Genomic DNA, 57,662 nt, shown 5'->3' with positions numbered 1-57,662 from the left:
AAATTTTCAGGATGTTTAGTTTTATAATTATCTTGTACCTCCTGCAGCTGTGAAGCAGCTTGGTGTGAGGTGGATGTCAGTATCAAGTGGAGCTGCTGCGCTGGCTCCTCTCACTGGGTCCAGCTTGATTTATTAATCAAGTGCTGGAGGTTGCAGCAGATCGTCATTACTATTGTGATGAACATTGTGCTGTTACCTGTTGTTTGCAATCATCTGCCTGTAATAATCCCGTCTCTCCTCGCCTCTCCTGGTTTCCTGCTCCCAGCTGTCTTGGAAATCTTTCCTCCTTCGGAAACACACTCGGCTGCTGCCTGTGGAGCAAACTTGCCCACTTCATCACTTGTTCTCTGTAACCTGTCAAAGAAAGGAATCACCTGCTCCCCAGCCTACCCACGCTCTGCCTGTTCCCCTTACTAACTTCTGATTTGCCTCCAGCCGCCCACGGACCCCCCTCCAGTCTCCTACAACACAAATAAGACTGACACAGTTTATCACTCAGCTCTGCAAACAATATTCCTCATCTGCAGCTCCGTTAGCTCCCTGTCTCACTCGGGGAGACCTCCTGTGTTTTGACACTTATGTTGCAGAACATTGACACCTCCAGCCTGCTAGTTTTTCACTATTCATTCTTTACCAATAAATGTCTCAAACTTGCTACCTTGAAACAGCTAAATGGCAGTTTTCTTGAGAAAATGTTACTAGAATACATTCTTTTCTATCCATCCATCAATCATCTTGATGCATGCTCATCAATCATCCAGGTAAGTAGAAAAGTTGATTCTGTTCATCTGGACGTAGCGTTTTGTGGGAGAAACATTTCGTCACTCATCCAAATGACTTCTTCAGTCTCAGCTGACTGCAGGTTTCCCCAATCTTATAAACAGCACATTTGCATAATGACTGAAACCAGCCCACTGAAGGAACAATTGTGAATGGTACTCATGGCCAGTGATCAATGGTCCTTGACAGTGGGTTTTGATCAGTGGTTGTTGATCATTGGTCATGAGAATTTGCATAATTAAGATTAAGGAACTGACCACCCAGCCCATTGTTCCTTCAACATACATCAATCATCATCTTCGGGTCACGATGGCAGCAGGCTTAGCAAGGTTTCCCAGATATCCTTCTTTCCAGCAACGCTTTCCAGTTCCCCTTGAAGGATCCTGAGGCCTTCCACAGGCCATTCAACACATATCATCTCTCCTGGGTTCTCCTTCCAGTTGGTCGTGGCTGGAAAACCTCTTGGGAACATCCTCATCAAACGCCTGAGCCAATGAAGCGCGCTCCCTTTGACGGGAAGGACCAGCAACTCTTCTCTGAGCTCCCGCCAGATGTTTGACCTCCTCACCACAATCTTGTGCTTTCAGTCACTACCCAAAGCTCGTGAGCACAGGTGAGGGTTGCAACGTAGATCTAAAATTGAAAGCTTCGCCTTCCTCACGCTCCAGTTTCCCCATTCTTTTGTGAACAAAATCCAAAGAGTTTTGCACTCTCTTCCATGGTGTAACTTTTCCCTGACCTGTGTTTAATTTCTAATTGAAAAAACTGAGAAACAAGGATTTTTCATTAAACTGGAGCCAGTAAACTGTATATGTCTGGCACTTGATTTTCCCACGGTGGCCCTCAGTAAAACTGAGTCTGACACCTTTGGTTTAGAACAAAGTCGTGTGAAAGATGTTGCTGCTGCTGTAAAATTGCAAAGAAACATCAAGTCTGACAAAAATACACCTCTGCGTCAGACAGCGGCTGTCTTGTTCCTTTCCACCTAGCTAGCAAAACACCCTCTGTGTGAGGGTGTAAAAGATATTCTTTTTGGTTTACAGAAATAATTCATACATCCATCAAGATACATAATAAAATCACTTAGCACACACTGTGCTGACCATCTGTTGTCAGCGCCGCTCCAGAAATCCCGGAAGGACGACTGTGGGCAAGTTTGATATGACTCACCGCCCAGCTGCCGGGAGATAATCAACACACAAAACAAGGAAAATGGCAGAGTTCACTGTAGTGCTGTATCTGTTGTCTACACAGTGAGAATCTGTGGTTTTGTTCGAGCTCGACTACATGTCGGAGACGAGAATGCAGATGTGGAGAAAGACTTGCAGATATGCGAAGATGGCAGCATTATTCATCACCCGACTGATCCCTGAGCAGCAGGAAGGGCTGACGCTGCTGCAGGAGAATTCATTTTCTCTCTGCCAAATTGACAACAGTCGCGCACACAGACTCCTTTTTCTGTTTTAATCAGATTTCCTGACCTTTGCGCCGCATGAGTAACATCTTAATTGGATTGGGGATTCGTTTAGAAGCCCCTCTCGAGGCCTCTGAGGTGATGTGCGTCTGATTTACATTTCTAAAGCACTTTTGACAGAACGTGTATGAGATTAAGCTCTAATTACTTGCATAAAGCAGCATTAAAAAGACAAGATGAAACACGGTGGACTGACAATAAATGGAACCTGTATGAATCTTGTATCTGCTGAGAAAACAAGGAGAGAGAAAAGAAAAAGAAACCTGTTTTCCTCTAAGGTGAACTTTGCTCCAGTTGCTCCAGTTGAGTCCATACAGTCCAACACTGTGAGCTACACCCTCACAGGCCATCTCAGAAATGGCAAAAAGAAGAGAAGACAAAACACAAAAAGGAAAGAAAACAACAACTTACACGTGGCAAGGTTCAGTAACCAGCACTTTATATGGAACGCAACAGCAGGACCTTGGATGAGGGACACTTTCTGCATTTTCTAACCCAATAACATGTCCAGGTGTTACTCATACAGATTAACAAATCCTCCAGGCCAGCCTTCAACACACAACACACACACACCTCTAGTTCTCAGCTGGCAAACAGTGTTGTTTTGCTGCAGGTTCACGTGCAGCTCCCCACAAATGTGACTGCACAGCGTGGTGATGCATACAGCTCCGGAGTAATCTGTAAACATGACATATTGATCTGCAGAATGATTTTGAATCCTCTGAATGATTTTTGTAATGTGGCTGTCTCCTGTTCTGTTGCTACAAAGCTCTGACGAGCGTCTCATCTCCTTTCTGACTTTCGGGAGTTTCAGTGGTAGTAACTGTTGGCTGACGTTAATCAGCTCCAGTTGTGCTTGTTTTTAGTTGTCGCTGGTTCAGTTCCACAAAGAACTTCAACAAATAGGCTGAGAAACACCATCACTCACAGCTGCTTCCAAAGGCTCCATTTATATTCAAACACAGGAGTTTAAATCAAGCCATAAAATTTTATTTAATCTGCAAACTGTCAGATAAGTGCAGTGCAATAAATGTGCATGCAGTGAAAAATAGCATAAAATGCAAATAAAAGAACCTCAAAACTGAGTTTGTTGTCCCAGTAACCAAACGCCATGACACCCTCAGGATGGATGGATGGATGAATGGATGGGTTTACCAGGATTCTGCTACTGACTGAACAAAAATTAAGATACCAAAAAATCACCATATAAAATTGACCATATGGAAATACTTTCCTATTTTAAATGGCTTAACAAAATTAATTAAATAATACTCATTCCATGCTTTTTAGAAAGTATAGGTATTTTAGGCTGTGAATATTGGATATAATTTGTAGTTTCAAATGTATTTCTACACATCAATGTAAGAAAACATAATATTTACCCCATTTACCTTGTTTTTTGATATTTTAACAACTGTTTAAATGTTTGATTTTGGAAATTGCGCCCGGAAGTGTAAATATATATTTTGGACGTTTGTGGAGACCGTGGGTGATCACAATGTAAAGTATTCACTGCCCTCCTGTGGTCAAAGTGGGAAATTGCAGCACTTTTTGACAAGAAAAGTTTTTAAATACTTGTTAAAAGCAAAACGTCTGAGTGATTATTGTTGCAATTATTGAAAAACACCACCACTGTTGACAAACCGCAGTATTTAAGGCTTTTTTGGAAACATTTTTTGATTGTGTCGTTGATCGCTAGCAGGAACACATGTAGTTGGTACCCTCTAGCGGTGACGTCCTGAACTGCAGCACACAACAGCTGTTAAGTTAGACGTGATAGCATAGCTTTACATCCGATGCGTTCTTTCAAAATAAAAGGACACGTAACTAACGCAAAGGGATTTAAAAAATCTCTTGAAAATTAGCCAATGAAACCCAAATAAAATTGGCTAAAAATGTAGTAATATGCAAAATTATATAACATCCAAAGATCTACAGTATATATGTATGAATGATTGTTGTATTTCTCTTTAACAATATTGAAAATTAAACTTCATAAGCATAGAATTTGAGAGTAACATTTCAAAAGGCCATTCAACCATTTATTTGCTCTTTGGCCTAATTAATTATTAAAATTACATACATTAACCTGTATTTTTTTCATGTAATGTAAAAATAGCAGTTATCTTACTTTTTAGGGAACGCTCATTTCAGACGACGGTAAAAAACAAACAAACAACTGACGTACTACGTCGGCTGCTGCTGTAACACTGCAGGAAACACAGCGGTATACGGCCCTTCGCACTTCCTTTCATACCGGCGCTGTGTTGGGGCAGAGCAGCGTCAGAGAAACTGCTGGATTAAAAGACTCCATATACTGACACAGAATTCACGGTAAGAGCAGAGAAAGCACACACAGACGTGTGAAAAGCGCCTGTTTTTAGCAGCATTTTCAGTCAAACATCAGAGTTTTGTGTTTACGCGCGTGACGCGCTCCACCCGGTTAGCTTAGCATTGCTAGCATGACCACCTGGCGGTGCCTAGGGTTAGCGTTAGCCACAATGAGCTAACGGTGCAGAAAAAGCGTTTCAATGCTGCTCTATTTCTTTTAAATAATTACACTGGCTGATCTCAAGTTAGCAACTGTGCGTTTAGTCTTAGTATGTCTAGTTTTTAAGCAGCGATTATTACCAGTTGGCTACCGAAAGCCCGTAAAGAGCCCATTTATTCGTTTTTAATATCACAAATCTTAAACATCAAATCAAACGATAAAATAATGTCCTTGGACGTGCTTATGGTTGAAATCTTAGAATCGTGAATGTACCAGCAGTGAGCACCGATCATTACTTTATGTTACCAACTTTAATGCAGCATTACAGGATGATGAAATGATCCACGTCAGGTCTACTGCGCACTCAATCTGCTTTGGAGATTGTCTTGATTGGTCTTTGTTCATCGGTCTTAAAAGACACCGCGTTAGTAGGAGATGTTTTATTTTAGCCACAGAGCGGTTCTTTGTTGGTGGGAGCATGCCAGATGTTATCTTGAAGGGCTCAACACAATACCGGTTCCTTGTTTTTTTTTAACTGTACCACCTAAACCTTACAAAGAAATATTTGACGCAGCTGTGGCCTACATTTAGGCTTGACTCAGGATAAGTATGATGAATGCAACCTCAGGTCCATCTGAAATGGCCCAGATGTCCCACTTGTGGGTCAATCAACATTTAAACCATTTAAATACTGTATTTGTGGCCTGTGGTTCATGTCTGTGGGGCATGCAGCATTTGCTGTGCTGTAACTGAGCCTTGAGTGTCAAAAGTAGACCAGATTTCTACAGGTCAAACTGCCCCACACTAAAATCATTTGGGGTGCATCCACACACATTCATTTTTGTTCAAAAGCCCTTCTGTTTTGCTTTATTGTAATTAAACAGCATTGTGGTATAGAAACCCCACGGCACCCTGCTGATTTAATTATAGAGTAACAGAGACACCCTCCACCCACGCTAATAGCTCAAAAGGTGTTTGTTACATGCTTAGGCAACAGCTTGTACCATAGGATCCCAAGTGGTGTACTGCAGGATCCTATGTTGATCATACAGCTGTAATGACTGATTCACGAGCAATGTAAGTACTTTTTAGGCACTCATGTACCAGAATTCTCTTTCTGTTTTTGTCAAAGGGATCCAAAATCTCTTTGTTGATAGATGGTGGGAAATACTACAGCATGACACATTAAAAGCATTTAATGATAAAAAAACAAAAATTGAGAAGGGGCAAACCACAACTAAACATCAGTTAGATCCACCACCTAAAGAAAAGAGAAATGTGGGAAGAAACTATCCCAAAGACTTGCTTATATTGGCTAATTATGCAGGAGATAAATGAAATAAAAACTCAAACAAGGCAATTGTTGTAAAGAAAATAATTATTGCAATTCGGTTTTAACAATCAGTGGAAGCCAAAATTGTAACTAAAACGAAAATTTGTTTAACTGAAGAATCCTGTCACTGTTTTAATATGTTGTATTATAGCCATAAATCATGGAGTTGACTTTCAGGGGTCAGTGATGACTAGCCCACTGCGCAAGCTGATCAATGCCTGTTTCTTTTAGTGCATTGCTGAAGAAATCAGTGCTGCTCATTGCCTGAGACCCTGTATGTGTACCATCAGTCAGCTAGACCCAGAAGGTTTTTAATGTTTGGTCTCATAGGGTTTGTCGTCTTTTTCCGTTTCCCCTCTGTCTTCAGGCCATGGCGAAGTTCCACGCCCCTGTGATCCAGGACAACCCATCCGGCTGGGGTCCTTGTGCGGTCCCTGAGAAATTTAAAGACATGCCCTACCAGCCGTTCAGCAAAGGAGATCGTCTGGGAAAGGTTTGTTATCAGTTTTGCTCTGAAAAGAGGAAAAAGGTTTTCCAGGGTTTGTTTTTTTACTGACTTTGTGTGTTTTGTGTTTGGTAGGTTGCAGACTGGACCGGAGCTACTTACCAAGACAAGAGATACACAAGTAAGTCACAGCTGTACATAGGGCTGTGCGATATGACCAAAATCTCATATCCCGATATAAGACATTTATCGTCCTGACAACGATATGAATCACAAAAATGTAACATTTTCTGTAAATTCGATGAATCTCGGGCAGTTCGACTTGGCGTGAAGTGTTTTCAGCTGGGCGTCCTTTACCTGGAGTCGAGTGTTTTAAACGATGCATGAAACTATACATTTTTACACATAGGTTGTAACGGCCGATGTTTTCTTTGTATTTATTACACGGCGTGCTGCGGGGAAAAGCCTGTTCTAACGTTTGAGTCTAAGGTTTATTTTTTAGCACCTGGCGGCTCTTTTTGCTTCTCATCCATAAACTCTCTGCATACTATTTCACATGATTCAGTTTATTTTGAAAAGTCTCAACAGGATCTTGAGCTTTATTGTGAAAAGTTTACATGGAAAACAAACAAGCGGACAGCGGAGCCACGCAATGGTTTTACCGTTGTTGTTGCTAATGACAACTCATAAAAACAGGCGCTTGTCCGTCCGTAGTGTGGTTATATTAAATATAAGAGAAAGAGAGAACTTTAAGAAATTAATATAGCCACTACAGTGACCATCAAAACCATGAACAAATATTGCCGTAAACAGTTTATTTCACAACACCACGAAACAAACGATAGCGTGATAGGAAATGATAGACGTTTTTTTTATCATCATCCGATATATATCGCTATATCGAACAGCCCTAGCTGTACAAAATCTGCCTCTTTGGTACGTTTTATTTGGCAGATTTTCTTTGATTTTCTTATATCTAAAATAAAGTTTTTAGATGAAAATAGACTTGAATGTAGCTGGTTTTCAAGCGAATCTGTTACACCTAAATTATGTGGAAAAGATAATTTCTTGTGTTTCATTAGAATATCAGCAGGATTAGACCACGACATCTGTTTTATTTGTATGATATCACAGTTTCTTCTCTTTTATATTCTGATTTACTTTTCTGTTTGCACAAGCATTTCAAACATCATCAAAAAATCTTCAATTTATTTTGTGGTTTCTTGCTGATTTCTTAATTGTTTATGTTTATTTTGTCCTCAGATAAATATTCCTCTCAGTTTGGAGGCGGCAGTCAGTACGCCTACTTTCACGAGGAGGATGAGACGAGCTTCCAGCTGGTGGACACTGCCAAGACCCAGAAGACGGCTTACCAGAGGAACCGCATGAGGTTTGCTCAGGTACGACAGATCGTCGCAGAGTGGGTGATATTTAAATGTTTTTAATCTAACCTTTTAGGACTTTGGTAACAGTATGTTTTTGTTTTCACAGAGGAACCTGCGCAGGGACAAAGACCGCAGGAACATGACGCAGTTCAACATGCAAACGCTCCCGAAGAGTGCTAAGCAGAAAGAGAGGTGAGAGGAGAGCACATCTGAACGCTTTTGGTCACAGGCGGTGAAATCGTCACATCTTGAAGTTTGATCCCATGTTTTTGTCTTGTCAGAGAGCGAATGCGGCTGCAGAAGAAGTTCCAAAAGCAGTTTGGTGTCCGTCAGAAATGGGACCAAAAATCCCAGGTGTTTATTTACTGTTGAAATATAAATTCAATTTTTTGTGATGTAATAATGGGAAGGTTCATGTGTTTTTGCTTCAGGTTGTTTTGGATTTTTTCATTTTTATGATGTAAACAATTAATCGAGAAAATAACTGGAAGGTAAACTGATACTGGAAGTCCAGAAAGAATATTGTCCACAGCGTAAATTTGAGTTTCACACTCTGGCTGTTTCACAAATAAGCTTAAGAAGTAAATAAATCCCAGTGAGCCTGACCTCGTATCATTTAATATTGGCTAGTTTTGTAGTGCATCTCAGTCAAAGTAATGTCAGCATATGCTGCTTTAAATCTCAGCCCTTGCCAACAGTAAGAATTACATTTTTTTCTGGTATGATTGCTTTTGTGGCTCACATCATGTTTAAACCCATTTTTAAAGATAATGTGATCTCAAGGTTTTAAGACTCAAAGGTGTGTTTGTACTGTGGTGTTATTGACTTTGTTCTTGACATCCTTGTCTGTTCACGAAGGCGCAGCTGAAGCCCAGAGACTCCTCTGTGGAGGTTAGGAGTGACTGGGAGGTGAAGGAGGAGATGGACTTCCCCAGACTGATGAAGATGAGATACATGGAGGTGTCTGACCCCCTTGACATGTAGGTGAAGCTGAGCCGCTGTTTGTAATAGATTATTATAGGGGGGAAATGCAGGTGATGATGAGGTTTCACTTCTCATTTCCTGCAGTGAGTGCTGTGGTGCTTTGGAGTACTACGATAAGGCCTTTGATCGAATCACCACCCGCAACGAGAAGCAGCTGAAGAGCATCAAAAGGATCTTCCACACTGTTACTACCACCGACGACCCCGTCATCCGCAAGGTAAAAAAATATGTTGCCTGAAAATGCATTGCTGTCTGAACCCTGTGTTTGGCAGCTTTCTTACATGATTATTTATTTCTTTCCTCCCTCCAGCTGGCTAAGACTCAGGGTAACGTGTTTGCCACTGATGCCATCTTGGCCACCTTGATGTGCTGCACGCGCTCAGTCAACTCCTGGGACATCATCGTGCAGAGAGTGGGCAACAAGCTGTTCTTCGACAAGAGAGATAACTCAGACTTTGGTGAGCGACCTGTAGTCACCAGCAGCTGGTTTCACTCTGATGTTTTACACTTAGTTTGCTCGGAAAAACAAGTTTGACTGTAAATAAAGCCTGAGAGAACAGCTCATGACCCAGGTGTTTTTCTGCAGAGAAGAAAATTTGAAGGATTGCAATGAGAATTTTTAAACCACTCTTTTATTTACCCCGCATTTTGTTTACTTGAATGTAACATATATTTACAACCCTGAAAGACGTTCTCATTGTGGGGAAAAAATGCCCCAAAACATTCACCAGTGAACATGACTGAGTTCTATCAGCCATACTGACGCTCTGATCTCCAACTGTTCCCCTCAGATCTGCTAACTGTGAGTGAGACTGCCAACGAGCCTCCCCAGGATGAGGGCAACTCCTTCAACTCTCCTCGCAACCTGGCCATGGAGGCCACGTACATTAACCACAACTTCAGCCAGCAGTGTTTACGCATGGTACGAAGTCACATGACTGGAAGCCCCAACGCCTTTCTGTGCTAAGCTAAGCTAGCCTTAAACAAAATTGGCTCATGAAAGTGAGTGGTCTTTGTTTTCTTTCTTGTAGGGTGGAGACCGTTACAAGTTTCCTAACTCAAACCCATTTGTGGAGGAGGATATGGACAAGAGTGAGGTGGCATCTGTGGCTTACCGGTATGTTCAGTAGCTTCAAACCAATTTGTAATTTCTCATCTTTCCAGCAGAACAAGAGGCTGTTGTAACTGCTGTAGTAAATATTCCTGGGTTTAATTCCTGATATTTTGTATTTGTGTTAAAGGTACCGTCACTGGAAGCTCGGAGAAGACATCGATCTGATCGTCCGCTGTGAGCACGATGGCGTGATGACTGGAGCCAGTGGAGAAGTGTCCTTCATTAACGTCAAGACTCTGAATGAGTGGGACTCCAGGGTAAGACAGGAAACGGGTTTAATGAAGTAGAGCTTAGTCAGTCAGGCTCATCTGTCTGTTAGTCGAGGAAATGGCCCGAAATAATTAAAGCCCTTGCTAGGTGCAGCGTCTTCATCTGCTCAGCTTAAAATGTATTCGATATATCTCCCTGACCGTTTTTACAAAAACTTAGAAAAATAAGGAAAGAAGGTGCTCTGGAGAAAACAAATAGGCCTAAATGGCAATTCCAAAAAAACCAGAAATGTGTTTTTTCTCAGTCTTTTTCACGTGCTTCTAAAAACTGCTGCATTCTGTACTTCACATGTTTGATCACTAGATGTCAGCAAAAGGAAGTAGGACTCCTTCTGTGCTTCTGAACCTATGGTCAGCTATGTTTGTGGGTTGAGTCTATTGTTGGAGACCAAGCTCTCATACAGACATAGGTCCTTCCAGATGTTTCACCTCACACAGAACAGAGTCTATGCTGTGTTAAAGATAACCATGGTTGTACCTCTCAGCTGCATCTGTCTGATGTGAATTTTCAGTGAGTAAAAATCAGAAGTGGTGACACATCTCCAGATTCAGACTCTGTGAAATATTGCTGTAATGAAGGCAGTTTTGTTATTCCAGATGCTTTTAAGGCATCCGCTACTAGAGCCACTCCTCTGTTCACAGGCAGTTAACCTCCTCCTTCAGCTAAGTATATGCTGTTCTGTTTATAAGCTTTGGTGCGTCTGATTTGTCTTGTCCTGTAGTATTGTAATGGTGTGGACTGGCGTCAGAAGCTGGACTCTCAGAGAGGAGCCGTCTTGGCCACCGAGCTGAAGAATAACAGCTACAAACTGGCGCGCTGGACCTGCTGCGCCATGCTGGCTGGATCAGAGTACCTGAAACTGGGGTGAGGAGCGAGATTCCGATTCTGTGTGTTAAAGGAGAGGAGGCTAATTTAAATATTAAGATGCAGAAAAAGGTTTTTCACCAATCATTGATTGAGGAGCAATCCAGTTCCTTCTTGCAGTGCTCGTAGGCCAAGGCAGTAAGCTGGACTGACTGTCTCTGCATCACTCTGTGGTTTCTCCAGGTACGTTTCTCGGTACCACGTGAAAGACTCTGCTCGCCACGTCATCCTGGGCACCCAGCAGTTCAAACCCAATGAATTCGCCAGCCAGATCAACCTGAGCATGGAGAACGCCTGGGGAATCCTGCGCTGCGTCATCGACATCTGCCTCAAGCTGGACGAGGGCAAGTACCTGATCCTGAAGGACCCGAACAAGGTGAGCCGGCGCAGAGAGCAGAACTGAAAGGCAGCTGGGAGGTGTGTGAGCTCACAAGCTGATATTCTGTTTCTCATCTACAGCAAGTGATCCGTGTGTACAGCCTGCCTGATGGGACCTTCAGCTCTGATGAAGATGAGGAAGAGGAGGAGGATGAAGAAGACGAGGAGGAAGAAGGTATGGTTTAGCTCCTATTTTAAATAGAGGTTGAACTAAAGCTTGTGTGGGAAGCACAGGATGTTCCAGTTTAACATGTTGGTGCTGGTGTGAAAATGGTTTCTGTCACTGGTGTGTGTTAGCGGTGAATACAAGTGCAGGATTTCTTCAGGTACAAATGTTTCTTACACACAGGACAGCAGGGATGTGCCCGACCAGCTGACGGTGCTGCTGCCCTCATTGGTCAGGGCCACAAATGCCAGTCGATTAACTAATTCATATTTTTAAATGGATTGTAATGCATGCTACATTTGCACATTCAGTGTTTGGTGCTCAAATTTGAGTGTTTTGTCACTTTTAGCCCATTTTGGTGTAACTTTGTGGAGTAACATTATCACATCTGTACTGGACCAGACTGCATGCTTAGTTGTCAGAGAACAGATATAAACTCTGTAAAAATCCAAGAAACTGTTGGAATTTGATAAAATCACATTTTCTCTTAGTGTTTTGGTCTTTTTATAAAACTTAATTCTTAAGTCTGTTTCTGGGGTTGAGAAGGTCTTTTTCTCTCCAGTGGCTCCCTTATGCTGCATTAACAAGAAACATGGTGATTATGAAATGACCAGTGGCTATTTTTTTTGACATATTCTTTTATTTATGATTGCTGTCATTGTTTTTGAACACTTTCTTTGGAACATCCAATCACATGAACCTCTGGGGTCACAAGAAGTTACTCAGAGTTAAAAAGGAAAAAAAAGAAAAAGTAGCCTGTAACCTCAAAGAAACATTTTGGGTTTTTTTTTAACAGCTCATCTTTCAAATGCTATAAATGAAATAATTCAATTCCACGGTGAAGAAATGCATTTGTCTGCACTTTTTTTTTTAAATTATAAATTCCAAAGTTTGTGTGTCTTTGGTTTTTGAGTGTTCATTGTTCATAAATCAGATTCTTCTTGCACTTATGTTGAACCCTTTTCATTTCAGATGATGATAATTGAAGTGTGGAGTCAGCTTCAGTGACCAAAACAGCCTTGATCCTTCACTGAGAAACAAGTGAATTCCTTTTGACATTCAATAAAGGCAATAGCAGATTATACAACTACCTTTAATGTCTTGTGTTTTATTTCTTGTACTGAAGTTCAAAACATGTCATAAAGCATTTTATAGCTGAGCACAACGGACACAACACTGAGCTTGATAAACAAGGAGTGGATGTGACTGAAAACTGCTTGCTCATGGGCAGAGTAGTCAGAAGATGCTCGAATATAATCTGAAGCAAGTGACTGAACATAAACTCGGGAAATTGTTTGCAAAGGACAAGTCTGATGGTTGTTTGATTTTTTTCATAAAAGAAGAAAATGAATTTACTTAATATTTGAATAACAGTTACTATTACTTTTTTTACAACACTGATGGGATATTTTTGTCACCCTAATGAACGGACAGGTGGACACCCAAGTTTGTAAATGTGATAACTCGAGAATGAAGCCACACAGGATTTTCAAATTGATAACAGGTGTATCTACTAAAAGTGTTGGGTGAGTATAAATCTCAGTGGCCTCAGGACAGAGATGAAGTTTACTGAAAATCTTGTGAGTGTCTACTAGGAGGCCTGAGGTGTACAACATGCCACTGCCAGTATTTTTACTGGGAGACCCTGAAGAGCTGCTCTGCTTATTCCCAGATGAACTTTAAAGGCAAATCACCAAGTTTCTCCCGAAGGACTTGATCCACTCTTTCACTCTGTGCAACACTCAGTGTGTTCTTCCAGTCTCCAATCTGACCTGTAATGAAGACAAAAACACACCTGATACCCTGATATCACATTTGTCTGCACAGCAGCTGCAGGTCTGTTATGTTACCTTTACGCAGGAATTTCCCACTGAACAGCTCTGGTGGAAGGTGCTCATAGTTTGCTTTCGAGTCATTCTTCATGTTCTCAAACTTAGCTTTTTCCACAACTTGACTGATAGCAGCTTCAGTCAGGTCTTTCCCTAAGAAGTTGCAGATCTTCTTCACTGATCCTTTGAGGTCCTGAAATAAAAGCAAGAACGCAACAGAAAAAGAACCTTAAACTCTGCCAGTTTTGAGTGTTTCCTTAGGAACAACAGAAGTGTAAAGAAACATCTTACCAAAATCATTTCCTCGTAGGTCAGGAAGAGGATGTTGTACTGGTCTCTGTTTGAATACCACTCCCTGACATGGTCAAACCAGGATGATGCTAAAACTGTATAGTGGTATAATGCATCCAGTTATTTGGCATTGTCATTTTATTGAGTTCAGATACAACCCACATGTCACAGTCAGTTGTTACCTACAGCATGACTGCAGGCATGATCAATCCACCCTTTTGGTTCTGATGGACAAAACTCAATAATTTAACACTTTCTATTATTAATCATGCTAATAATGCTGTATACACTGTAAAATCTAATTAGTTCCCAGAACTCAAAAAAATTAAGGAAACTCGTTGCCTCAAAAATAATGAGTAAAGCTTAGCTAAAAATGACTAAATTAGGACAGTTCTTTAAGTTACTTGAAGACGTTTCACCTCTCATCCGAGAAGCTTCTTCATCTGATCTCAGGAATCCGCATGATAAGGTGGGGCCAGGTTTCACAATGAACTCACCCGATACTCTGGCTGATTGGGACCCACACCCAGTTTCACACCTTGGGTCAGGCGATTAGAGGATCATCAGGGGGTCCTTTTGTCCCTCTGTGGGGGGTTACTCCCACTAGGTTTATATCTGGGACTCTCCACCATTTGACCTTAGAACTGAAGAAGCTTCTCAGATGAGAGGTGAAACGTCTTCAAGTAACTTAAAGAAGTCCAGACGCTTTTCTTTGCAAGCTCCTTTGACTATAAAGCCATATTTTTTTTTTCTATATGGATGTGCTATTATCCCTTAGTCTGTGCACTTGGGTAAGTATGTCAAACAGTTCAGTTTGAAATAATCAATTTCAGTTCTTCCTGATCACATTGATATCTGTTATCATTTATCAGACCTGGACTCTTCTTGGTCATCATCATTAGGCAGATAGTGGAGATGAAGACACGTACGGTTTCCCATCAGGTACCACTCGAAAAACTGAGCAAAGCTCTGAGGGGTCTCAAGGTCTGCAAAGCTGTTGCTGAAGTGATAGTAAGACACCATGTTGTCCTTTGGATTCCTCATCAAATACACAATCTGACATAAAAACAAAACGAAAAAACAGAATCCATGCCACTTTCAAAATCACTCATTCTTTAACAATATCTTGAGTTTGAGCAGTTTAGTAATTTCTACTAGTTTTAAGAGTTGTTTTATATATAAAGTTATATATGAAGTTTTATATATACAGTTGTTTTATAAGCAAACTTGTTTTCATTGGCTGTATATCAAAGCTAGATGTTGTCACCATAAGGTGACCCATTGATATGGAAACCACATTTTGAAGCTTCATTTGAGCATTCTACTTGCTGCTATGTTTGTTTTTTCTACTCAGGAGTGTCTATGTTTCAAAAAGCTGTGTGCTATTTGTGCTATTAGTGCTATGTAACTGACTAAGAAAAAACATCTGAATTTCATATGAACAAATACTGCCTCTAATCCTTTAATGCCATTCCTTAACAGTAAAACTTCAATAAAATTTTGCTTTTCTTTAACAAATGTATCTATCATTTCATACAATTACTCATAAATACTGAGCAAATTATATTTTTAACCACTTAAAGAACTTTGTCATACTACATCTCTAAACCTGCTCTTTCTTCAGGCTGCTTGAGCGTCTATACAGCTCTGACCTTTCCCTTCTTGTCCATCAGTCCTGGAGGCATGAGAACCTGGGGGAGATGTGATGTGAAGAGCCGTGGAGAGGGGCGACGAGTGTATTCATCCCCTGTGTACTCCAGCCATGGCATCTTCTGTGAGTTGGTAAAATATTCATTCACATGCCCATCCAACTCATAGATTGAAGTGATGATCTGCTGAGCCCATATGGTGCCTTTTGAGGAAAAATGTATTGGACATCATATCTGACCAGTGGATCACTCTGGACAGAATAAAACTGCAAAATAATGGGATGCTACAGAGATTTCTCACTGACCTGATTTTGGATAAGACACGAGGAACACATCGCTGTCTCTTATTTCAAAACTGAAGAGAGTCTATGTACTCTGCAGTTGTGTAACTGGAGAGAAAGTTATAGTTCTTATACCGGCAGAGACGGTTACCGAGCTGCTCCATCTTAGTTCCGAATCACACAGGCGGATAAGGAGAGACACAGTTTATGTAGTTCTTCACCCCATGTGGCAATAGAGATCGAAAATGTGACGTCATTCAGGGGTAAAACCGCAAACAATACTAGGAACTCGTGGCAAGGGTTACTAGCGCACGCAGGCTTTCAATTGGACTCAGTTACACAGCGATAAAAATAAACACAAAAAGTGGCAAGAAGCTGTTGTATTATTAATGTGAAGATTATGAGTAAAACATATGTTATTTTATGACCATAGTCAATGTAGTTGAATTATGTTAACAGCTGTAGGACATATATTATCCTTTAGTTGAGATGGTGTGCTGTGTATGTAGTCTAGTTCTCATTATACTTTTGAGTTAACAGAACATATTTACATATTAGTTTATTAGATAAATGTGCATCACTCTGTATCCTTGATCTGCTGTGAATGTCTCACACTGTGTTCTTGACATGTTTTATTGCTGAATCATGAAGAGAAAGGAGACTCTGCGTCTAGGGCAGAAGAGATAAACCACATTCCATACCACCACCTTTGTAGGAAGACAGGGAGCCAAGGTCAGGAGCCAGTCTCGCTAAGAAGTAGAAAAACATGTGAACATGTAGCTTTTATGACTAGGTGGGGGCTGTCAGAAGCTATAAAAGTTGCCACCATTTTGAGACATGTGCCTGACCCTCTGGCAGCATCTCTCCCGTCCGGATGTTTTAATGCTCTTTGTGTTGAATTGTATGGAAATAAATGATTGTTGATTGAGCATATATACACCGAGTATTGTCCTTTCTTCAGCCCAAAGATTAAAAGAATTGGGAGATTTTCAACATTAACTGCAATAGCCGGTCGCATGACAGCCACGGGAAGCCGACGGGTAAAGAGATCAGTTGTTATCGGATTACATCATGGAAGAGAAATTGTTCGAGCCATGTTTCTGAAGTAACAAAGACACGACGGGTGGCCTGGATTGCAGCCATTCAAAGACCAAATATAACGTCCCAGAACCCTCCAGCTCACAGGTTAGTCTGCTCCAAGCATTTCCACAAAGGTCAGTGTTTTGTAGTTGTTAATACATCATTTTTCATAACATAACTGGTGTTATAGGTTACAAGCAAGTCTGACGCTGAACAGAAATTGTGGCGCTATGCTCCTTTATTTATTGTGCATAAATAGTGAATTGTCCTGACACAATATTGCGTTTCGCTTCTGTTATTATGGTACACTGACAAAAACATATACTTTTATTCACAGGATAAAACAGGTTTTTTGTATCACTAATTGCCCAGTACGATTACAGCATACAATATTGTTGTCACTGCTACATTTCTGTAATGCGAACCAGAAATTATTTCCACTACTAATTAATTACCATTGAGCTCAAAGGTCCTATTAATAAACGGTTAACGAATGTGTATTTATGACGACGATTTGTGAGACTGGTAAACTTATGATACGTACGATGGTCTTTGAATGGCTGCAATCCAGTCGCCTCTTTGTTACTTCGGAAACATGGCTCGAACAATTTCTCTTCAACGACGTAATCCGATAACAACCGATCTCTTTACCCGTCGGCTTTCCGTGGCTGTCATGCGACCGGCTATTGCAGTTAATAATACAACAGCTTCTTGCCACTTTTTGTGTTTATTTTTATCGCCGTGTAACTGAGTCCAATTGAAAGCCTGCGTGCGCTAACTCTTACCACGAGTTCCCAGTATTGTTTGCGGTTTTACCCCTGAATGACGTCACATTTTCAATCTCTATTGCCACATGGGGTGAAGAACTACATAAACTGTGTCTCTCCTTATCCGCCTGTGTGATTCGGAACTAAGATTGAGCAGCTCAGTAACCGTCTCTGCCGGTATAAGAACTATAACTTTCTCTCCAGTTACACAACTGCAGAGTACATAGACTCTCTTCAGAGTTTTGAAATAAGAGACAGCGATGTGTTCCTCGTGTCTTATCCAAAATCAGGTCAGTGAGAAATCTCTGTAGCATCCCATTATTTTGCAGTTTTATTCTGTCCAGAGTGATCCACTGGTCAGATATGATGTCCAATACATTTTTCCTCAAAAGGCACCATATGGGCTCAGCAGATCATCACTTCAATCTATGAGTTGGATGGGCATGTGAATGAATATTTTACCAACTCACAGAAGATGCCATGGCTGGAGTTCACATGGGGTGCATACACTCGTCGCCCCAAAATTATATTGATTTTGAACCATTAATAATTAAAGTTAAAGACAATGATAAGTATGAATACCAGTGTCTCAGTTATTTTGAGTACTTTCTATGAGATATATTGAGTAGATTTAAATAATGCACCCTGTGTTTCAAATACAGAATTTTTTCTTTTAAATAAACTTGAACAAAAGAGCTCAGTTCAACTCAAACTGGTGTTGAAAATTTAAGCATTCTTTTCAGTATTTTCAACTCAAGATAACACGTTTGTGATTTTCAAAGATTTAATCAAGGTCATCTAACTTAGAATTATAATGATATTTACTAAGCCCCTGAATAATTTTTTAGGGTGTATGTAAATTTCTACAGAAGACGTATTTTCATAATACTGATGGTGCAATACAATTTATGTTAAGCTGTCGTTACTTTTGTACAAGGTGAAGTGTTTGCTATGTGCCAGGGAGCTGGGATATAACAACAACACCTCATCCATGCTTAGGCACTACAGAGCTTTGCATGAGAATAAGGGGAACACCGATTGTGGAGCAAGACCAGGTGAGCCATCAAATGCCATGATAATATAGCATGCAGTAATGTTACTAAATGATATAACAATACTATACAGCTGTTATAAGTTACGTGTGTGATATTTATATTTGTGCTTTGTCTTTATTGTCTTTCCTCAGGAGAACAATCTTCAATAGATGAAGACCTGGTTAGCATGGTGATTGAGGACTCCTAGCCATTTAGCATTGTGGAGGACAAAGGATTCAAAAGATTTGTTAAATCATTAAATCCGAGCTATGTTCTCCCCACTAAAAAGGCCATAAAAGCAGTGAAAATTTAGTTTTTACTGAATAAAATATGGGCAGGACTTACGCCTCAGTGTGTAGCTGTCCATACCTCAACGTTACAAAAGCACAACCACTGTCCACACCCCAACCTCACCTCACAGTAAATGATCATTTCCATTTTAAACCTTTCCAAATAATCATTTTCCATACTGCCAGTATAAATATACACAGTATACTGCCATCACTACAATATACATGTTTTACACACTCCTTTTGTTGTTGACATTTACAGGCTGTGTGCAAAAGGCCACGCTCTTCAAATTCATGCCAATATTTTTACGTCCAGTAGATGTCCTACTAGAGCAAATGAAGCTTCAAGAAGCTTTGTGCTGGGGTGAACCAATTTGATGAAAAGCTTCAGTGCTTCATGAAGCTTCATCTGCCCATCACTAGTTAACAATATGTAAGAAGAAAGTATATTCCCCACTATTGAGATTAAGGCCACGCCATGTGTCGCAAAGTAAATAATCGCTCAAATACTGTGTAACTATATTTGTGGGATTGCCAGTTACGCTGAGTTCCAGCTGTACTGAGCCTGTCTTTCTTTATTCAGTCCAAAGTTGAGGTCTCCCCCAACAATAAGTGAGCAATCTAGGTGATCAGAGGGTGCCAAAAAAACAAAAAACAAAAAATACCAAACTACACACAGAAGAATGAGGGGTCATCAATATTTGGGCGCCACACACACACACACACACACACACACACACACACACAATAAAATGTGTTGTGTCAAGTCAAACATTAACTAAAATTCTACCCACACTCCCCCCAGTCCTGCCTACTCAGAATTTAGCCTGACCTAGCTTCTGGAGCATACCAGGCTCGAGGCCACATTAAAGGCAAATCATCAAGTGCCAAAGGCACCGAAAAGCCTACCCCCAACAGAATTCATCCCCACCCGGGTTTGCTCCAAAAATAACAAAGACAAAACAAAAAACGAGTGTCCGAAGGAAGAGCAAATGCTCAGCTAGACACTCCCCTGTGCTAGCTGGGGAGAGCAGCAGCAGCTAGTCAAACGACCCTCACACAACACACAAACACCTGTTCACACTTGTAATCAATTCAATTCCTTTCATTCATTCCAATCCCAGACGAGCCACCACTTTGTTACGTCCCCAAATAAAAGCTAGGCGATGAGGGTGGGGGACAGTAACAGTTTGATTGATTGATTGATTGATTGGTAATTTATTTCAACATGTGAACAATATACAAGTACATTTAGAAAAGAAATGAGAGAAAAAAAAATACTATACAAATTACATACAAAAAAACATTCTGATTAATTTACATGTTGAAAGGGAGTGGGAAGAAGTATACACTTATTTAATCCCACCCCTGTCCCATAAATTATCAGTGAATATTTAGTCAGCTTCCTTACTGATATAATTTGTAATAAAAATAGTGAACAGATTTCTGATATACTATATACTATAATATCACATCATGAATTTTTTGTTTGTTTGTTTTTAAATAGAGACATTCACTTAATTTAAATATTTTCCTTTTCTTTATAGATCGAGAAGATCATATTTTTATAACTCTTTTTGAACAGTTTTATGTTTGGACATTGCTTTAATTCCATATTCAGTTTGTTCCATAGTTTCACTCCTTGAACAGAAACACAAAAGCCTTTTCTTGTAGTACGTACCTTCATTGTTTTGAAGTTACAAAAACCCCTTAAATTATAACTTCCTTCTTTCAAAAAAAACATACTCTGAATATTACCTGGCAGTTCTTTATTTTTTGCTTTGAATAGAATTTGTGCTGTTTGGAATTTCACTATATCGTCAATTTTCAATATTTCAGACTGCAAAAATAGTGAGTTTGTATGTTCCCTATAACCTGCATTGTGGATGATTCGAATTGCTTTCTTTTGAAGAGTAAAAAGTGAATGTAATGTGGTTTTATAGTTATTGCCCCAGACCTCTGCACAATAGCTTAAGTATGGTGAAACCAGTGAACAGTAGAGAATATGAAGTGATGTTCTGTCGAATACCTGTTTTGCCTTGTTTAGTACTGCAATGCTTCGTGATACTTTGGAATGAATATATCTTACATGAGCTCTCCAGTTAAGTCTATTATTACCCCCAGAAATTTATTTTCACTGACTCTTTCAATATCAACACCATTTATTTGAATCTTTGCATTAGTATTTAAACTACTATTTCCAAATAACATAAGTTTAGATTTATTCAAATTTAATGATAATTTGTTTTTATCAAGCCAGAACTTCACTTTACTTATTTCATTAGTCATATCCTCCAATAAATTCTGCAGATCATCACCAGAGCAAAAAATGTTTGTATCGTCAGCAAAGAGAACCATTTTTAATACTTTGGACACTTTACAGATGTCGTTAATGTACAAGTTGAAGAATTTTGGACCCAAAACTGACCCTTGGGGTACACCACAAGCAATGTCCATACATAAGGAGCAACCACCATTTATTTTCACAAACTGCTTTCTGTCACTTAAATAACTCCGGACCCAATCTAAAACTACCCCTCTGACACCATAACGTTCCAGTTTTCTTATTAATATATCATGATCTATAGTGTCAAATGCCTTTGTCAAGTCTATGAATAACCCAGCCACATATTGCTTTTTGTCTATGGAATTTGTGATGTATTCTATTGAATCTAATAGTGCCGATGATGTTGATCTGCTTGATCTGAATCCGTACTGACTCTCAGTGAGTAGTTTATGTTTATCTATAAATTTTTCCAGTCTGTTTTTAAACAGTTTTTCAAGAACTTTTGAGAATTGAGGTAGTAAAGAGACAGGCCTGTAGTTTGTGAAATGGTGTTTGTTTCCAGATTTGTATAGAGGTATAACTTTTGCTATTTTCATTCTGTCTGGAAATCGACCAGTTTGAAATGATAAATTACAGATGTATGTAAATGGTTTTATAATAGCCTCAATGACTCTTTTAACCACTATCATATCAATATCATTACAATCCAAAGATTTGTGATTTTTACATTTTTTGACAATTTCAAGAACTTCATTTTCATCAACGGCTGTGAGAAACATAGAATATGGATTTCTGTCAATCAGTGTATCGGGTTTTTCCTGTGCTTTCCCAGGATGAGTGATTGTTCTTGCTAAATTTGGTCCAGCAGTTACAAAGAATTCATTGAGACTATTTGCCACAACATCCATATTGTATTCTTCATGGTCATTACAAATGAAATACTTGGGATAGTTCTTTTGTCCAGTCCCACATTTTATAACACTGTTCAGGATTTCCCATAATCTTTTATTATTATTTCTATTTATATCTAATTGCTTCTTATAGTATTCCTTTTTACTAAATCTAAGTATATTAGTTAACCTATTTTTATATCTTTTGTATCTGATTTCAGCATCTTTAGTTCTCGTTCTTAAGAACTCTCTGTATAGAGCATTTTTCTTTATACATGCATTTTGCAGACCTTTTGTTATCCATGGACAGTCCATATATTTCTGTTTCCTACTATATTGCTTTATTGGACAGTTGGTATTGTACAGTAATGTAAATATTCTAAGGAATTTATTATAAGCACTATTAACGTCCTGTTCCTGATATACTTCACCCCAGTTTTCCTTCAATAAATCTTTTTTAAATGCATTCATTCTTTCTTCTGTTCTTACTCGTCTGTACTCTTTTTTACTGTCCATTTTATTGATCTTGTAATTCCTATCATAGATTGCAAAAATCAGTTTGATCCGGGTGAAATGAAAAGAACGCCAGGCAGAGGTATGTCACACAAAACAAATCTTTATTATAATCAAATACCTCAATCACATAAATGGTAACAACAAAAAGAGACAGCACCGCTGCTTTAATGATAAATCAGACAGGTCAACCCAAAGAGATAGTGACCACTTCAACAAAGGAAAACAACAAGGCTTCAACAGAAAAAGACAGCAACGCTGCTATTAACAATAACCAGGCAGGCTAAACAAAATAATGGAGGCCGCCATTACTTAAGGGAAACCACCGCTCGGTTAAAAACTACTCACAAAGAGCCACGCACGGTGGGGCTGATCACACGCAGCAGGCCGTTTCCATACCTAAACCAGTATCACACACTGACCAGCACAGAGGAAATCCACCGGCAGCCTCTCCCACTCCCACTGCTCTTCTCCAGCTTATCACCTCTGAGGGTAATTGGTGGTAACGAGGGCAGATGAGCAGTAGGTGTGTCCTAAAGGAGAAGGCAGGGGCAGAGAGAGACAAGGGGAGGGGCAAGAAAGAAGGAGGAGAGGGAAAAGACAACACCACGCCCACACACTCCCACAGCCTCACAGGATGTAACAATAACTTTTTGTTAAGTATAGATAATTTGAGGATTAGAAATCTACCCTCTGTATCTATAAGTGTTTTAATTACTGTGAAATTAACAGTTTTATGTATTAAAATTGTGAATCCCCTTTGCCTAGAGTTATAGTGGGATGGGGACAGAATGAGAGGTCAAGCTGTAAAATTTCAAGCCAAAGGCTGGCCTGTTCCGCGTCCCAATTCTGTTAATCTATCCTTTTGCCGCTGTACTCATGTTTTTAGGTTGAAAAGAGTCCACCTGTATTGACACACTAAATATGTAATTAATATCATTTTATTACTTTTTTAAGACATTCAGTCTCTAATTTCTCTGCTTTCATGTTGCAACGTCACAAGCTCACAGTTTCCTGCTTCTTCCTTGCTGAAACACACACACAGCCACACACACTCACACTTTCAGCCTTTAAATCACTGTTAAATTGCAAAGTTCTTTTAAATACCTAAAATACTTATTTTATATTACAAATATATTATTATAATATTATATATATTATATTAGTCATTACAACAAACACAGGGATCCTTGACATACTCAACACAAAATCCTACACAATTTTGACAAATTTAACAAGCGTCCAATGCTAAGGTCCAACCTTTTTGTGATCAATTAACCAGTATCAGTTACAAACTGTGCCTGGCCCAATTTCTAAACACCCTATTTTAATTTTAAAAGCATCCAACGCCAGAGATCCAACCTTTGCTGCCCAAAAAAGTGCAGATACCGTTCCAAACGTCAAAGTGATCCAATCACTGGCTATTTTAGCCCAAGGCCCCAAATCTTGGCAGGTACCACCTGGAGTAATTACCCACGCCGGAGGGTCTTTTTACACGTCTGTAAAAAGTGGGAGGTCTCCACCTCGAAGCTTATGCACTTCTTAGAAGTCAAACTTACGTCCTAGGATACTTTATAATAATTTGAAACAAAAACCAAAAGTCCACCAGAACTATTTGTCCGATGCAGGTCCAACCTTATGATCAATAGGGACTTAAACCCATAAAAATGACCAATTACCTAATATCCTAAACACACATAACTTCTTTTTCTCTTTTACCATGAAATACCATATCCCTTTTAACTCAGTACTGTCATTCTCCAAGTTTCATTATCATTGCTTCAAAGTTTTACTTTATTCTCAAGACTTTAGTTTTACCACTACTGAGTTAATTTAATAGTTAAGATCAGCAACTCAGCGAACAGATAATTTAGAATTCATCCAATATGCACAGATTTGCTTTTTCTCTGAACAGGTTTGTGCCTACCTTTTTAGACCGGTCTTCTGTTTGCCTCATATCAGATCCAACTTTCGGCCACATTTGTTCTCTCTGTTGCAAGGAGAACCGGGCGGAAACACCAAATATTAACCCCGATTCTTTTGTCGCCGTGATAGAACAGAAAAAAAAGACACATAGTGTGTTAAAACATTTATATTTCTTTTTATTCAATCATCTTCTGGAAGAGAGAGACCCCTGCACAGCCCAAAACGCCAGTTGCAGGATCTCTAATATTTGAAGCTCAACGTGTCTTATATGGTGTTATTTCGGTACTTTGCATGTCACAGTTTCAATACAAAAATTCCTTATATGGTACAAGTTCCTCTTTTCTGTCTGATTTATTAATATGCCTGTGCACTAAAACGTCCTGTGCAGCTTGCAATACTTTCCCCTTTCTGAGGTCTGTTGCCAGGGCAACCTGTCTAAACTTAGTCTCACTCTGTCTGTTCCCCATATTCTGCAAAAACATGCAGTTTCTGGTCGGCCTGTGACCTAGTCAAGTCTGGGCCTCTCATAAAACAATCTAACGAGCAGATACGCATTAAAAAATATCTCTCTATTTCTTAACACACTCCCATTACCATGGCAACCATCTCTTGCCCTCCGGTCAGTCCTGTATGAACAGTGTGCAGTAAAGGATAAAACAAATGTGTGATGGTAATTATGAAGTACAGTGGTCCTTCGCTATAATGTGGTTCACCTTTCGTGGCCTCGCTGTTTCGCAGATTTTTTTTTGTGTGCAATTTTGCATGCTTTTTTTTTTTACAGCGCATTTTTACAGCGCATTGTCAATCAATCTCGTGCTGTGTCTCCTGTACAGTACAGAATGCGTTCAGCTTGTCAAATTGACATTAACATAAAAATCCCATCCTTTACAGAGGTGGGAACATCGGGTTCTCAACCAATAAACTTGTGCAAATCCACAAAAAGCAGCAAACATCAAAGCAGCAGCAGCACAGGTCAGCTGATCACAGCCTGTACACAAAGAAAATCTACCAGAGCTCACAACAGAAATTATGGCGAGTTGTGATTCTTTTTCACTGAGCCATCGATCTTATAGTTCCCCCATGAGCTAAAATCTCATTTGGCATTTTCAATTAAAATCAAGTGTCTGTTGATTATATTTACCCCACTATCACTCAAGTACAAACAGCACGATAACAGGTGGAGGAAGAAAAAAGTTTATGCTAGACAAACAAATAACTTTTTGCAGTTTTTATTATAGCAATAGATGTGGAACTACACTGTCCTCTTTGCAAGTGGTCCACTTAGCATGTTAGAAGCTAATTTGAAGCAAGTCATTTAAATCTTATCAAAAGTAAAGAAAGAAAAAAAAGGGGGAAAAAACAGAACAAAGTCAGTTCTTCAGGAAATCTTTCACTTTAATTTTCTTTGGATTAAATTGTGTTTGAGTTTTTAAAATTAAGATGTATTTAAACCTGAGATGGTACAAGAATAGCAGTGATTTAAAGGTTGAAAAGGAGAATGATTTCAAAAGATTACAAGCTGTTTTTGAGCGTTGGCTTTGTTTGCTTTGGAACGGTGCAGGTACACTGCGTAAGTGGGTAGAACATCCTTTGACATTTTTATGACAGGTTATTATGACATTTTCATTGTCATAATAACCTGTCAATGATTACTATCTCTTCAACCCACAGACTTATCTTCTAATAGCTCAATTTGGAGCAAAGGTTTTACGTTTTACGTAATGTAAGGAGTCAAATAACTGAGGTACCACTGTTTTAATTTATAAAGTAACAAACAAATATGCAGTATGTGAGATACTAAAAATATTTTACTGAAACAGAATGTGGGAAAAGTATAAAGCAACTTGAATTCTTTCATATGGATGTGCTATTATCCACTGGATAATAACTGGGTAAGTATGTCAAACACAGTTCAGTTTGAAATAATCAATTTAAGTTCTTCGGCCTTTGATATGGTAGACCATAACATTTTATTACTAAGACTTGAGCACACTGTGGGTATTAGAGGCACTGCCCTCGACTGGTTCAAATCATACCTCGCTGATAGATCCTTATCAGTTCACTTAGGCACCTTCTCCTCTTCCTCCGCTCCGGTCTGTTGTGGTGTGCCTCAAGGATCAGTTTTAGGCCCTATTCTCTTCTCATTGTATTTGCTCCCTCTAGGCACAATCTTTGAAAAATACAATATCGCCTTCCACTGTTATGCCGATGACATACAGATCTATTTTGAACTTACTGACGACCTTGCTGTGTCCCTGCACTACTTTCAAGAATGCATGCGGGAGGTCAAAGAATGGTTCCTGAGTAATTCCCTCGTTTTAAATGATAAGAAGACTGAGATTGTGGTGTTCAACAGTAAAATCCCTCGTGCCCAACTCTGTGCTGCCCTGGGTTCCTTTGCTAGTTTTTCTTGTGACTATGTCAGTAACTTGGGTGTACTGCTGGATAGCTCGCTCAAACTCGATAAGCAAGTGTCTGCTGTAGTGAGATCTAGCTTCCACCAACTGCGCCTTATCTCTAAGGCTAGGCATTATATTCCGCATGAGGACCTGGAGAAGCTTATTCACGCTTTTGTGACCTCCAGGTTGGATTATTGTAACTCCTTGTACTATGGTCTTCCCTCTTCTCTTCTTCTTAAACTGCAAACAGTCCAAAATGCAGCAGCCCGCCTTTTGACTGGTACCAGGAAATTTTGCCATATTACCCCTGTCCTAGCTAGCCTGCATTGGCTGCCCATAAAGTACCGTATTCAATTTAAAATATTACTCCTTACTTTCAAAACTATTAATAAATTAGCGCCAAGTTATCTTAGTGAACTTCTCAAACCACATACTCCTGCTAGAACACTCAGATCTGCCACTCAACTACTTCTGACCCAACCCAGATCTCGACTGAAGTCCCGGGGTGACCGTGCGTTTGCTCTGGCTGCCCCGGTACTGTGGAATACCCTTCCTCTCGACCTCCGCGCATCTGACTCCATTGCACTGTTCAAATCACGATTAAAAACCCACTTATTCAATCTTGCCTTTCCCTCTAGTTAATATTTCTTTTATGATTTTATATCATGCACTTCTATGCTCATTTAAATTCTTGTTTGCTCTGTACCTGTTGCTTTCCTATGTATTAGTGACAGTTATCTGTTTGCATATTTAGTACTTGCTTTGGTCCTATTTCTATTATCCTCCTCCTATACTCTATTTTACTTGTTAAGCACCTTGGCATACCCTTGGTTTTTAAGTGTGCTTTATAAATAAAGTTTATTATTATTATTCTTACTGATCACATTGATATCTGTTATCATTTATCAGACCTGGACTCTTCTTCGTCATCATCATTAGGCAGATAGTGGAGATGAGGACACGTACTGTTTCCCGTCAGGTATCACTCAAAAAACTGATCGAAGCTCTGAGGAGTCTCAAGGTCTGCAGTGTTTTGCTGAAGTGATAGTTTTGAGAGTTGTTTTATATAAATGTATAAACAATTTGTTTTCATTGGCTGTATATAAAAGCTAGATGTTGTCACCATAAAGTGACCCATTTGAAGCTTTAAGCTGCCACTATGTGTATTGTTTGCATTCAGGAGTGTTCATGTTTCAAAAAGCTGTGTGCTAAGTTATCAACAATTTGATTGATATATGATGATAGTGCTATGTAACTGACTAAGAAGAAAATCTGAATTTTCATATGAACTTGTTACAAATACAAAGCTTCTAATCCTTGAATGCCTTTCCTTAACAATAAAACTTCAATAGAACTCTGCTTTTCGGCAACAAAGTTATCTTTTATTTCATACAATTAAACACAAAAATTATGAGCAAATAATTTTTTAACCACTTAAAGAACTTTGTCATACTATATCTCAAAACCAGCTCTTTCTTCAGGCTGGCTTGAGCGTCTATACAGCTCTGACCTTTCCCTTCTTGTCCATCAGTCCTGGAAACATTAGAGCCTGAGACAGATGTGATCTGAAGAGCTGTGGATGAGTGTATGCACCCCTGTGAACTCCAGCCATGGCATCTTCATGCGAGTTTATAGAATATTGATTCAGATGCCCGTCCAACTCATAGATAGAAGTGATGATCTGCTGAGCTCATATGGTGCCTTTTGAGGGAAGATTTTTGGGATATTATATGTAACCAGCAGATCAGTCTGGACAGAATAAAACTGCAAAATAATGGGATGCTGCAGAGATTTCTCACTGACTTGACTTTGTAAAAGATGCAAGACATTGCTGTTTCTTATTTCAAAACTCTGAAGAGAGTACTGGCCAGAAACGACGGCTATTCAGATTTAATTTAAGTCAGGTCAGATTTCTCACTGACCTGACTTTGGATAAGACACGAGGAACACATCTTTTATTTCAAAATTCTGAAAGAGTCTATGTGCTCGGGAGTTGTGTGACTGGCCAGGAAGTTGAAGTTATTATACCTGCACAGACGATCACTGATCAACTCGATCTTAGTTGTGAATCACACAAACAGATAAGGGGAAGAGACACAGTTTGTATTGTTCTTCACCCCATGTGAATGAATGAATGTGAATGTACATTCTTTTAGAGGTACTATAGTTAATGTTAAACTAAAGTGTTAAGCATTTATGTTTTACTTTTACTAGAAAATGTGTTCGTTTGACCTATGCTGTGCCCCGACTACTGCATTATAATGCTGCTGCTGGAAGATTGGCTTGACGATAGAAGGCTGTTCTCATTTAAAACCACAAATGGAGTGACATTAAAAGACTCTCAAAACCTGACATACCTGTGTTTGAAACATGAAATTTTATTCCAGACAGCTATATAAAGATGAATAATGTGGAGTTTAGTCCATCTTTGGATCAGTTTACTTGAATAAGAAGAGTTTCTCACAGATAAATCCAAATGTTACTCTTGGATCACGGATCAGAGCGTTGTTGTGTGAAAATCAAATTTACATTTTGCAGCCCTGATGTTGAGAAAATCTTCAGTAATGTTCAGAAAAAGAAGTCCCATTAAAGAAATAAGATTGTTATTTTTAATAGACTATTAGCTTACACTAACATGTGTTAACAAGCTGTATTTCACTTATTAATTAAATGATATTCAGTGGATGCCATTTACAGGTCTGAGGTTTGATTCTGTATAGGATTAAATAAAGGAAGAATGTCATGCTGAACCACACTTTAACCAAAATAACACTGCAATTGCACCATTTCTTTTTGTAATGTTTTGTTTGTTACCAAAGTAGGATCCTTTCCTTTTAATTCTTCAACACAAATGAATAAGATACTTCTGTCTTGGCTGCTGACTCATGGGAAGAGAAATCACTTGTAGGTTAAGGTCAGACTTTCTTCATGGCAAAAGTACATTTATTTCAAGAATTTTCTTCTATTTGAAGGTCAGGGCATACTGTCAAAAGTGATGTGATTAAAAAAAATCAATAGTTAATGACTATTCAGAAATTATGAGAATCCAAAGTGCCGTGTACTGGTTTCAGACATGTCAGATATGTTGACTGATTTACATTTTACTGTTGATTCCTGGAATCATGATCTACGTAACATGAATCAATCTTGGGTAAACAAACATTAATCATTTGTTGTTTTTTTGAAAATTAAAATAGCAGAAAAACACATTTTAAGGCTTTCCAATGAATGAAATCAATGCTTTTAAAACTCCTGGGAGACCCTGAAGAGCTGCTCTGCTTATTCCCAGATGAACTTTAAAGGCAAATCACCAAGTTTCTCCTGAAGGACTTGATCCACTCTTTCACTCTGTGCAACAGTCAGTGTGTTCTTCCAGTCTCCAATCTGACCTGTAATGAAGACAAAAACACAACACCTGATACACTGATATCACATTTTTCTGCACAGCAGCTGCAGGTCTGTTATGTTACCTTTGCGCAAGAATTTTCCACTGAACTGCTCTGGTGGAATGTGCTCATAGTTTGCTTTCGAGTCCTTCTTCATGTTCTCAAACTTAGCTTTTTCCACAACTTGACTGATGGTGGCTTCAGTCAAGTTTTTCCCTAAGAAGTTGCAGATCTTCTTCACTGATCCTTTCAGGTCCTGAAAGAAAAGCAGGAAGGCAAGAGAAAAAGAACCTTAAACTCAGCCAGATATTTTGTTTGAGTTTTTTAATGAACAACAAAAGTTTGAAGAAACATCTTACCAAAATCATTTCCTCATAGGTCAGGAAGAGGATGTTGTACTGGTCTCTGTTTAAATACCACTCCCTGACATGGTCAAACCAGGATGACCCATAAACTGTATATTGGCATAATGCATCCAGTTAGTTGGCGTTCTCATTTAATTGAGTTTACACACACACACACACACACGCACACACACACACAAAATGGTGCCTGTGCTAACATACTAGCACAGCACCACAAAGTCACCACTGTTGTCTCACACTGAAACCTTCAGGTCAAGTCTTTCAAACATGTAGAGCTGCGAGATGAATCACATGACAGAAAAGACAAAACATTTAGAGATATAGATTTCTTTAAACATTGATTGATCGCCGTTTTTGTCTGCGACTCTTGGTGCCATTGCGTGCCTTGGACCCGGTGGATTCCTGGTTGATTCCTGTTGTTGGGTCTTTCAAAAATGGTCCTGCAAATCTCTTTCCTCTACGACATTTACACTGGCACGGAGTTGACAAGAAAAACCTTCGACCGGTGGATCTGCTTGCTAATGCGTTGGAAGTTTTGGACCCAGTTCCTCTCAGGCTGGGTGTAATAAATACCAGGTCGGTGGCAAATAAGACCTTCATATTGAAGGATTTTTTTCTTTCTCGTGTTCTGGATTTGCTCTTCCTGACTGAAACCTGGATTTCTCCCGGTGAGTTGAGCGGTTTCATTGAACTAGTAGCTGCTGACTGTACCTTTTTTAATGTTCCGAGAGCTGCTGGCTTGCTGCTGTTTTTAAGGCTCACTTGGACTTGAAGCAGCTTTTCCCTTCGTCTCACTACACCAGTTTTGAACTCTGTTTATGTAAACTGGGCCACTCGCATTCGTTGTTATGTGCGATTGTTTATCGCCCCCCGAAATATAACAAGTTCTATATCCGAGTTCTCAGAGTTTCTTGCTGACTGTGCCTCACGGTATGACCAGATCCTCCTGCTTGGTGATTTTAACATACACTTTTGCTGTCTGGGGAAGCCTCTGGCCAAGGACTTCCTTGCCTTAGTGAACTCTTTTAATTTTGTCCCATCTGTTAGTGGTGCCACTCAAGAACGTGGTCACCAGTGTTGGTCAAGTTACTTGAAAAAAGTAATCAGTAACTAATTACTGATTACTTCCCCAAAAAGTAATCCTGTTACTTTACTGATTACTTGTTTTCAAAAGTAATTAATTACTTAGTTACTTAGTTACTTTTTAAAAAACACGATTTACAACCTGAAGAGGTGATAAAGCGATAGATCTTTCAGACCAAATTTTACTTTTTCTGCATAATCCATCATACAAAATGTAATCAATGGAAAAGTCTCTTTTTTTAAAACTTGTTTTAACAGTTTTAATCTTTTAACTTTATGCATCAAGCAGCAATTAAATTATATGCAGCATTCACTGACTGGAAGAAATTAGTTTAACATTTAAACCTATTTTCTGCACATTCCAGCACATAAAATAAAATATTTTTTGTGTTTACACTCACTCTTTCAAATAGATGCAAGTAAAACACAGCAGAAAATAAATAAAATCAAAGACTCAGCGGTCCTGTTGCTCTATTTTCACTTGTAAAGCAGGAGTGGGGTAGGCGGAGGTTTGCCCTGGTGCAGGTGTGCTGCAGCGGTCAGTGGAAGAATCCGCGAGTTTCTATGTGAATTTCCCATTACGTCGTTGCGCACTCGGTGCTTGTTTAGGGGTTTTTTTTCGCTGTAAAAAGAAGTTTTCTTCCCACGCACAATGGACGCTAATGTTTTTGTCACTTTTTATGGAAGTAGTCAGTACTTCCACGCTTTAAACGCTGCACGCTCATACTCTCTCCTGCACTCGATATATGATCCATTGTTGATCTGCATACAGCTGTTGTCACGAACGTCGCACTCGCTTGCATCATTGTCATGAGACATTCTCGCAAAAAAATCACGGTTTTAGTAACGCAGTGTTCCTACGGGAAAGTAACGGTAATCTAATTACCTTTTTTGCAATAGTAATCCCTTACTTTACTCGTTACTTGAAAAAAGTAATCAGATTACAGTAACACGTAACGCGTTACTACCCATCTCTGGTGGTCACACACTGGACTTAGTTTTATCTCATGGTTTATCTGTTTGCAATGTACGTGTTGAAGATGCAGTTTTCTCTGATCATATGCCTATCTTATTTGATATTGCTCCTGCTAATGCTTTTGCAAATCAGGCTCCATGTTATCGTGCCTTTGGCTCTGATTCTGCTGAGCGGTTTTCTATACTGTTTGAAACATTAATGTCTTATGCCCCTGACTTGCCCACTGCAGATGACCTACTTTTGTATTTTGACTTTGCTTGTAAATCTGTGCTTGATGTTGTTGCCCCTTTGAGACTAAGAAAATGTAAATCTAAGACTAGTTCATGGTTAACAGATCGTACCCGAGCTATTAGAAGACAATGTAGGAAATGTGAAAGACAGTGGAAAAAAGATAGATTGCATGTCTCCCTGGAAGCCCTAAAGATTAGTTGGAAAACTTATCAGAGGGCAGTTAAGGCCGATAAACACTCCTACTTTTCTCAACTTATTTTGGCCAACTCTCATAACCCTCGTGTTTTATACAATACTAGAAATTCTGTACTTAACTTGGAGGGTTATGACCTGTTGCCGTCCTCTGAGGCTATGTGCAATACGTTTATTACCTGTTTTGTGGACAAGATTGCTAGCCTGAGGCCTCTGATCCCACCTATTGTTGATCCGGCCATGCATGCTCCTTGCTCAAGCCTATTCTCTGCTTTTGCACCGATTTCTCTGCGTGATTTAGAGGAGTTGGTGCTACATGCTAAGCCTTGTGGCTCCCCGAACAATGTTGTTACTCCCTGCTTTCTCCAAAAAGTATTTCCCATCATTGGACCTTATATCCTGAAAATTATCAATACTAGTCTGTTAACCGGTCAAGTTCCTAGTGGGTTTAAACATGCAGTCATACACCCGTTACTTAAGAAACCTGGCCTTGATAGTTCTATTATGTCAAATTTTAGACCTATCTCCAAGCTTCCCTTTTTAAGCAAGATCTTGGAGAGGATTGTACATACCCAGCTGTTGGATTATTTGAATGACTCGCAACTGTCTTCCAATCTGGTTTTAAGCCCTTTCACAGTACGGAGACAGCTCTTGTTAAAGTTATGAATGACATTCTTGTTGCTACTGATCGTGGTAAATATGCTGTGCTTGTGTTATTGGACATGACAGCTGCATTTGACACAGTGGACCATGACCTGCTGATCTCCCGCTTACACCACTGTGTGGGAATTTCTGATTTGGCATTATCATGGATAAAATCATAGCTTTCCAAAAGGAGTTTTTGTGTCAAGCTGGGGCTGGCCACTTCCTCTGTGGCCCCTCTGCTTTTGGGTGTGCCCCAGGGATCTATCCTTGGGCCATTATTTTTCTCGCTGTATTTACTCCCCCTTGGTGCGATTTTTCGTAAACACGGAGTGTCATTTCATTTGTATGCCGATGACTGTCAGCTTTATTTACCTTTTAGTCATTTGGATATCTCCCCATGTCAATCACTGCTTGACTGTCTCAGCGATATAAAATTATGGATGGCAAATAATTTTTCGAATTTTAATGGTCGCAAAACGGAAGCAATTTTATATGGCCCACATCGCTCCAGATTCTCCAGATGTTGATTTTGGTGATTTGACCTCTCATCTGAAAAGTTCAATCACTAATCTTGGTGTTAAACTTGATTCTGTGCTTACTTTTGAAGGTCATGTAAATGGGGTGGTAAAATCAGCTTTTTATCACTTCAGATGCCTGTCGAAGGTTAAGCCTTTCCTTTCCAAACCCAATTTGGAAACTCTTATTCATGCTTTTATCACCTCATGTCTGGACTATTGTAATTCCCTTTTAATAGGGGTCAGGTCGGGCACCTTGTCACGCCTGCAGTTAGTGCAAAATGCGGCGGCACGATTTTTAACCGGTAGTAGGAAATTCGATCACATCACTCCGGTTCTCGCTTCCTTGCATTGGCTTCCCATTGAATTTAGGGTTCGTTTTAAAGTCCTTTTATTGGTTTTTAAATCTTTAAATGGTCTGGCTCCTGTCTACTTATCTGACTTGCTGAAGCCACATGTTCCTCCTCGCTCGCTCCGTTCAGCTGAGCAGCTGTTGCTGTCGGTCCCTAAGTCGCGGCTGAAATACAGAGGAGACCGAGCATTTTCAATTGCGGCTCCGATGCTCTGGAATAACCTTCCCCTCCAAATTAGATAAGCGTCATCAGGAAAGAGACATTTCATCTTTAAGTCCAGATTGAAAACCTATTTTTATTCCCTGGCTTTTAACTCTGTAGGAAACTGACACCTTCTTATTTATTTTATTGTATGTAATGATTTTATGGTATGTTTAATTTGGTAGTTGTTTTGATCTGTGTTGTTCAGCATTTTGGTCTGCCTGGTGTGTTCTTAAAGTGTTATACAAATAAACAATGATGATGATGATGATAATAAACAGTTTTATTTGTTTCTGTCTGCTGTCTATGGTGCATGGCCCATGGTCATGATAATCTATCAATAATTCTTCCTCGACGATTCTCAAATATTTATGTGAATAAAGGTATGACAGGATTAGAGGATGAGAGTGTGGGGAGTGAGTTGGAGGGTGGGGTGGGCTGCTTTTAACCATGTAAAGCACTTTGTGCTACATTTTTTTTTGTATGAAAAGTGCTTTATAAATAAAGATTGATTGATTGATTGATTGATTGATTGATTGATTGATTGATTAGCGAATCAATTCAGTTCTATTTGTATAGTCACCTAAAGGCAAATGTTATTGCCATTTGAATGAAAAATAACCTTAGAGATCAAATGTGTCTACAAACAACTGAAAATGCAGTTAAGCCAAACAAGCCAAATAATTAGAATTTTTAACGCAAAATCTGTTACTAAAAGTAACTAATGAAGAAACAGTACATGTCAATTTATTAACATATGTCAACATGTTACTTCGTATATTTTTATACATACATATACACATACATGTATACGTGTAAATATATATATATATATATATATATATATATATATATATATACACAGTGGGGCAAAAAAGTATTTAGTCAGCCACCGATTGTGCAAGTTCCCCCACTTAAAATGATGACAGAGGTCAGTAATTTGCACCAGATGTACACTTCAACTGTGAGAGACAGAATGTGAAAAAAAAATCCATGAATCCACATGGTAGGATTTGTAATTTTGGGTGTTGGGTGTTGATGTCATTAGACCACACCCCTTCTCATTACAGAGATGCACATCACCTAATATGCTTAATCGGTAGTAGGCTTTCGAGCCTATACAGCTTGGAGTAAGACAACATGCATGAAGAGGATGATGTGGACAAAATACTCATTTGCCTAATAATTCTGCACTCCCTGTATATATATATATATATATATATATATATATATATATATATATATATATATATATATATATATATATATATATAACTAGTAGCTCAGTGTTCCAACATTCGAAAGAAGGGACTGCTCTCACAGCTAGAGATTGACGAGGTACAACACAAATGCTACGGCAAGGAGGAGTCAGGACGCCAGGTCAGGGGGGAGATATCATCACCCCTACCCGAGATTGGGTACATAGCCCCAAGTGTGATAGGAGAAGGATCGTTGAGTGCGAGAGGAACTGACCTGAAAAATAGGATCATGGCCAAACTTGAAACCTGGATCCTCCGTAGCCGGTTACCAAGATTACGTGAAGTACCCTCAGAAGGTCTGCTAGATGATGTTAATGCAGCACTACGGGCAATACCTACAACCACGATTACCGACACTAACAAGCTGATCTACAATACGGCAGCAGTGATCAGTGAGATGCTTGGCTACAAGTTGAACAGCCACAAGGGGCAGTACCCTCCATGGAGAAGGAGGCTAGAGGGCAAGATCAAAGTAGCACGGAGAGAGGTTAGCCAACTAACGGAGTTGCAGAAAGGTGCGACGAATAAGGTGCCTAAGAAATACAGCAAGCTGTCCATACCTGAGGCCTTGGAAACTGCCAAGCAAAGACTCACAGCCTTGGCCAGCCGCTTGAGGAGGTACACCAGAGAGATAGAAGGCAGGAGAATAAACCAGCTGTTCTCCACAGAACCAGCAAAGGTGTACTCTCAGTGGCAAGGGAACAATAAGAGAACAGCACCACCAAGGCTGGAGACGGAGCAATACTGGAAGAGCATATGGGAGAAGGATGCAACCCATAACGGCAATGCTCAGTGGCTAGAGGATCTGAGGGCAGACCACAGCGACCTCCCTGAACAGGGTCCAGTAACCATCACAGTGGCAGATATCCAAGAAAGGGTCTCCAGTATGAAGAGTTGGACAGCACCAGGGCCCGACATGGTTCATGCCTACTGGCTGAAGAAGCTAACTGCACTCCACGAGCGTCTGGCAGCACAAATGAACCAGCTGCTAGTTAACGAGAGACACCCGGAATGGCTAACTGAAGGCCGGACGGTCCTGATCCCCAAGGACCCCAAGAAGGGACCGGTCCCCTCCAACTACCGACCAATAACCTGCCTCAGTACTACATGGAAGCTCCTGTCAGGCATCATATCGGCTAAGATGAACAGGCACATGGGTCAATACATGAGCGGGACACAGAAAGGAATTGGCAAGAATACCAGAGGCGCAAAACACCAGCTACTGGTAGACAGAACAATCAGCCGAGACTGCAAGACCAGACTGACCAACCTGTGCACTGCCTGGATTGATTACAAGAAGGCCTATGACTCAATGCCCCATAGCTGGATACTGGAATGCCTAGAATTGTACAAGATCAATGGGACCCTAAGAGCCTTCATCAGGAACTCAATGGGGATGTGGCGTACAACACTAGAGGCCAACTCCAAGCCCATAGCACAAGTCACCATCAAGTGCGGGATCTACCAAGGAGATGCTCTGTCCCCACTGCTGTTCTGCATAGGCCTGAACCCCCTCAGTGAGATCATTAACAAGACTGGCTACGGATACCGACTACGGAACGGAGCAGTTGTCAGCCACCTCCTGTACATGGATGACATCAAGCTGTATGCCAAGAGTGAACGAGACATCGATTCACTGATCCACACTACCAGGCTATACAGCAATGACATTGGAATGTCGTTCGGACTGGAGAAGTGTAGTCGGATGGTAACAAAGAGAGGGAAGGTAGTCAGAACTGAGGGGATTGAACTACCAGAAGGCAACATTGCAGACATAGAGGACAGTTACAAGTACCTGGGGATCCCGCAGGTGAATGGGAACCATGAAGAGGCCGCTAGAAAAGCTGCAACCACCAAGTACCTGCAGAGGGTCAGGCAAGTCCTGAGGAGTCAGCTGAATGGTAAGAACAAGATCCGGGCCATCAACACGTACGCCCTGCCCGTGATCAGGTACCCTGCTGGGGTAATAGGCTGGCCAAAGGAGGAGATAGAAGCCACTGACATAAAGACAAGAAAGCTCCTTACCACGCATGGAGGGTTTCACCCCAAGTCCAGCACCCTGAGGCTGTAAGAAGGGGGCCGGGGACTGGTGAGTGTCAGCACCACAGTCCAGGATGAGACAACGAACATCCAAGAATACATTGGGAAGATGGCCCCAACTGACCGAGTGCTCAGTGAATACCTCAGGCAGCAGAAACCCAAGAAAGAGGAGGGAGACGAGGAACCAGCATGGAAGGACAGGCCCCTGCACGGTATGTACCACCGGCAGATAGAGGAGGTGGCTGATATCCAGAAATCCTACCAGTGGCTGGACAAAGCTGGACTGAAAGACAGCACAGAGGCACTAATCATGGCAGCACAAGAACAAGCTCTGAGCACAAGATCCATAGAGGCTGGGGTCTATCACACCAGGCAAGACCCCAGGTGCAGGCTGTGTAAAGATGCCCCAGAGACAATCCAGCACATAACAGCAGGGTGCAAGATGCTAGCAGGCAAGGCATACATGGAACGCCATAACCAAGTGGCCGGCATAGTGTACAGGAACATCTGTGCCGAGTATAACCTGGAAGTCCCGAGGTCAAAATGGGAGATGCCCCCAAGGGTGGTGGAGAATGACCGAGCTAAGATCCTGTGGGACTTCCAGATACAGACGGACAAAATGGTGGTGGCTAACCAACCGGACATAGTGGTGGTAGACAAACAGAAGAAGACGGCCGTAGTGATCGATGTAGCGGTTCCGAATGACAGCAATATCAGGAAGAAGGAACACGAGAAGCTGGAGAAATACCAAGGGCTCAGAGAAGAGCTCGAGAGGATGTGGAGGGTGAAGGTAACGGTGGTCCCCGTGGTAATCGGAGCACTAGGTGCGGTGACTCCCAAGATAGGCGAGTGGCTCCAACAGATCCCGGGAACAACATCGGAGATCTCTGTCCAGAAGAGCGCAGTCCTGGGAACAGCTAAGATACTGCGCAGGACCCTCAAGCTCCCAGGCCTCTGGTAGAGGACCCGAGCTTGAAGGATAAACCGCCTGCAGGGGCGTGCTGGGTGTTTTTTATATATATATATTTATTTATTTATTTATTAGGGATGCAACGATCCACAAAATTCATGGTTCGGTTCGATACTTTGGTGTCACGGTTCGATATTTTTTCGATACATTTTTAATTTGTCATTTATTCAAATTATAAATATATATTTTAACTGAAAAGTACAGTTTTTAAATTTAACCCTAACCCTTGTGCGTGTTTTTTATTTCGACAGCGAAAGTGCACCTGCGGACCACTTATGTGCAGCCCTGGTTATTTAGCTCGTCATATCGCAGCCACAGAAATGATTTTGATTTCCAAGCCACCCTCATAAAAGTTCTCTAGATCCACCCCTGGCCATGGGACAGTTTGACAGTATCTTTTGTGTGGTTTTAGACTTGGACAAGTTTCTAAAACACTAGATCAACAAAAACATCAGAACATACACTCTTTTGCCCATTAATCATGCCTACTTATGGGGCACCGTTTGTAAAGTGACGCATTTCGGGCAATTTGTCCAAAGTTTGTTGATTGCGTTAAAAATTTTAATTGCGTTAATCGTGATCGTTGACAGCCTTAGTTTGTTGGCGTGTTCGCCCAGGGCACCAAACAGGCTAGGACCACCCCTGCTGACATGCAACAATATTTTATTGAAATCAACAACCGGTCCTAGATATTGTACAATGTACTTTTTCCAGAATGTATATAAAAGATGCAGAAATGACTTTACATTATATGCCTGGTTAGGAATAATTAAATGGCCTATTTACTCCAACAGGTTTCTAAAGTCTGCAAGATCTGGTCACCTTGTAGTGCACAGTTAAGGAACTAAGAATGATATATATATATATATATATATATATATATATATATATATATATATATATATATATATATATATATATATATTAGGGGTGCAACGATACACAAAATTCACGGTTCGATATTTTTTCGATACAAAAAATGTTCATGCCTTTTCAATTTGTCATTTATTAAAATTATAAATATATATTTTAACTCAAAAGTACAGTTTTTAAATTTAACCCTAACCCTTGTGCATGTTTTTTATTTTGACAGCAAATGCGCACCTGCGGACCACTTATGTGCACCCCTGGTTATTTAGCTCATCATATCGCAGCCACAGAAATTATTTTGTCCATGAAACCATAAAGCTGCACTTTCTCTTTGCCTTATAGTCTGATTTGTCATAACTTCTCTGTTTTGTGGTAAGCTTTTTTTTGGCTGTCACTTCTTCACCCTGACCTGTCTTATCCTGCTGCTTTTACACACACACTCACATAAGCTCAGCGATTCTCTGCGCGATCAACCTCTCATATGTTTAAGCTGCGGGAGATTTCACTTGTCATGTTTGCATAGTAAGCTAACGATTAATAAGACGATGTCAGAGGAATTGGTGCACAAATTATCATCACTCACAGATCAGTGCTGTCGCTCTCTATACACAGTTCGCACGATTGCAAAGTGAAAGCAAAAAAACAAGCGCAAATTCAAACGCGATTTCAATATGTCACATATTGACAGTGGCTCACCGATGCCAATGACATAATTACCCAGCTACATTTCTGAAAGAATGCAAAAGCATTGACATATATTTTTCCTTCCTACAATAGCCCGACGGGCAGGGCAGAGAAAGATTTTGGTAGCCCGACTGGAAAAATCGCTAGCCCCGGGACGTCGGGCTAGCGATTTTGCAAGCCCTGTATCTGATTGAGTAATCACTCATCTTTGGAAAAGAGAGTTTATTACAGAGAAATGTCTCTTTCCAAAATAAAAGCTATACTATCCGCTTTTCAGCAGCATATTAAACACATGAGGTCCCCATAAGGAGAATCATGTGCTAACGGCTGTCTAAATGACTCGGCTAAAGTTAGTAGCATGCTTGCTTGTTTTTGTCTGCTTCCACTTGTCTTTGCACTAGGATGATGTCGGCGTAAATGTGCAGTCATATTCGTTGTGTTCCCACTAGAGCTTTCAGGTTAATCTCGTTGAAATGACCTTAACGCCACAACAAAGCAAATCTCTGTTAACGAGCTACCCCTGATAGTCCCGTGCATGGGGCTAGACGGCCAACACGTTAACGAGCTAACTGCGCTAACACACTAGTTCCCACCCATGTAGTTGAGCATTGCATGGCACATCCAACATACTGTTTTACTTTAGTCCATGACGCGCTTTCCTTCAGGGTCATACGTCACATGAAAACCAAAATAATTCCAAATGCCAGATCTGAATGAGGGTGGGGGAGGTCTATGTTGCAAGGAGAGCTTAACTTCTGTCTTGCTAGCTTGCCCTGCGCTCTTCCTTCTGACTATGCTGTCTGTGTTGAGCGCTCAGTGAATCTGCGTTCGACTACTCCGCCTAGGCTGCACTGTCGAGCGCAGATCCACTGAGCGCTCAACACAGACAGCATCGTCAGAAGGAAAGTTGATAAAATAAATTACAAATGTTGTATTGTTCGATACATATGCGTACCGAAAGCACTGTATCAAACGGTTCAATATCGATACGAATATCGTTGCACCCCTAATATATATATATATATATATATATATATATATATATATATATATAGAGTAATATTTTAATTTGTGTTTATATATATATATATATATATATATATATATATATATATATATATATATATATATATTGTACATACATACATACATACATACATACATACATACAAGTTAAAATATTACTTTATAGTAATCAGTAATTGATATACCATTATGGGGATTAAAGGTGAGGAAACTTACCGTTTCCTGTTATGTACCACTCAAAAAACTGGTCAAAACTCTCGGGAGTCTCCAGGTCTGCTAGAGCACTGCTGAAGTGATAAAAAGACACCATGTTGTCCTTTGGATTCCTCATCAAATACACGATCTGAAATATATTTTAAAAAAAATTTGAAAATTAAAAGTCTGTCACTTAAATGTAATAATTCACAAAAAAAAAACTAAATTGAAATCTTAAATCTTAATAAACATTTTTTTAAAAATGTAATAATTCACTATTTAATGTCATTAGTTTAAAAGAAAAGCAATTTAAAATTTAATGTTACAATTTGATTTCAGATAATATTTTTATAAATTCATTTTAAAGTCTGTATTTGAGCTTCCGTGAAGCCGAATGCTGACAACCTTCTAGCAGTTTTCTTGCCACCCGACATACGGTCCGCTACGTTGCTCAAGCAAGTTGGCACTTGGGATGCTAGTGTCACGGCTGGGGCAGCAGTTGTGTGGTGGAATGAATGAGGACCCAAGATGCAGATAGAAGTGGAGATGCAAGTGGAGATTTATTTACAGAGAGAAAACCAAGGTGAGGGCAGAACAGAACATAAACCTAAACTGGGAAAACTAACACAAAGGGAGGACATGAGGCGAGGGGAAGAGAGACACGGAGAAAACACCAAAAGAATGCAGAGTAACGCAGAAGCTTCACAGAGAAACACAGAGGACACGACGAGGAGCACAGGCAGACACATACTATAAATACACACACCAGGTAATCAGGAAATGGCACACAGGAGGGGACACAGCTGGAACTAATGGGCATAACGAGACACAGACGTACAAAGTAGAACAGGAAACACACAGACTGCTTTACAACACAAAACTCGGGGACCCGAGCAGAGCACAGAGGGAGACACAGGTTGGGATAATAAACATGACAACCAAACCCAAAGAACTAATACAAAATCAGAATAAACTAGAAAAAAATTATAATAATAAACTCAAAGCACTGGGTCACCGACCCAGAACCATGACAGCTAGATTCTCTTCCTCTATCTATCTCCTCTATCTGAAATCAAACAGAATCATTAAAAATAAAACAAATGCTAGTGCTAGCTTTTTGGACCTGGGACCATGTGTTTGTGTAGAAGTGTATGATTAAAAATGACCCTCATATTCCTCGATTTATGACCCCAGAGGATCATTGTTTTAATTCTTGCAGAACATAAAACAACATTTGTTTTGAAGATCAACCACTCTATTTTCATTTGCTAGGATTTCCTGGTTTCTAAAAGCTACCAGTAGTCAAAGTGCAAGCCTCAAAAACTGAACTTCAGTGACCAATAGGTAACATCACAAAAAATTAAATTAATCTTCACAAGTACAAATTTAATTTGCTTTATTTTTGCAACAATAAGTAATCAAATGCTTTTAATTTTCTCAAACTTCAAGACTGTCTCTTTCTTCAATAAGATTTCAACTTCTATAAAGTACTGACTTTTGGCTTCTTCTCCTTCACTCCTGGAGGCATGATGTGTACAGGGAGATGCGAGGCGAAGAGCCGTGGAGAGGGAAGAAGAGCGTATTCAGCTGTCTTGTACTCCAGCCACGGCATCCTCTCAATGTTGGTTGAATATTTAGTCTGATAGCTATGCATTTCGTGGATGGAAATCATGATCTGCTGAACCCATACAGTACCTGATGTGGGGAAAGACATTAGAGGTGATCAGTGGATCAGTCTGGCCAGCACAAAACAGCAAATACCAACAATGTGTGAAATTTTTCACCAACCTGACTTTGGATAAGTCACAAGGAAGACATCGCTGTCTTTTATTTCAAAGCTTTCAAGGGAGTCTAGGTACTCTGGAGTTGTAAGACTGGTCACAAAGTTGAAGTTCTTATGCCTGAACAGACGGTCACTGATCCCCTCCATACTAGTTCTAAATAAGACAGATATAAAAAAGAAATAGGGATGTAAAATCTGTGAATTGCTACCTTATCATGGTGGAGAGGTTTATGTGTCCCAGGGATCCCAGGGCCTATATTGTTGGGGGGCGTTTTGCCCCATGGTAGGGTCTCGCATGGCAAATTGATGCTGGGTGCAAGCCCAGACAAAGAGCAATTCAAAAACCTGTTTGAATGTGACTCTGAAATGAAGAAATGCAGTAAAATGTGTTACACTCAACACAAGCAGCACAGAAGAAAATGTTGATCCAATCAACAAATTTATTATTGTGAATGATGGACACTGAAAATGGTATTTGGATGGTTTTACAGTTGTTCAATATGGGAATAGTCTGGAGAAATAGAATTTCTCTCTCACACATCTCATGAAGGACTTCATGTCACCAATGAAACCAACTCTACTTGAAATAGAATATTTAGCTATGGCACAGACAAAACTCATAAGATTAAGTCAGCAAAAAGTACTATGAGGAAGAAATCATAGACCTGAAAAAAAAATGTAACTGGTAAGAAAATCATTCAACAATCCTGCCAAAGAATTCTCATATTGCTGACCTGATCTTATAGCATATTCACCAAAAAGTCTTCACACATCCTCAGCCTTCCAGGCAAGAAGATTCCCAAAAAGTTGATTCTGTTCATCTGGATGTAGCATTTTCACATTTACATAATGACTGAAGCTTCAGTCATTATGTAAATGTACTGTTTAAAATAGGGCTGCTCGATTATGGCAAAAATGATAATCACGATTATTTTCACTGAAATTGAGATCTCGATTATTTGACGATATTTATTTAACCCTTTAAGACCTACCATAGAACCAAGTCCGCCAGAGCTTATATATATATATTTTTTTACATGTTGTAGTGCCAATTGTGGGAGCATTTCAAGTTGCTATACATCAATACAACTGTTATAGCCCATATTTTAATAATCTGTATGCATTAAGTCCATAGTAATTACATTAATTGCAAAAAAGTGCAATAAACTACAAAAAAATTGAAAATAGTTTTTGTTTTTTTTTACATATATATTTCTACTTGGGGAAATTTAAGAGGCTTATCCCTCAAAACTTTAAATACAAAAAAGTTGTACAAAATAGTTTCCCACCACAGGAAATTTATTTTGAGTGTCTTCATAGTTTTATTTTGGAGATACAGCAATGATGCAAATTTGCAAAGAAAACAGCATGTGCATCAAAATAAACTATTTCCAGCAGTGCAATTCGAGTTCTAAGCATTCCAGAAACTATTCATAAAAGTATAGAGTCAAACATGACTTATAAAAACACCAGTATAGGCTTTTAAGGCCTACAAGTAAAAAACTACATTTTCCGCGAAAATGACGTCACTTCCGGTTTCGGACAGGAAATGGCGGACATGCGACAGTTCGCGTTGACGTCTTGTTCAATGTGGGAAGTGTTACGAACAGCTGATCGGATCGCCAAAGCGTGTTTCTGGAATATTATGTTTTTGTTGCTGCAAGTGCCTTTTATGCAATTTTTACAAAGCTTTATGTGGAAGGAAACTGTGACCTAGGACAAGCTGATGGCATAAGATGTAAGTTCAACTCCTCTGGTTTCATATGCAAAACAAATTATTGCGCTAGCTTACGCGGTTCTATAATAATGACTTTAAAAAATAATATAAAATAGTGTGCAAATACTGATAACAATGCAAATGTTTGCAATATAAAAAAAATAAATGAAAAATGTAAACATCTATGTTTCGTGAACTTTGCAGTGTTGCTCTGTGGTGCAGTTACGACACCGTAGCAAAGTTTACACACTATGTCTACTTGATCCACGTTTGACTCCGCGAATCCATAATGTTTCCACACCACTGAAGTTTTTTTTTACTTCTCTTTTCAACCAACGGCAGTCACTCTCCTCCAAATAACTTCTGCTTAGCTTTCCGAGCTTTCCTCGGGTCCTCTTAATTGTTGTGACACGTGTTCGAAATGCAGAGAGGTGCCTCGATTTGCCACATGGAGCAGCGCGAGAGTAAAGCACGAGGGAGGGGCTAATAATCGGCTCAGTCATTTTTAATGATCGTTGAAAGCCCAGATCGTAATCGTGATTACAATTCGATTAATTGAGCAGCCCTAGTTTAAAAGCCATTCATCCACTGAACACATCCACACTATAAATGCTAATAAATAAACACTCATAATAGCAATTATCATAGCCACATTAGGAGCAATGTTAGACTTTTACCTGTGTAATTTACATTACAAGATTACATTGCATCTTGCAACCCTTAGTAATTGTATATGTTAATATGAATTACTGAAATAATTTACTCCAAATCCTCCTTGGCCACACCTCTGTTTACCGTTAATCTGAAATAATAAATAATCACTCCCATTGTAGCTTCCCATTGTAAACAACAAAGCATAGAAACAGTCTGATAATATATGCAAATAAATTCTCAAGACAGAATACTACAAAAAGAAATTCACAAAACAGATTTTTACTGAACCTGCATTACATTTAGAACCATTTTAATAGTAGAAAGGTAAGTGTTGTATTACCTGGATGTTTGCAGCAAGACCAATAGAGTGAATGTCCCGTACACCTCTTTTTATTGACATGTGTGTGCTCCGAGCCTCCACAATCTTTCACAACATTGCCACAGCATAATTTGCTGATAAGATAACATGGAGAGTCCAGAGTGCTGATTTCTTTCTTATGTTGGCATTCATTCAGAGAGTCACAGATCTCCACCTCTGGCTCTGAAGAACTGGGAGACCTCAGACTCAGAATAGTTATACAGGCACCTCTAGATTAGTTGATTGTACTTCATTAACTTTTCAAAATTAAATATGGTACACTGATTGGAGAGGGAGTTGGCAAGTTCTTACTTAGCTCAAGAAACTGTTTCAAATCTGCTTAATTAAAAACAGAAATTTTTTAATGGAAAGACAATGCATTGACTTCTCTGCCCAGTCTGGAAGGCAGCCATGCTGACATTGAATGAATGTCACACCCTGGCTCAAGAGTTATTACAAAAAAAAGGGAGAAAGACACCAAACAAAGATTTACGAATGTTTGTTTGAGTGACACCTGACTCCTTGTCCCAACCCTGATCTTCACACCAGCTTGTCAGCAGTCACCAGCTGTTCATTTCCTGTGATTACTCAGTTGCTAATTGTACTTACCTCTGTTAGTGTGCCCCAGCTCTCTCTGTGATTTCTCTAGTCTTCCATCATGTTCGCTGGTTTTCTTCTAACAACATACACACACATATATATATATATATATGGTGGAGGGTGAAGGTAACGGTGGTCCCCGTGGTAATCGGAGCACTAGGTGCGGTGACTCCCAAGCTAGGCGAGTGGCTCCAGCAGATCCCGGGAACAACATCGGAGATCTCTGTCCAGAAGAGCGCAGTCCTGGGAACAGCTAAGATACTGCGTAGGACCCTCAAGCAGTGTTGCCAACTTAGCGACTTTGTCGCTATATTTAGCGAGCTTTCAGACCCCTTAGCTAAAAAAGACGTGAAAGCGCGTATCGCTTTTACTCTCAACAAGCAGCGGGTGCTGTAACGCAGTCAGTTCTTTTACTCTTTTACTCTTATGCTGTTTTGTGGATCACAAGGTTTAAAACTACTTATAAACACACACACAAAGTAACTCCACCAGAGTGCCTATTTCGGGTCACTTTTGCCGGTCCAAGCCCGGGTAAAGGAGCAGGGTTGGAATTGTGACATTAAAAAAACCAATAATTGCTAAAAGAAATTTAATTTGTAGTTCTAAATAAACTCTAAATGTATTTAGGACGTTTTTTACTCACTTTATGTCCCTTCCACAATGTTATTTCTCTCTCCAACAACATAAGTTACAATTAGATTAGCATGACCAATTATGCAAATTAGGCGATGACGTCATTTAGTGACTTCTAGCGACTTTTAGGACAACCAATAGTGATTTTCCTTACTGAGGAGTTGGCAACACTGCCCTCAAGCTCCCAGGCCTCTGGTAGAGGACCCGAGCTTGAAAGATAAGTGTGACAAATCCACATGTTATGTTCTTACACCCTTACAGAAACTGTGACTCCTTCACAATGTCAGGTAAATGTCAACTCATGTTGAATAATCAACCAATCAAGCCTTTTATTATCACATGCAATGTTACACGTACAACTGCAATGGAAATTTCACTCCCTTCTGACCATACATATATTGCTTAAACATCACATTGGGAAGACAGGTCGGAAACAGTTAGGAAGGTCAGAAAACAATTTAATTAATAGATGAGGGGAGAGGAGGAGAAAAAAGAACTACAACCAGACAAAGCTCCTAGAAGACTGAAATGGATGATGGTTGCAGCATGCAAAAAGAAAATGATATCTGTTGACTACAGCATATGCTTTCTCACAGATTACCTTGTGGGAGTAGCTGGAGTAGCTCTATTCTATTTCAAGTTTGAAATCCCTGTTTGACCAGACAAACATTTCAGATGAGGTACCTCTTGACATAAAAATCCTTTTATGTTGTCATAAAACTAATGTTAAATTCTGCTTTAAATACACTTTATTGTACAATTTACTTAATGAATCGTGTTCCTTAGTTCTGTTTTTATTTATATGTATTTATTTATTTGTTTTATAAGGTAATAGATGGTCTAATCTATTTGCAGTGTGAGGTATGTTGAAAAGCTGGTTTGATCATAATGACATAGCATGTTTACATTTTTTTGTAATGTATTTGAAAACATAGGTGTATTTATGTTATTTTTATAGAATTTCCCTCACATTTATCCAATACCAAGCCAAATCACTGGAAAATTTTTGGATGGGTCCACAAGAGCACAAAGTGCATACTTTTTGAAGGTATGACTTGGACTGTGGTAACTATGTTCTTATCACAAAGGGTTTATAAGTTGACACTATAAACAAACAGCATTTTCCAAAATTGAAGCCTTGTCAGAAGAACCTGAAAAATACCTTTCTGAAACCTTTTCTGTGTAAAGACTTGCTCAAAAGCAATGCACACAGATTAAAACATTTCTTTCTTGGCCAACTGATAAAGAACACCAAAAATTGAGTGGTACGTGTTGAGTCTGTGGTCTTGATTTGTTTCGTACACACTATAGAACTTAATTAATGTAAACAAAAAATGACACTTTCTATATGTTTGTGTATCTGCAGAATTAATTACAAGTCTCACCTGACAAGCTTTCGCAGTTTTGCAGTGTCATTCTTGACAGAAAAACATACTTGTCACATTCTTTTTATTTCCAGAAAAACATCTTTCAGATGTATGAGAAATTGATTGGAGCCTGTCTGGAAAACGGCAGCCACTGGACCTTGTTTGTAAGTTGCACAGATTTTGCACTCTCTCTAGTGCATGATACTTTTCAGTGTCCCTCATTAGGAAAGCTCAAGGCACAAGCCTACCATATCCATCTTTTTACAAAACAGTTTTGTGACATACCCAAGAGGACCATAGTCTATATGAATTCATTTGGAGAGTCGGAGGCCAGAAAAAGTGCGGTGTTGAAAAACTGGAGGTAATTAATTAACATATTTAACATAACATATTTAATTTAATTGAAATCATTACCGAACGTGGTTATTGATTTCTCTATATGCTTTTTATTTGTAATAACTGCGATCTCTCAGCTCATTTGCTTCAGCAAGAGGCTGCACTGGAGAGTGGACTTTGTCACATGTGAGCCACCCACATCAACAGGATGGGAACTCATGTGGAGTGCATGTCATAATGGTACTGAAAACTATAGCTTTAATCTATATAAGTAATGTTTACATTTTTGCCTATTCAGTTTTTAAAGCCTTAGAGGCAGGATGGTAAAATCTAAATTTTTTTTGTAGATTGAACCATTTCAGCAGTAATGCTGAAAAAAAAAATCATTTCTTTGTTAACCTAATTTCTTTTGTTCTTTTTTTTTCTTCTTCGTCAATTATTAGTTTGCCCAATCTCTCATTGACGGTAAAACACAAGTGGAGGAGTACAACACTGAAATCCCAAAGCTCAGGTCCTGACTTTGCCACTACTTATTTTCCTCAATAGGTAAAGATAGAATTAGCCGCCTTCTTTTTCTCTAACATTGGAAAATGCTGTCAGGAAGTGCAGTCAGTGCTGGTGTGTGATTGCAGCCAAAGACCGGGTACACTATGACATGTCCTTAGCCATATAGATTGTTTATATAATGGACTTTGTTCATTTGTTTTTTGTTTGTTTATTTCTTCTTCTTTTTTTTTTTAATTCACAGGTGCAGTGCCAGAAATGTGGTGCATACAAACACATGCGTTGTTCAAAGTCTGTTTGTGGCATCTGTATCTTCTGTGAGAGTAAGTTACAATATAACTAAACAATGTCCAAAAATGTTTAAAGTGAAAGATTTTTCGTAATTTTGCCTTTGCACACCAGGACTGTGTAATTAAAGTGGACATTTAAAGATCCAGTTTTTACACAAAACTATTTTAGACATAACTGTGTCGTAGTGTGGGGATTTCCCTTCACAATTAAATTGATATAGTGTTGTTTATATCATTCTTCTTTATGTAACAGCACAGTGCAGCACAGCAGAGGGAAAGGAGTTGTGCAGCATAGTAGGTGGCTATACAGGAGGAGCAATAGAAGTAGCCAGTGAAGAATGTCATCAGGGAAAGCATCAGGCAGCGAATGACAAAGGAAAAGTTCCTAAGGGAGAGAACATCTGCAGCAAATCGACAAGTAACAGTGAGATAGGAAGACTGACAGTCAGAGATGAAGGTACACAGACTGAAGACAAAGAAAAAGAAACAGAAGTATACGGCACAAGTCTGAGTACAGATAATGCTGCTGCTGCTGATGTTGACATGATCGATGCAGATACAGAATTCCAAACTGATTCAGAAGGAACTAGTACAGTTTACAGAGTGCATGGTCGCTTATCTGTACCAAGCTCAAAAAAGAAAACCTACACAATAACAGAAGACGAGATCAAGTGCAGAATCAACGCAGAGAACACGTCAGTTCATGTTTTCAGAGGTTTGATTGGGGTAGGTATACATTTCGTGATTTTGATGTCACCTGAAATAAATCCGGGTTACTCGTATCAATAAAGTGACAATGTGGCTGGAAATTGTGCATTTGCTGCAACATATACACAATTACACCATGTAAACAAAAGCATTTAACTTTGTTTGTGCGTGTGTGTGTGTGTGTGTGTCTCTCTCTGCTCTTTTGGTGTTTGCACTTTTTCTTTTTTAGGGCCGTAAAGCCAAACTGCCCGCAATGATTCTTGACAGGCCTAAGAAGGCCAAAACTAAAGTAACAGTGTTTAGTGTTCTGAGTGAAGAGGAGGCTGGGGAGCTAGCCCTCAGGTTTGCCGGAAGATTGGCCTGCGATGTCACAAGAGACATGGTCTGTAAAGGCATCGACCATTCAAGTGCTGATATGACAAAGTAAGTTAGTAAAATAATATGAAAGTTGTATCTTTTTTTGTATTATTTGTCATTTCCCCGTATTTGGGTTATTGGTGTAACATTGTTAATCTTACTTTCTAATAACAGACACACCCTTCGCAAAATCCAACACAACCTTAAACATGAACTGACTGATTCCTCAACCTTCAGTTTGCTGACACACACCTTTGGCCCTGCTGCACTGGATTCTGTCATTTTGTTCCTGTGTGAAAAACTTGATCTTGTCTCTTGAATAATGAAACCTTTTGTTTGTTCTGTAAATCAGAATCTTGAAAATTGTTCACTGTTGTTCTAAGTTTGTGTTAACTATTTGGCAAAAATGTTTGGTTCCTAATCCAAACAGGATAATGACTGTTCTAACACGTATCTTAAAAATGCTACAAAGAAAGAAAATTATCACATGTTTCAATATGAATGTAACTGTGTCACACTCGGTTTGTAGTAGCTTTCCTGTTTTATTTTGAGTTTTGGTATGTTTACACTGTTGTCATTTTTATTTCCCTTGTGTTCGTCTTCCCTTATTAATTTTACTGTATTTAATTAGTCTGATTTAATAACTTATAATTATTAACTTTCCAGTGTGTGTGGATTATTGTTTGTTTGATTTCTGCCTGTCTTTTCTATTAAAGATTTGGACTTTTGGACTATTAGTGGACCTCGTAGGTTTTTATTCTGTGCAATTAGTAATTGACTGGGTTTAATTTAGTGGCCTGGAAAACAGGCCCTAGGGATCTGGTCATTTTAACCCCCTAAGACCCGAAATCTTCCATGGCATGCATTTTTAATTTCTCTTTGATATTTGGCCAGATTGGAACCCAGATTGGAAATCTCAAAGCACCACTTCAATGCCAAATTAAAAATTTCAACTCACAAGTAGTTATATAAAATACTGCATACAGCCTATAGGAATAACTTTAACAACTGGAAAGGAAAGTTTTTTGCAGCCCATGCTGCAGCTATAGCATTAGATTCTGGCATGTTATAACTGTTTTGAAAAGGAATTATTTCAAAATTAATAGCTGTCAATGTATTATTTACCTCGGGGAAGTTGGGAAATGCTCACAAACTATTCCAAGAAAAGTTTCCAGGGTTTTCTGACTTTCATTGCTGACAATAGCATAGGCCACAGGGACTCCATGCCCATGATCATCTCTTACAACAAGTGTGAATAAGGGAAATGAATACTGGTTAACGCAGTGCGTGGTGTCAACAAATACTAACTGTTTTGCATAGTTCTCCATGTTTGATTTCATTACAGGTGTCTGCAAAACAATTAGGTCTTGGTCAGATGTGTATGGTTGATAGAAGAGAACATGTTCTTGATGTTTTCCATTAAGTAAGGTATGTACACTTTGACTGTCTCCACAGTTAATGTCACGTGGTGTGACAAAATGCCCTCTGTTGTGAAGATCTCTGTGTCTGTTAAGGAAAATGTTATAAAACACTTCTTCAGTAAAGACTCAGAGAAGAGAAACACACAGAACTTCTTGCTAGCAAGGGCAGCCTCCAGACAGAGAGACTCGCCCTGAGCACTGCCCCTGTCTTTATTTTATACTTCAGTGTGTGTGTGTGTGTGTGTGTGTGTGTGTCCTGCTGATCAAAGGGTCATATAACATGAAGGCACAAAAGGTACATCCTTGGTCACAAAGAGGGCAGTCTCCCCCTCACCCTAAATAACATGGTGAGGAAGTCCAGCAGTTCATCTATATGTAAAGAAGCACTTAAACTAAAACAGACATAGCTACGTTAATCCTACCGTAAAACAATAAAACAAGGTACGAACTCTCATGCTCCCAGGACGTGGGGGTGCATTCCTGGAGTGCACACCAAGCCTGCAGCCTGTTAGAGATCACACACAATTGATTATATGCCTCTAAGTATACATGGTTGAATATTTCCTAATACAAATAACTACATGCAGTATTCTATCATATGCAAACTTATATCACTAAAAGATGATACTGACTACTAAATACAATTTTCCATTGACAGTGTCCATGTTCTTTGGCCCATTTATGACATTCGGTTAGTATGATGGCTGGCTTAGTTCCAAGGGAAAGCAGTTCCTCAATCTTCCTCCTCAAATCACTGGAAATATTGTTGAAATGTGCGTCTTTTGGGTCCGAAGGATCATGCCCATCATGCTTATCATATGTATGCTGCAGGATGACTGTGTGGTCTTTCCAACATTTGAGTACTTTAAATGAAACATAGGCCTTACAGCCCACTGCTCTGTAGCTGTTTCGACTTTTTTTTCCAGCTCTGATGCAGTTGAATTTGTAATAGTCTCTTTTCCTGTCTTTACCTGAGGCCACATTTAAACATTTATAATGTCCATGAAGGGTTAATGAGTTCAATTTTTCTAACACAACACTGAATGGGTCCTCCTGGCATTGTGACACATGCACACAAAGTTGTGTATCTTTTCCAGTTCTTTTTTTTTCGTCATTCAGAACACTTCTTCTAATTATATCGTCCATTTCTGGTGGAAAAATAACAAAGGTTGAATTAGTCAATATTCATTAATTCATTTTAACTTGTTTTGGGGTTTTTTGCAATACAATGTGGTTATTAAATATAATCTTAAATATATACAGTGGGGCAAAAAAGTATTTAGTCAGCCACCGATTGTGCAAGTTCCCCCACTTAAAATGATGACAGAGGTCAGTAATTTGCACCAGAGGTACACTTCAACTGTGAGAGACAGAATGTGAAAAAAAAATCCATGAATTCACATGGTAGGATTTTTAAAGAATTTATTCGTAAATTAGGGTGTAAAATGGCCATTCTTGTATTTTGCTCGTTTGTGCTGTTGTGTTTGCACATCTCTGTTGCTTGTGGGGCTCGCACACAAGAATTTCACTCGCATGTGCTGTGCCAGTGTGCCTGCACATGTGATGTGACAATAAAAGTGATTTGATTTGATTTGATTTGATTTGATGTCCCTGGGACAACATTTACACGATGTCCCAGGACAAATTTGTAAATTTCTGGATTACTGTTAATCTCCATAGAATCAAGAACTCATGTCCAGTTTCACAGCTATGGACCAGTTATTTATGTTTCCAGGTGATAGTTTGATTCATAGATTTAGCACACAACCATAAGTCTAGGCCTTTTAGTCCAGATTCTCTTCAATTATGTTTGTAAAATGATCAGGGAAGCTACTGCAATTTTGTCTGACATTGTTATGACAGCTATATTCACCTGTACATTTATTATATATCATAATATATTGACGGGAGAGCTATATTCACCTGTACTTTCATAATAAATCATAATACATTGATTAATAAACTCTCTTTTCCAAAGATGAGTGATTCCTCAATCAGATACAGGGCTCGCAAAATCGCTAGCCCGACGTCCTGGGGCTAGCGATTTTTCCAGTTGGGCTACCAAAATCTATCTCTGCCCTGCCCGTCCGGCTATTGTAGGAAGGAAAAATATATGTTAATGCTTTTGCATTCTTTCGGAAATGTAGCTGGGTAATTATGTCATTGGCATCGGTGAACCACTGTCAATATGTGACATATTGAAATCGCGTTTGAATTTGCGCTTGTTTTTTTGCTTTCACTTTGCAATCGTGCGAACTGTGTATAGAGAGCGACAGCACTGATCTGTGAGTGATGATAATTTGTGCACCAATTCCTCTGACATCGTCTTATTAATCGTTAGCTTACTATGCAAACATGACAAGTGAAATCTCCCGCAGCAAGCTTAAACATGTGAGAGGTTGATCGCGCAGAGAATCGCTGAGCTTATGTGAGTCCGTGTGTAAAAGCAGCAGGATTTATATTTTAGTTCTGCTGAGCCAAATAAGACAGGTCAGGGTGAAGAAGTGACAGCCAAAGAAAAGCTTACCACAAATTATGACAAATCAGACTATAAGGCAAAAAGAAAGTGCAGCTTTATGGTTTCATGGACAAAATAATTTCTGTGGCTGCAATATGACGAGCTAAATAACCAGGGCTGCACATGAGTGGTCCGCAGGTGCGCATTCGTTGTCAAAATAAAAAACACGCACAAGGGTTAGGGTTAAATTTAAAAACTGTACTTTTGAGTTAAAATATATATTTATAATTTTAATAAATGACAAATTAAAAAGGCATGAACAAAAATATCAAACCGTGACACCAAAGTATCAAACCGAACCGAACTGTGAATTTTGTGTATCGTTGCACCACTAATATATATATATATATATATATATATATATATATATATATATATATATATATATATATATATATATATATATATATATATATTAGTGGTGCAACGATACACAAAATTCACAGTTCGGTTCGGTTCGAATCAGAATCAATAAATCAGAATCAGAATCAATAAAGTATTCTGATTCTGATTCTGATATATATATATGGGAACCATGAAGAGGCCGCTAGAAAAGCTGCAACCACCAAGTACCTGCAGAGGGTGATATTGCGAGCCCTGTATCTGATTGAGGAATCACTCATCTTTGGAAAAGAGAGTTTATTATAGAGAAATGTCTCTTTCCAAAATAAAAGCTATACTATCCGCTTCTTCTGGGCTATATTCTCAGCAGCATATTAAACATATAAGGAGAATCATGTGCTAACAGCTGTCTAAATGACTCGGCTAAAGTTAGTAGCATGCTTGCTTGTTTTTTTTCTGCTTCCACTTGTCTTTGCACTAGGATGATGTCGGCGTAAATGTGCAGTCATATTCATTGTGTTCCCACTAGTGCTTTCAGGTTAATCTCGTTGAAATGACCTTAACGCCACAACACGGCAAATCTCCGTTAACTAGCTACCGCCGATCGCCCCGTGCATGGGGCTAGACGGCCAACACGTTAACAAGCTAACTGCGCTAACACACTAGTTCCCACCCATGTAATTGAGCATTGCATGGCACATCCAACATACTGTTTTACTTTAGTCCATGACTCGCTTACCTTCAGGGTCATACGTCACATGAAAACCAAAATAATTCCAAACGCCAGATCTGAATGAGGGTGCGGGAGGTCCATGTTGCAAGGAGAGCTTAACTTCTGTCTCGCTAGCTTGCCCTGCGCTCTTCCTTCTGACGATGCTGTCTGTGTTGAGCGCTGAGTGAATCTGCGTTCGACTACTCCGCCTAGGCTGCACTGTCGAGCCTAGGCGGAGTAGTCGAACGCAGATTCACTGAGCGCTCAACACAGACAGCATAGTCAGAAGGAAAGTTGATAAAATAAATGACAAATTTTGTATTGTTCGATACATATGCGTACCGAACCGAAAGCACTGTATCGAACGGTTCAATATCGATACGAATATCGTTGCACCCCTAATATATATATATATATATATATATATATATATATATATATATATATATATATATATATATAGAAAGGTGCGACAAAGAAGGCGCATAAGAAATACAGCAAGATGTCCATACCTGAGGCCTTGGAAACTGCCAAGCAAAGACTCACAGCCTTGGCCAGCCGCTTGAGGAGGTACACCAGAGAGATAGAAGGCAGGAGAATAAACCAGCTGTTCTCCACAGAACCAGCAAAGGTGTACTCTCAGTGGCAAGGGAACAATAATAAGAGAACAGCACCACCAAGGCTGGAGACGGAGCAATACTGGAAGAGCATATGGGAGAAGGACGCAACCCATAACGGCAATGCTCAGTGGCTAGTGGATCTGAGGGCAGACCACAGCGACCTCCCTGAACAGGGTCCAGTAACCATCACAGTGGCAGATATCCAAGAAAGGGTCTCCAGTATGAAGAGTTGGACAGCACCAGGGCCCGACATGGTTCACGCCTACTGGCTAAAGAAGCTGACTGCACTCCACGAGCGTCTGGCAGCACAAATGAACCAGCTGCTAGTTAACGAGAGACACCCGGAATGGCTAACCGAAGGTCGGACGGTCCTGATCCCCAAGGACCCCAAGAAGGGACCGGTCCCCTCCAACTACCGACCAATAACCTGCCTCAGTACTACATGGAAGCTCCTGTCAGGCATCATATCGGCTAAGATGAACAGGCAAATGGGTCAATACATGAGTGGGACACAGAAAGGAATTGGCAAGAATACCAGAGGCGCAAAACACCAGCTACTGGTAGACAGAACAGTCAGCCGAGACTGCAAGACCAGACTGACCAACCTGTTGTTAAGGTTCAAAATTGAGGAAGGAGAGTACAAACCACCCATGGTCCAGAGGATCTTGGTCCAACAATGATTTTAATGAACACACGTGTGGGAAGACACTCTGTACGCAGACAGCCAGTAGTCCTCGACTTAATCAAAGCATGAACAGATATTTTATAGCATCAGGGTTTGATTTACTGACGCCCCTTCATGCGTCACAGATACATTTTATACATAGATCA

General features: G+C 39.6%; 2 protein-coding genes, 1 long non-coding RNA gene and 1 pseudogene across 6 annotated transcripts; 2 read left to right on the top strand and 2 right to left on the bottom strand.

Annotated features, from left to right (window-relative positions):
- The first annotated feature begins 4,444 nt into the window (after positions 1-4,444).
- Positions 4,445-12,774, top strand: eif3d (eukaryotic translation initiation factor 3, subunit D). 2 transcript variants are annotated; one of them, XM_085272099.1, is made up of 16 exons: positions 4,445-4,588; positions 6,446-6,571; positions 6,659-6,704; positions 7,787-7,923; positions 8,015-8,100; positions 8,190-8,262; positions 8,773-8,888; positions 8,977-9,109; positions 9,203-9,350; positions 9,684-9,814; positions 9,924-10,009; positions 10,134-10,263; positions 10,998-11,140; positions 11,324-11,516; positions 11,600-11,693; positions 12,657-12,774. In XM_085272099.1, the coding sequence occupies exons 2-16, from the start codon at positions 6,449-6,451 to the stop codon at positions 12,668-12,670; spliced, it is 1,653 nt and encodes a 550-aa protein (XP_085128225.1). In that variant the 5' UTR covers positions 4,445-4,588; positions 6,446-6,448; the 3' UTR covers positions 12,671-12,774. The 2 variants fall into 2 exon arrangements, with proteins under 2 accessions (XP_085128225.1, XP_085128224.1); XM_085272098.1 differs by having other exon boundaries at positions 8,767-8,888.
- LOC146576668 (amine sulfotransferase-like) lies at positions 12,305-17,493 on the bottom strand (annotated as a pseudogene). The gene is made up of 6 exons (XR_014892267.1): positions 15,759-17,493; positions 15,457-15,656; positions 14,734-14,860; positions 13,805-13,899; positions 13,535-13,706; positions 12,305-13,456 (listed from the first exon to the last, which is right to left on the bottom strand). The product of XR_014892267.1 is annotated as an amine sulfotransferase-like (transcript).
- Positions 17,494-29,841: 12,348 nt separating this feature from the next.
- LOC146576667 (amine sulfotransferase-like) lies at positions 29,842-46,470 on the bottom strand. The gene is made up of 7 exons (XM_085272100.1): positions 46,406-46,470; positions 43,700-43,848; positions 43,407-43,606; positions 41,933-42,059; positions 30,666-30,760; positions 30,391-30,562; positions 29,842-30,309 (listed from the first exon to the last, which is right to left on the bottom strand). The coding sequence occupies exons 2-7, from the start codon at positions 43,839-43,841 to the stop codon at positions 30,200-30,202; spliced, it is 846 nt and encodes a 281-aa protein (XP_085128226.1). The 5' UTR covers positions 43,842-43,848; positions 46,406-46,470; the 3' UTR covers positions 29,842-30,199.
- A 1,861-nt stretch (positions 46,471-48,331) lies between these two features.
- LOC146576666 (uncharacterized) lies at positions 48,332-51,278 on the top strand. 2 transcript variants are annotated; one of them, XR_014892352.1, is made up of 5 exons: positions 48,332-48,517; positions 48,615-48,704; positions 49,116-49,187; positions 49,803-50,186; positions 51,091-51,278. It is a non-coding gene; the product is annotated as an uncharacterized LOC146576666 (long non-coding RNA). The 2 variants fall into 2 exon arrangements; XR_014892351.1 differs by lacking the exons at positions 48,332-48,517; positions 48,615-48,704; positions 49,116-49,187 and adding an exon at positions 49,361-49,599.
- The last annotated feature ends 6,384 nt before the right edge of the window (positions 51,279-57,662 follow it).

This window comes from Mchenga conophoros, linkage group LG4 (genome assembly GCF_057382185.1).
Source record: "Mchenga conophoros isolate Kocher_MC1m ecotype Shallow Benthic linkage group LG4, M_conophoros_male_GT1.1, whole genome shotgun sequence".
Taxonomy (NCBI): Eukaryota; Metazoa; Chordata; class Actinopteri; order Cichliformes; family Cichlidae; genus Mchenga; species Mchenga conophoros.
Note: the sequence above shows the minus strand (reverse complement) of the source record. Positions and strands in the feature narration are given on the sequence as shown.

Excerpts from the sequence above, each read along its gene's own strand:
- eif3d (XM_085272098.1), top strand. The coding sequence starts at position 6,449 with ATGGCGAAGTTCCACGCCCCTGTGATCCAGGACAACCCATCCGGCTGG. Across the intron at positions 6,705-7,786 it reads CCAAGACAAGAGATACACAA|ATAAATATTCCTCTCAGTTT; the intron begins GTAAGTCACAGC and ends TTTTGTCCTCAG. Across the intron at positions 7,924-8,014 it reads ACCGCATGAGGTTTGCTCAG|AGGAACCTGCGCAGGGACAA; the intron begins GTACGACAGATC and ends TTGTTTTCACAG.
- LOC146576667 (XM_085272100.1), bottom strand. The coding sequence starts at position 43,841 with ATGGAGGGGATCAGTGACCGTCTGTTCAGGCATAAGAACTTCAACTTT. Across the intron at positions 42,060-43,406 it reads TGAAGGAGAAGAAGCCAAAA|ATCGTGTATTTGATGAGGAA; the intron begins GTCAGTACTTTA and ends AATATATTTCAG. Across the intron at positions 30,310-30,390 it reads TGGAAAATTCTTGCGCAAAG|GTCAGATTGGAGACTGGAAG; the intron begins GTAACATAACAG and ends TCTTCATTACAG.